At 39.1% G+C, this 72,089-nt stretch overlaps 3 protein-coding genes across 4 annotated transcripts in view; 1 reads left to right on the top strand and 2 right to left on the bottom strand.

Annotated features, from left to right (window-relative positions):
- The first annotated feature begins 6,260 nt into the window (after positions 1–6,260).
- si:ch211-112f3.4 (EF-hand and coiled-coil domain-containing protein 1) lies at positions 6,261–13,818 on the top strand. Of its 2 annotated transcripts, none has more exons than XM_060858618.1 (7): positions 6,261–7,103; positions 7,503–8,055; positions 11,697–11,818; positions 12,070–12,205; positions 12,687–12,834; positions 13,172–13,241; positions 13,489–13,818. In XM_060858618.1, the coding sequence occupies exons 1-7, from the start codon at positions 6,533–6,535 to the stop codon at positions 13,725–13,727; spliced, it is 1,839 nt and encodes a 612-aa protein (XP_060714601.1). In that variant the 5' UTR covers positions 6,261–6,532; the 3' UTR covers positions 13,728–13,818. The 2 variants fall into 2 exon arrangements, with proteins under 2 accessions (XP_060714601.1, XP_060714602.1); XM_060858619.1 differs by having other exon boundaries at positions 6,264–7,103; positions 13,469–13,818.
- Positions 13,819–19,282: 5,464 nt separating this feature from the next.
- Positions 19,283–44,625, bottom strand: slc41a1 (solute carrier family 41 member 1). Its single transcript, XM_060858556.1, has 11 exons — positions 44,461–44,625; positions 42,032–43,055; positions 36,567–36,674; positions 27,285–27,356; positions 26,938–27,082; positions 26,097–26,243; positions 25,030–25,177; positions 24,865–24,944; positions 24,372–24,506; positions 23,350–23,498; positions 19,283–20,437 (listed from the first exon to the last, which is right to left on the bottom strand). Exons 2-11 carry the CDS (start codon positions 42,479–42,481, stop codon positions 20,252–20,254), a joined length of 1,620 nt encoding a protein of 539 aa, XP_060714539.1. The 5' UTR covers positions 42,482–43,055; positions 44,461–44,625; the 3' UTR covers positions 19,283–20,251.
- Positions 44,626–59,091: 14,466 nt separating this feature from the next.
- Positions 59,092–72,089, bottom strand: part of klhdc8a (kelch domain containing 8A) — a 15,226-nt gene continuing 2,228 nt past the window's right edge. Inside the window, exons 2-6 of the mRNA XM_060858368.1 lie at positions 63,719–64,122; positions 63,319–63,483; positions 62,840–63,058; positions 59,714–59,815; positions 59,092–59,620 (exon numbers count right to left, since the gene is read on the bottom strand). Coding sequence (XP_060714351.1) covers positions 59,418–59,620; positions 59,714–59,815; positions 62,840–63,058; positions 63,319–63,483; positions 63,719–64,094 — 1,065 coding nt within the window. The 5' untranslated portion in view covers positions 64,095–64,122 and the 3' untranslated portion in view covers positions 59,092–59,417. The remainder of the gene's footprint in view (positions 59,621–59,713; positions 59,816–62,839; positions 63,059–63,318; positions 63,484–63,718; positions 64,123–72,089) is intronic.

The following is a 72,089-nucleotide window of genomic DNA, read 5'->3' as shown; positions in this document are numbered from 1 at the left end:
GCTGTATTTTTGGAATTTTACATGATTTTATTGTAAAAGTTGTTGCTATATAGTATTAATTATGTAAGACTTTTCCTTGTTTGTATTAATATTTATATTATTTTTAAACAGCACTTTGGGGAATCAGGAGCAGTTGATCAAAAGAACATCATGGTTTAAACAGCACATTTTTGCTCTCAGGTGTGTCTTAATCACAGTCTGCAGTGTTTACGTTGTGTTTGTCAGACGTCTCTTATCTCGGCCCGTCTCCAGCGTTGTCGCCTGTGATTGAGGATTTCTTTGAGGTCACATCGCTTCACTGTTTACTTCTGAAACATGCGGCTATAAAGTGTTCTAACCTTTACGTCACACAGTACAGAATTCAGGCGATGAGGAGCTGAGCCTCTACTTGACCACATTTATAGAGATAAGTTATGATAAGGAAGCGCTCAAATAACCCTTAGATCATTTTTGACACCAAATAAATAGTTTTGGACTCTGACCCTGATTAGAGATTACAGATGAACAGGACACATTACTTTACATTGATCTGAACCTGATCCAGGTTTGGAAGAGTTTGAGAAAGTGATTGAAGTGCAAATGTGAAGAGACCCAGGATACACTCCTAATCTGATTAAGGACAGGTTTGGGTTTGGCCTCCTCTGTGAGAGTGTGTGTATGTGTTTGTCTGTGTATGTGTGTGTGTGTATGTTTGTGTGTATGTGTTTGTGTATGTTTGTGTGTGTGTGTGTATGTGTGTGTATGTTTGTGTATGTGTGTATGTGTATGTGTGTGTTTGTGTATGTTTGTGTGTATGTGTTTGTGTATGTTTGTGTGTGTGTGTGTGTGTATGTTTGTGTGTATGTGTTTGTGTATGTTTGTGTGTGTGTGTGTGTGTGAGTTTATGCTTGTGTATGTGTGTATGTGTATGTGTATGTGTGTGTTTGTGTATGTGTATATGTGTATGTGTATGTGTGTGTTTGTGTATGTGTGTGTATTTGTGTTTGTGTGTGTGTGTATGTTTGTGTATGTGTGTATGTGTGTGTATGTGTTTGTGTATGTGTGTGTATGTGTTTGTGTATGTGTGTGTGTTTGTGTATGTGTGTGTATGTGTGTTTGTGTGTGTCATCAGCAATATGTGGGTATTTTTTTAATTCTTTCGTACTTAGTGTTTTTCGTGAACTGATATAAAGAAGTCGCTCAGTGACGTACACACAGTTACCATCTGCTAAGTAACTAGCCTAGAGTCTAGCTTGCTCTATAGATTAGCTTTATTATTAGCAGTAATACACATGAAATAAAGATGAAGCTCAGGTAATAAGGTGGTTATTAGTCTTCATTGTCTTAGTTTACGCTGCTTGTGTGACTGACAATAACCTTTTTATATGATCTGCTCATGTTCGCTCATTAACAAGATTCTTTTTTTAATTTATCCTGTGGACTCTTACCCCGATTCATCCGGAAAAGTAAAAAGAAACATAACCAAACCAACAATAAATTAAATAAATAAATAAATAAATAAATAAACAAACAAAAACTTGAAAAAACTACGTGCTTTTCTGAAAAGAGTGAACTTTTAGCATTTTTTAAATAAATGTACTGCTGTGGTATAAAAAGCTAAACAAGCATAAATAAAACAAACAAAAACAAACAAAATAAATAATAAATTGTTATATGAAGCAGCATATAAAAGTTATGTATTTAGTAAATTTGAGAAAAGCCTTGACAATAAATAATAAAATAAATAAAAGCCCTTATCAAGTTTTTTCTTTCTTTCTTTCTTTCTTTCTTTCTTTCTTTCTTTCTTTTTTTTTTTTTTTTTTTTTAAAATGAATTTACCAGAACATTAAAATTAATTTATTAAATGGAAATGTATACTTTTTAATATAAATAGGTACAAACAGGGACAAAACACAGAATATAAAAACAAAGTGTTATTTATTTATTTTTTTTACTATGCATTGCTTATTAATCACTAATATTAAAGAGAAAAACTAAAAAGTAACAAACTCGTACTTGAGAAATATAATTGGACAAAATAGACAGAATTCATTTTAAATAGCGAAGTAAATAAATCGTACAGTGCTGCAGACGGTGATGTGTCTAGTGGATGCTGTGTGGTTTCTTGTGTGTGAATCCTGTATAGTGAGACATATGGTTCAGACAAAAGGCTCAGGTTGCAAGATCGGGTCAATACTGCAGGATTCATGCCCTAAAGTGGTAAAAACCCCTTCACTCCTGACCCCCCGATTTCACTTCCTTTTATAATAAAGTGCTTTTTCTCCACAGGCACCATTCAGTTTCAAATCACGTCCCTTCAGCCAAAATAAACAGGCTTTAAGGAAGCAGCTGCTGGCCGCAGACACAAAGACGAGGTCACGCGTCCCAACGTCCCAGTGATCTGATGGAGGTTCATTTATCTTCTAGCTCATTATTTACCAGTGCAGGAGGCTGAAAAGTCACATCTGATGATTACAGGAAGGAGGAAGAAGAGGAGGAAGAGTTTTATGACATGATGGTGGTGCTACACTACAACTCCATCCTGGTTAACGCTCTTCCAGCAAATCCAAAAATTTCAAAAAATACAAAAAAAAAAAAAAAAAAAAAAATTGTAAATGTAATGTAAATTCTGTTATAGCGATTATGTGTCACTAAATACATTTGTTTAACAGCTGACATAATAAAAAAATTAAGTTTAAATTAAGTTACTATTTATCTCTAATGTTTATCCCTAACGATCAGGCCTGAGGTGACGGTGGTGAGGAAAAACTCCCTGAGATGATACGAGGAAGGAACCTTGAGAGGAACCAGACTCAGAAGTGAACCTCATCCTCATTTGGGTGACACTGGACAGGAAATAATGTCAATGTAAATAATGTCCTTTATAGTCTTTATAGTTTATAAAAACTTTATAGTTTATAGTCGAGTGGAATTACTGGAGCAACCAAGAGCAGGTCAACGTCATTTCTGAGTTCATTACAGACTTAACACTAATTCTGTATGAAACTAATAATTTAACACTAAGTTTGTATGAAGAATGTTTACTGATGAAGATCTGAGCACAAAGCTGATCGACACAACGGCAGTTCAATTCACAGCGGTGCTATAGAAGAACCATTTTGGGCTCCCCAAAGAACCTTTCGGTAAATAGTTACTGTGTGCCACAAAGAACTTTTTATCGACTTAAAAGAACCTTTTGTGTATTGAAAACCGTCTCTGGATGTTAAAGGTTCTCCATAAAACCACACACCATGATAAAGAACCATTAAACCTTTATTTTTAAGAGTCTATATTTACATTAAGTGCATAAAGGGCAATATGGGGGGGCACGGTGGCTTAGTGATTAGCATGTTCGCCTCACACCTCCAGGGTCGGGGTTCAATTCCCACCTCCGCCTTGTGTGTGTGGAGTTTGCATGTTCTCCCCGTGCCTCGGGGGTTTCCTCCGGGTACTCCGGTTTCCTCCCCCGGTCCAAAGACATGCATGGTAGGTTGATTGGCATCTCTGGAAAATTGTCCGTAGTGTGTGATTGCGTGAGTGAATGAGAGTGTGTGTGTGTGTGCCCTGCGATGGGTTGGCACTCCGTCCAGGGTGTATCCTGCCTCGATGCCCGATGACGACCTGAGATAGGCACAGGCTCCCCGTTCGGATAAGCGGTAGAAGATGAATGAATGAATGAATGAATCTAATATATGTTCATCTGAACACTTTTTTTTAGGTTCTATATATTATGCACAGACCTGAGGATCTGAACGAGTCTGAACGAGTCTTTTATTTACTAAATAAAATTTCGAATCAAGATAAAAACAGAACAGATCAGGAGAAGTGCTATGATGCTGCCAAGTAAGTATTTACAGGAACTAAGTCACTAGTCTTATCAATTTAATATGTATAACAATAAAATGGACTAAAATAACAAATAATATATTTCTTTTATTAAATATAATTGGGTAAATTGCTGTGATTAAAATTAGAGATATGAACTCAGCTTCACCACTTCACCACTTTAGTATCGATCGTTTTTCCTCAGATATTAAACATTACACATGAATCTAAGGACATTTTAAAAAGAAATATACAGAATAGACAAATGAAGACACAAGACATGAATTTCTAGTCTGAGCTTGTCTAGAAAATGTGATCAAGACAGAACTGATAGTGAGAACCCGAGGAGCGCTGGCGTTATCTCGCTTTACAGATTCAGACGATTCAGACGAAAAACAACAAAAGCGTGACTGGCGGCACAAGTGACTCACTTTTATACAGCTAGAAACAAAACCGTGCCATGTCAGAAGTCATACGATACGGCTTACCTTTGTGTCCAGGTGCCCTTTTGTAACAACAGTACCTTTCTGTCTTGAGAAAATAAATGAGGTTCTGCAGTATGAAGTGATTTATTTAACTGGCCATTGAGAGGCAAACGATGAGGAAATATCTACAAACGCTAAGGAATCACACCCTGTTTCTAAAATGTCTCTGTTTAAAAAAAACTTTATACAGAATCACCTGAAAGGTTAATCATGTGTATTAAAGGTAATTTGAGATGTTTGGCTTCTCATTCTGTACCTTCTGTAGGACCGTTCTCTGTTTGGTTTGCGCTGTACCTTCGGCAAACAGCGGTGGCGGAATCAACTCTGCGGCTGTTTAAACTTTGCCCACATGAAGTGCAAAAGGACGTCATTTGCTTTTAAGCTTTACGACGCTAAGCTTACAGGTGGCTCATTTTCTCTAACAGCAGCTGTGAATGTAATGCAGGTTTGGATTTACGTGTTTCTATAGCAACAACAGCTACCTAACTGTCCTGAGACGTTGAACTGATTACGAAGACAAATGTGTGCAAGTCTTTGTTGCCCAATATTTTCACCACATTGGTGTTGAAGTCTCAAATCTGATCGGTCAGTTTGGAAAGTAGTGCCGGCTACCAGACAAATCACAGGTTGATATTACTGCGCTCATTCGTATATACGTTTCTATAGTAACATCTTATTCACAGGGATTTGTTTAGTCAACACTTCAAACAATTTGAGACTAATAATAATAATAATAATAATAATAGTACTAATAATAATAATCAGATTTATTCTCAGATCAATTGTATTGTAATGGCATTGCTGCGTCATCGCTGATGAACTCTCCAGTGACTTTTCGGGACATTTTAATTCAAATAGAAGAAAAAACAGAGAGGTTTCTGAGGAAGGGATGTTTATAGCTTCTGTGTTAGCTGTAGAAACTAAAATAGGAAATATCCTGTTTCTTGAATTTCCCACACGTTATAATAACTATAAACTGATTAAAAATGTAAGACGCTATAATAATACGTTGATAAGTTGCTGTGTATAAAAAGGATGTGTTTGTACAGGAATATAATGAGCTTTGTTGTGCTTAGGTGACTATAGCCGTGTTCACACTGCAAGTCTTAATGCTCAATTCGGATATTTTGCTCAGATCTGATTTTTTTGTTTGACTGTTCACGTTACCTTTTAAAATGTGGCCTATATCAGATACCAGTGTGAACTGTTTGCTGTTTTGAACTGACCCGCATGCGCAATGACGTCACGCGCAGCACGCCGTTGTGCTAAAGTTAGCGAGGTTATGGAGGAAGTAAGCATTTTCGCTTTTCTTTCTAAATGTTTGTGTAATGGCAGCACAGAGACGCAGTGTTTTGAAAATTTTCGGATGTCGAGGGCAACTTTTGATTATTTGATCCATTTTGTAGGCGTAGTCACGTTTGTGTGCGAACTCGCCGGTGTGTAATTGTGACGAATGTCGATGTAGATTGACGTAAAAGTCGCATCAAATCCGCCTCGGTTGTTCACACTGCGGCCACATTGGAAATAATCAGATTTGGGTCTGATTCAGGACCACATATGGAAGTGGTCTGTATCTGATTTGAAAAAATCAGATTTGGGCTAGATTTGAGTGTTCACACTACTCCTGAAGAAGTCTGACCTGGTCACTTGACCCCAAAAAAATCAGATTTGGGCCACTTTTACCTGCAGTGTGAACGGGGCTTATGTAGATGCACCATGCTGTCGTTGATTCATTTCCCATAACACATGATTGAAATCATGTACTTTACTGTATATACATACGTCCAAATTGCTATTTGTAATCCAAAATAATATTTCACAATAAACAGAAAAGATTGCATTTTACAGAATTTACAAATGATATCTCCATCACAGAAAAAAAAAAACATTTCCTACACAGTATATTCCATATATCTGGCAACCTCACGTGTGAACTCTGGTTTCTGTGCCTGCAGGCGTCACTATTTTGATCGCAGTTCAGGACTCGAACCTGAGCTGAGAGGTGAAATGCCTGGGCGAGGCTCAGAGCCTTTACAAGTCAGAGCTTCATCTCATCTGTCAGTCCTTCGGGTGGAGGCAGAATCCTGGAGGTGTTAAAGCGCGCGCACTGAATCTTTTTCTCTCCGTTTCTACAGCAGTTTATTTCTAGGTTTATTAATAACTTCATTGTCTGATGCATTCATCAAGAGCTGCCACTGATTTCTCATCGACTTGCACGTGATTTTATAATTTTAATCACCTAAATGTCTCGAGCGTGTGCGCCACAGCAGCCGATTCGCGCCGCGCGTAAAACCGAGTGGCTGCGCTGCGCTCTTGCGCACCATTTCTCCCGTGAGCCCAGCGGAGTAGACAACGAGATCGTGGTGCTGGCAACCGGCATCGACCAGTACCTGCAAGAGGTCTTCCACCACCTCGCTTACACCGGCAGCAGCGGCAGCAGTGATGTGGTGTCCGAACAGGACTTCAATCTGCTCTGCTCGGTACTCGGTGTGAGCAAGGAGAAGAAGGAGGAAGAGGATGAGGACCGAACGCGCGAGGACCGGGACGTGTGTACGGCTCTTTCTCCCGCGCTCAGCTTCAGGGAGTTTCACTCGCGCCTCTGTGGTTTCTTCGCCGTCCGAGCGCAAGACTCGCCAACATCCGCGCGCCTTCCGGTCAGCGTGGAAACGGAGCACGTGGAGCGCGAGATCAGGCTCCGGTGGCCGCGCACGCGGCGAAGAAAGTGCGTCAGCTTCGACTTAAGCCGGGAAACGAGCGCTGGAAACAGGACGTCACGCGACAGGACGGAAAATCCAACGGAATCCATACAAGCAGGTAAAAATCCGAGATTCCTGAAGATTCATCAGCTGTCTTGAAGTTATTTTTTATTTGTTATTGTTCTACTGTGGTGTTTATATGATGCGTCACGAGTTCCTGTTTAGTATTTGCTAGATTTGATAAATACAGTAGGATGCACTTGAATGCCTTTAATCTTCACTTTCTATTCATCTTCATTTACAAGTTTCTTGTCACAGCAGCATCAATCAAATGCTCCATAAGCCACTTTCCCACTACAGAAGCAGAAGGTTTGTCCTGAGGAAGACTCAACGGTCATGAGGAAGACTGATGTCTTTTATTTAACACATTGTTTTTACAGTAATTGTGGACATGAATGAAATGGTACATTTTTATGTATCGTTTTTGACTCTTGAACGTTTAATTCATTAACTGCAGGACAGAAAGTTCAGCAGAGATCCTGGCAGGAGCAGGTGGAGATGGAGAACTGCGGTCTGAGAGAGCTTGTTGAAGACCTGCGTTCGGCTCTCCAGAGCAGCGACGCTCGATGCATGTCCCTTGAGGTGGCTCTGAAGAGGGAGCGTCTGTACACACCTGCCAGAAACTCTCCACAAATCACTGAAAGGCAAACCTGCTTCGCTGGCAGCGAGCCCAAACCGAGACAAACTAAACAAACCAGGCGCACAAAGGACCTGCTCAGAGAGCTAGCGTTGATCCGTGCTTCACGTGACGGACAGCTGGAGGAGGCGATGAGGTTCAACCAGAGGCTGGAGGAGGAGCTGTTATCTGCCTTTGGCGAGGTCAGCAGGCTGGAAGAAACGGTTGCGAGGCTGAGAAGAGAGAGCGCCGAGATCAAGAGGAGGGCGGAGGAGGCACGGGCGGCTCTTGCTGCAGGTCTGGCATGGGTCAAAGACATCCAGGATCAGGCGCAGCAAGTCAGGCCACTGCAGGAGAAAGTCCAAAAGCTCGAGGTGGAACTGGAGACGCTCAGGTAGCTATAATCTGACACGGGGCCTTTCTGGTAATTAGATCACATCCAGTAATACACTGGATAAGAAAAATAAATACAAGATCAACACAGTAAGTTAAATTACTTGTGACATTCCAATATCATCGAGAACTGATCCTATCTATCTATCTTTCTATCTATCTATCTATCTATCTATCTATCTATCTATCTATCTATCTATCTATCTATCTATCGTTTACTCTCTCATTATAAAACTGATAAACCACAAAGTTTAAACTCCTCTGTCGGATATCATAAAAGTTAAAGCTTTATATCTGATTGTTACAAAGCTCAAATGCTGGAGAATCCTTTCTAGAAAGTTCCTGGACGGTCTAACGGATAGTGATTTTATGAGGTGTGTCCATGTTTATTTCGAGCACAAGTTATTCAAGGCATGACAATGACTCGCCAGTGATCACGGTGCAGTCTTGTTTTATGGATTGAGTCTTTAAGGCACTGACTGGCCTTCGGGACTTTTTTGTGACCTCACTATATTGAAGAACTTGTCATGTCGTCTTGTGATTAGATTTACCGGTTAAAACAGTATGTAAATCAACCTACAAACCTACAATTTGGTCGCATTTCTGATTGCTTTAATGATTAATGGGATTTTCTTGAATCGTAGCACATTTTAACCCCTAATTCTATAGCGTGCCAAAAGGGGGTGCCAAAACTTTTGTATGATTCTCACAATCATCGAAGTACAACCTAAATTTGTGTCTCCACACTTTTGGTGTTAGTTTTAGTGTTTAACTAGATAGGTTTTTCATTTTGGGTAGATGGCTGTCAATCAAACATGCTCATGAGAATATTAGGCCACGCCCATCTGTTACTGTGCATTTGGATTTTTTTCAATATCACACTTGTTATTCCTTGTTGCAAAGCAGTGTGTCTCACACACACACACACACACACACACACACACACACACACACACTTCCGTTCATGATACACCTTCAGCGTACTAGTGTGAAAAAACAAAACAAAAGAATATTCTTTTTTTTTTTTTTTAAATACACCATCAAAGTTTTTCACATTATTACGATAATCATAGACTTTTCTTTTACGAAGTAGCTCAGTTTCCACTAAGAGGCCCAGGATATCGTTCACGTCTTGCAGATGTTTAGAATATTTCACTGTTGCTGGATATTAATTTGAGCCCCGAGGATAAGGAGGATCAGAGATGAGTCAAGTGATGGGCGTGGTCCAGGACAGGAATTACATCGATGAGCACAAAACTTTTAGGGATGCTCGTTTTCCTTAGAAACGGCTTCATGACAACCGCAACACATTTCAGGTTAGTTTCCTTCTCTAGCCTCTTAGTCATTATCCTTTAAGTCTGACTAAAGCAGACAGACGCTGCACCGTGTCATTAGCGTATCCTGTTCTAGCACCAGATTTGCTCTGGAGCCTGGCAGTGAATCAAAAGCACACAGCTCCATCAAACTTCAAAGCTGTGTGGTTTAGTCTCCTCCCAGTCTCTTCAGTCTAGGGCTCGCTTTCGTTCTGTTTCAAACACCAAAACAGCCAGAGGGGACGATGACTGCAACGACTTCAAGTCAGGATAATATATCTCGACCGTGTAACACGTATACAAGAGGATAAAATATCAGGAGCGCAGCGAGACTCTGCGAGAGATGAAGCGAAAAATAAAACACTCGGGGTCGTGATGTCACAAAGCCGTTTCTGTTACTAGCCTGAAATGTTTTTTGTAAATGTTGTTGACATTTTCTAATAAAATCCCTATAAAGTGCTTTATTACTTTTATATTTCAGGGCTATATAAAAACACATATAAATATAAGTCTAATATCAATCTGAATCTCTTATGTTCTGTAAAGCTGCTTTGAGACAATCTCCAATGTTAAAAGCGCTATACAAGTTAAACTGAATCGACACGAATCGAATTTTATACAGCATCGACAACACATTGTACTTTTTATACGTTTATAATGAACACTCTGGATCGTCTGTTGAAAAAAAAAAAAGCTAGATCTTGTTGATAACGTGTCTTTTTCTCTCCGGCTCTAGTATCCGATCCGCCGTTACAGAAAAATCTTTTGACCAATCGCAATGCAGAATAAATATAATATACGAAGTTGAAAAGTCGTTAAAAGAAATTCCAGTCTTTACGAAGCGGTCGTAAAAATATTTGATGCCTTTTTAACTCCATGTATACTGTGATTACTGATCCACCCAAACACCTGAGGCTGTGATTAATTAAAATCATCAGAGCAGCTCAGTGATGGTGTAATGTTCATTCCTTTACTAAACTGACAAGTTTCAGCCTGCGGCATCCCTTAGTGTTTACACTGACAACACACAGCGCTGTATCGACACTTACACACTTACTGTACTGTACACACACCAACTACGCTGCTTAATATATAAGATGCCACTCTGGAGCACTGAGTTTAAAGGTTTAATCTTTAAAAAGAACATATTTATCATATACAAATATAGATATATATCAACAACATGCTTTATCTGGCTCTTTTTTCACTACGTTACCCATAATGCCATCCCACTTGCTGATTGTGGTGCGGTAAGATTTTAGCCTTCACGTCATCTGTACCTAAAGTGAGCGATGCAGCGGGGCTTTAATCCTTTACTTCTACACACACTGCGAGAACGTTCATGCTAATCAACATCAACGTCACGACTTACAAGCCAAGCCAATCATATTTCAGTATAAACATCATTCATTCATCTTCTACCGCTTATCCGAACTACCTCGGGTCACGGGGAGCCTGTGCCTATCTCAGGCGTCATCGGGGCATCAAGGCAGGATACATCCTGGACGGAGTGCCAACCCATCACAGGGCACACACACACACACTCTCATTCACTCACGCAATCACACACTAAGGACAATTTTCCAGAGATGCCAATCAACCTACCATGCATGTCTTTGGACCGGGGGAGGAAACCGGAGTACCCGGAGGAAACCCCCGAGGCACGGGGAGAACATGCAAACTCCACACACACAAGGCGGAGGCGGGAATCGAACCCCCAACCCTGGAGGTGTGAGGTGAACGTGCTGACCACTAAGCCACCGTGACCCCTATAAACACCATGCTGGAGTTTTTCTAAAATGATGCAGAACATAAAACTACTGAAAAGATGATTAAAGACTGTCGTGTCCGTGTTGACGATCGAACGTCTTCGTCACGTCTCACTCCACAGTGGTGTTAATATGAAGCTCATATGAATGTAGACACTCAGGACTTTAATAATGTGTAGAGTTTCATCACTATTTCTGTTTTTCTCTACAATACTAGAGGTGATATATACATAGGAAAGTTCCAGGTTTATTTTCTCCACACAGATGTTTGTATCTTCAGAGTAAATGTTGATATCAAACCCATTTCTGCTCTCTGAGACGATCTGAGTGTTTGTTCATCTAAAAATCAGCTCAGATTTATCTTCAGCACTAAAATTCAGTGTAAGATTATCAACAGAGGGAAAAACACGTCTAAAACACACCGAAAGAACGACAGAGTCCTGAATCGTTTTAGACTTTACTGTCATTTTGACCTGATAATTCTAAATTTTAATTATTAACATTTCAGTCACAACATTTCCTCCGCTTCTTGTTTTTACATACATTTTATTTGGTCCCAGATTTCAGTGCGCCTGCAGGACTGAGAGTGAAAGAGGACCCGAACCTCCGGTCGAGTCTGTGGATCCCAGGGCACGGGTGATTCCCACAGGCAGAGACGAGGCGCTCATCAAGGAGGAAGGAGGTGAGAAAGATCAATTCAATTCTTTTTCCCACATTATGAAAGTGTAACTGTCTGTTTGTATTTGTCCCTCTTATGATTCGTCATACTTTTTGAGCGAATCAGAAGTGAAATGTTTGAGGAAATAAACACACCACTGAATTATTTTTTTCAGCTTTTTAAATGTTCTAACTTTTCGTACTTTTATCGAAGCTGATTTTAATGGTTTATTTAGTATGTGTAATGTAAATGACTGCTTCATCGTGTTATGGCAGAAGAAGCCCTGCAGAGGGCGGTGGAGGGTCGAGCAGCCTCAGACGAGGAGGAGGAGGTGAAGGGGAACGAGGAAGGCCAGTGCTGTCTGCTGGAGGTGAAGAGACTTATTAACAAACTCTACAACTGCGCAAAGGGGTGAGGAGATGTGTCACACACACACTCACACACACACTCACACACACTGTCACACCACACACACACACACTCACACACACTGTCACAACACTCACACACACTCACACACACTGTCACAACACACACTCACACACACTGTCACAACACGCACACACACTCACACACACTGTCACAACACACACTCACACACACACACACACACACACACACACACTGTCACAACACACACACACAGACACACACACGTACACACTGTCACAACACACACACACACTAACCCACACACATACTCACACACACACACACACAGTCACCACACACTCACACAACACACACTCACTGTCACAAAACACACTCTCTCACACACACACACACACACACACACACACACACACACACACACACACACACACACACACACACACAGAGTTCAGGTGTACATGAAGTTTATCTCCTTTATATTTATGTGTTTTTTTGCTAGATGTCAGAAGATGGCGCTGTGTCATCTGCTCCTGTCCCAGATCTCTACAGGACATCACAACAGTCCCATCAGCTGCTCTGAGACACCAGAGACAAAGACAAAGGGACGAAGACACCACGTGATTCTGGACGAAAAGAAACCTGATAAAGTAAGAACATGTATATAAAGTTCTGTTTATATCCTACAAATCCAGCTCAAACCACATGAAATAATTATACATGATTTTTTTAAAAACCTTTTAGGGTCCCGTAATAATAATAATAATAATAGTAACAACAATAACAACAACAACAATAATAATAATTCCCCCCTTTTTTTACATCTGAAAATATGCCGCTTATAGTAATAATAGCGCAGCACCGCCATCTGGTGGCGAAGCCGTTTTATTGCACCGCCTCTGAATTGTTCTTAGTGATGAACTATGTTTAAATTCTCAAAAGTGATAAAAACATCTCAAGACATCATGTTTTCTCTTCTGCTGACAGAGAATCTCGCGTAGAACTCTGAGTAAAATCCTGCTGAACACGCTAAATCTCTGCAACTCCAAAGGCCAAGGTAGGAAACACAGCGTTTAATGATTTTAATGAGTATTAATATCTAATGATTTATTTAAAACACACTTCCTTTATTGTTCATTTTATATAAATTGATATAAAACTGACGATCTGGGTCAGAAAGACGTATTAATCGTATTAGTACAAAAGTATGAATCCCCCACTGAAATATAAATAGTGCACAGATCACAAGGTGCACGAATGATCTAACGTGTGTCTTTGCTACAGAATGGATCCCTGTCTTCCAGGTGGTGGAGGCTCTTTGTCAGCAGCTGATCTCCAGCGAACTGGTGTGTGTAGATGGAGACGTTACAACGTGGCGAGGTGTGAACCCACATCACCAGAACACCACAAACCCTCTCCTCATCTCCTGCTGACTCTCTCGTCTGTTAACCCAGGGAAGCGGTGTGAAGGGGTTAAGGCTCCTAATTGGCTGATATCTTTGAGGAAGATCCTTAAATCCAGACCTTGTGAGCTGTTTGGATAAAACCTTAATGTTTTAAACATAAATCTAAACCTGTGTGTATGATCATGTATCTAATTTGTTTCTCAGAATTATACGTATGTAAGAATACAAATCCTCTGTGTGTGCTGACTTCCTAAAAAAGAAAAAAAAAAAAAAATCACATATTGTCTTACTTCCTAAGAAAAACTTAGCGGTTGCCATTAAACTATTTTCCCATCAGGATCTAATTGTTTTTTCCAGGATTTGGTTACAGATTCACATCCGTGTATTATGATATCGCCTTAATTCCAAGTCACCGCTCGCTTATCCTTCTTTCATGCTGGAAAGAGTAAAAACAAATGTCAGTATACTGTAATCGGAACTTCTGTAAACATTTTCCCATCAGGATTTAATTCTGTTCCTGGAAGATTGTATCACAGCTCCGGGATCCCAGGTTCAAAAGTGGAGAATTTCAGGGATTCTCTGGTTTCGTTCGAACATCAAAAACAAACCAGTAGGTGGACTGGTGAACTTTAAAATGCCCTCAGTTTGAACTGGATTTGTAAAGTTCGTCGTGACAAACTTTGATGTTGGCTTCGACGATGCAAGTATTCGCAAAGGCCAGTGCTTTTACAGAAAGCTAGGGTGCCAAAACATTTGGAGGTAAGTGGAGCATGTGACGTCATCAGAATACCTGTGAGGAAGTTCCCCTCATTGTTCTGAGTGTTTTGATATGTCACATGTCCATGTTGTAAAAGGTTTTTTGATTTTGCATATATTGTGGGCGGGGCTGTGGGACAAACGAAAGGCCAGTCGGTACACCAATTTAACACTTTGTTCAGAGTATCACCCTAAAGGAGCTGGTCGAGTTTGGTGTAGATAGTTCAAAAGCTTGCCGAGTTATAAACCTCCAAAGTTTATAATGGGAGTCTATGGGAAAAAAGGCCACTTTGAGACCCGGTACCGGAAGTACCGGTACTCAGATCGCTTAGAAAAGTAATCGCAAGAAACTTCAGACCAGCGTCTACAACATATCCGAATTTGGTGCATGTGGCTCGAAAGCTCTAGGAGGAGTTACTCTTGATAAAATTTTGTCTAAGCTTAAATAAGAAAACAGAATGTTGGCTTCTACAAATAATAAGTGCGTGTGTGTGTGTGTGTGTGTGTGTGTGTGTGTGAGTGAGAGAGAGAGAGAGAGAGAGAGAGAGAGAGAGAGGGATCTTTTCTAATGGTGTTTTATCACCTAGTGCCTTCCAAAAGTATCTGCAATCTGTCACAGCAGTGAATATTTCTATGATGTTATATCAGTATATCAGTAGACGTAAAGCTTTCCAACAAATTCTTACAAATTCCTGCTTCCTCTTAAATCTCACAAAAAAAACACTATTCAGCCAACACAGGAACCATTAGGAACGATACACATCCCTTTCTCCAGACCATCAGGAACTACTACAAATCCCTGCTAATGCTTAAGGACTCTAGTGTGATGTCGCGTCATTCGGAGAAGCTAATGTACCTGTACTATGCAATGACAATAAACTATCTATCTATCTATCTATCTATCTATCTATCTATCTATCTATCTATCTATTATTTCTTTTTTCATCCCCTTTTCATTCTAATGAGAGACCTGACAGACGTGTGGATTTCTTCTAATCTGGTTTATACTCTACAAATGTCACATGTGCTCCTAAAGTTAATCCTAGCACCTGGTATGCAGCAACATGCTTTCAGATTAATCCAAGTCACAGAACGGAAAAAGTGTTTAAACTCATTTCAATGGAGAATTTTGTTTCTCGTGTCCGTGTCGACGATCGAACGTCTTCGTCACGTCTCACTCCACAGTGGTGTTATTATGAAGCTCATATGAATGTAGACACTCAGGACTTTAATAATGTGTAGAGTTTCATCACTATTTCTGTTTTTCTCTACAATACTAGAGGTGATATATACATAGGAAAGTTCCAGGTTTATTTTCTCCACACAGCTCAGATTTCTCTTCAGCACTAAAATTCAGTGTAAGATTATCAACAGAGGGAAAAACACACGTCTAAAACACACCGAAAGAACAACAGAGTCCTGAATCGTTTTAGATCAGACTCACAGACACAACGTCATTCGTTTATTTAAACTGATTAAAAATGTCCCAGAAGACGATTAGCGTACTGGTGAAAAGCCTTCAAGTCGAGGGGATGTTCTGCTCTTGTTTAGCACGTGGTGAGCGATGTTTCAACACATCTGTGTGAGAACAATGACGGTCAGTCATTTTCCCAGTGCCTCTCTCTCTCTCTCTCTCTCTCTCTCTCTCTCTCATAAGAACATTTTGTTCATGACCCCACAGGACACTGGGGTCCACACGTCACCTCAGTCATCCACATATCTATTTATTTTCTTTATACACATCTCAACTGTAACCATTTCATTTCATCCGTCTTTCCGTTTGTCTGCCTGTTTAAGCCTGTGCTTGTACATAAGGTTTTTATAATTCGTCTGTCCCTCTATAGAGCCTTGTGATATTTCTATAACATGATAAAGTGACGTTAAAATTCCTCTATTCCACCTTCATACTGTAAGTACTAAACAGTACTTTTAACCAATTCTCCAGATCTAAAAAATATTTTTTTTCTTTGTTGGGTCAAAAGATAAATGACTCTAAAAACGATCTAAATAAAGACGGTGAAAAAGTTTTAAGTCATCAGTCACCCTAATGACCTCCTTGTTTATTTTAGATCCGACATAAAGCTTTTCTATTTATTATTGTGTTCTTCTAATGATTCGTTTATGCAAATGGGTTTAGTTTGAACTTTAACGAACCACAAACAAGTCAATGACAAGTACACGTGAATAATTAACATTGTTTTTCTGAAATAAATCTGCGCTTCAAAGTTTAAGAAGCCCTGATTTAGATCGACAGATCAACAGATTAAAACTTATAGAAAGAATAAAAAGCTTCGTACATGTTGTGATGGGTTTTAGATTGAAAAACACCAGCGGATGAAATGTCAATTTTACAGAAACCAATGAGGGGGGGTAAACTTTTGCACCCAAGCTTGATCGGGTCAACAATGATTAAAACTCAAAGTCGTTAGAAAGAAAAGACGCCACATAGACGGAATAATATATTCCTTTATTTCCAGCAAATTACAAGTACCACTGTTGAGTCCCATCTGGAGCAGCAGGGTGCAGGGTAGAAGGAAGCAGGAAGAAAAACACACACGTCTCTCTCTCTCTCTCTCTCTCCCTCTCTCTCTATTTCTCTGTCTATCTCTATCTCCTGCACTACCAAGTAGCTGTTACACAGAAGCTTAACATCCAATGTATCGCTATCTGAGCTCAGGTACAGATTTGACCTTGACTCGATTTGTTTTTGTGATTATTCGTGGTTTCTGCTCTTCTACCTACGATCGTACACTGATCTTCTGCTGCCGGCAAAACAGCTCAATCGAAAATCAAAACACTTTTACTAATTTATGCATTAAAATCATTGTGGTATACAAAAAAAAAACAAAAAAAAAAAAAAGGGACAAAAAAAAAAGCTAGTAAGTGTTGAGCTGTGCTGCAGTTAAGGCCTACGACGTTCAGTGAGCTACTGAACCAGCTTGTAGTGTGAGGTTTCAGCAATTATTAGGCACCGACATCTGATATTTATGTTAAGTTAAAAAAACAAAAATACAGTAAATTACATCTCTTCTGGCCCAAAAAAAAATGCAAAGGAAAAAAAACAATGAATACAATTAAAAATAAACAGCTTATTTATAGAATAAATATATTATATATACACATTTTTGCTTTGTATGCTTCTCTAGAAATAAATAAACAGAGCAATCCCATACCCTTCACAACCAGAGGGCTGTCATGGGAACGGCGGTGGCGCGAGCCGCGCGGCGAGACGACTTCAGGACGGCTGGACGCGTCGTGGCAGCGCACTCTGCGCACGTGCACGTGATACACGAGACAGGAGTCCTACGAAGCTAGTGCTCCCTGGGTTACAGTACGCTTTGCACAGTGAACCGTTCTGTTGTCGTGAGACGACGTTTACAGTATGAAGGGAATCTGTGTCAGTTATACGCACAGTGCTTTCGTTTGTTTGTTTGTTTGTTTGTTTGTTTGTTAAATGTTCTGTGCTCAGCACAATCCATTCTTCTGGCCCCGTTGTAGCATAAAGCATAACATAAAGCAAAGACAGACCTTCCACTTCAACCACACCAGACAAGTGAAGACACAAGAACTGAACTCTTAGAGGGTTAAAGGTAACTCTGTGTGTGTGTTTACACAGAAGTGCCAACATTTACGGCATTTGGCAGACGCCTTTATCCAGAGTGAGTTACATTTATACAGCTAAGCAATTGAGGGTTAAGTGACTTGCTCCGGAGCCCAGGAGTGGCAGCTTGTTGGCCCTGGGATTTGAACTCACAACCTTCTGAGCACTAGTTCAACATCTTAACCACTGAGTGTAAAAGTTCCGTTACATAAAAGTTCTCATAAGCTGCTAACATGACTGAATGAAGAGATCATTTATCTATCCATCCGTCCATCCATCCATTTTCTGTAGTGTTGATCCTACACAGGGTCAAGCAGAACCTGTAGTCTATCCCAGCAGATACAGGGTGTTACCCTGGATGGGGTGCTAACACACCGCAGGACACACACACATGCTACAGACAATTTAGAGACACTAATCAGCCTACAACTAGTGTCTCTGGACTAGGGGAGGAAACTGGAGAACCTCAAGGAAACCTTGAAGCATTAGAGAACATGCAAACTCCACACACAAGGAGCAGAGATGGGAATCAAATCCCCAACCCTGTTAATGAGTCGCGATACTATTTTATAGTATTGTTTCAGAGTGGTGGTGCTTCATGTGTCCGTGCCTCGGAAAGAGCTGAAACCAAGTTTGTCATTTTTTCCTCCAAGTCCAAGACCAGGATTAGATGAGGTCGAGTCGAAGCCGAATCTTACTGAAGGTGAGACATGGTCAAGATTTAGAAAGCGTTAAGGCTGGACATTTATTCAGCGAGTTGGCTATGTTAGTGCACTGTGCTAAAGTCTCTGCTGTCATGCTAGGCTGTGAGCTCGATGCTAAGTGACTTCCGAATGCATTTATTGGTCTACTGAACTATTGTGATGAAAGAAACCATAAGCAGAAGCACATGAGAATCTTTCTGCTTCAGTGATGTCTTTTTTTATTGGCTTAAAAAGCAGAAAACATTTTTTTTGTGTCTTCTCTATTGCTATATCAGGGGGCCCAAAAATGCTCTGTCTAAACCGTAAATATTGGCACCTCTGTGTACATGTATTAACTAGTGATTAAAAATAATTAAGGATCTTCCTGTTCTAAAGCCTAGTACTGAAGATTATCTGCTCTTATAAGACAATCCATTAGCAAGTTCAAGTTTTCATAGGGTCTAGATTATTATACCATTATAGTCGTCGTTCAGGTCTTCTAGTCATGAATGCATCAATGACTTTAAGTCGAATGTTGGCGCAAACACTTTTGGCTCATCAATGAGAAAGTCAGTATTTGTTTTTCTGAAATAAACGCACCCCACCAAACCCCACCCCACCAAATCCGCTCATCTCCGCACAACCCCATCCCATCATGCGTCGGATCCGCATTACAAATTAGCCCTTCTAAGTTTCGTAGCAAGGTTATTAAAACAACAGTTTAATAGAAAAATGTTACATGCTCGCAAAGAATCCAAAAAAAAAAAAAAAGCACAGCGTTATTTGACCTGCTCAGGATCCCCTGACTCTGCCTCAAAGTGAAGTGGCTAACCGTATGTGGTGCATTTATTCCTCTATTCGTACAGTACAGGAGCTATTATTAGCAGCAGGCATGTTTAACCTTATTTTATAATACCTGGTGAAGGTGAGCTATATGATCTTGATCTGATCTTAGATTAAACTGCTGCACGTGCAGCTTGGTGACTTGCTGAATTCAGACTTCTAGCCTTGTCTTGAACAATTTTAGAGCTTAACAGTTTTCATTTCGGTCTTGGTACAACAACAAAAACAAAAAAAAAAAATTTGTTCTATTTTTCTGATTCATTCTGTCGTCTGCGAGCTAAGCGTGCTTGCTGATCGCTCAGAGATTAAAAAAAAAGAAGAACGTTCCAGTTATCCAACTTTTCAAAGATTAATGAGGAACCTAAGAGGTAATCAACGCATACTCAAGGTCACTTTGCTGTGGTCTGAAAACTTCCACTAATTGCTTCATTTATATCACTTACACATAGTGTGTCTGAACATCCTAATTTTAGTGAAAACTTCGACCTTTTTTTAAAACCCCGCCACGTTGCTGCCAACACCTCTGAGCAATAATAAAGGGGGGGCAGAACATCCCCATTGAAAAATAATGAGGATTTCTCTTCTCCCATGAGAAGATAAGCAATAATGTAATAATCATTACATACCACTACTTCAGCAATAATATTACAAGTTATTATTATAATCATAGTGGCTATTATAGCCATAATATCGCAGATCTCATTGTGATGGTTTTTTGTTGGTTCGTTTTTGATAAATAAAGGCTTGTGAGGTTTCCCGCGGGTCTTCAGCAAAGCCTTTCAGTCACCCACGTCTGTGTCTCTATCGCCGATCATCCACAGGATGTGGAAACACAGAGCCAGGAAGCCCGTGCCTAGCAAGTCGCCCAAGGCCGTTAGGTAGGGAATGGAAAAGTTATCGGGATCCATCCCTCGCTTCCACATCCACTGCACCATCCAGTCAGCCAGATACAGCAGGATCATCACCTGCAGGATATCACAGTGTTAAATGAAAAAACATTAGCGTTTCTATAGTAAGAACATACAGGTTTCATACAGTAAAGTTTTTACAGCCGCTGCGGCGTAAGTGAATACAGGACGTTCTACAACATTCGGTGAAATGGGTACAAATGGGTAACAGGTGCAGGGTAACATTCTGTAATAAATAATAAATTGTAATATGAACTTAAAGCATAACATATGTTGGGACAAGCTGTTATGGGTAAATAATCAACTTTAGAGGAGAACAGAACTTACAACATACTGCGGTTGATTATTTTTTTTAACACTATATTAATATTTTATTATTAAGGAATTACATTCCCAAAATTATATTGTATTTTTATGTTGAACATTATAGTAGAATGTAGAATAGCATAGTATTTTAGTGTTTTAGTGTAGTATAGTATATCTAATGTCAGTGAATAGTACACTATTAGAGTATTTTAGTGTTTAGTAGTATGTAATGTTATGGAATATTGTGGAATTTAATTTGTATAGTATAGTATAGTATAATATAGTATAGAATAGAATAGTATAGTATAGTATAGTGTAGTATAGTATAATATAGTATAGTGTAGTATAGTATAATATAGTATAATATAGTATAGTGTAATATAGTATGGTATAGTATAGTGTTGTATGGTAGATATAATAGTCTCGTATAGTAGTATAGTATTTTAGTGTTCTGGAATAGTAAATTAGTATAGTATTAGATTAGTATTAGTGTAGTATAGCTGTATAGTATTTTAGTGTTTAATGTTTATGGAATAGTATAGATTAGTAGAATAGAATAGTATAGTGTAGTGTAGTATAGTATAGTATAGTATAGTATAGCATAGCATAGTATAGCATAGCATAGTATAGTAATACAGCATTTAATTTTATGGTATAGTATAGTGTTAGACTACAATAGTGTAGTTGTATAGTATTAGCGTATCGTACTGTAGTATATTAGTATAGTATTTTAGAGTAGTATAGTAATATAGTATTTTGGTGCTGTATAGTATTTAATGTTTATGGAACAGTATAGTTGTAGACTATAATAGTGTAGTAGTATAGTATTGTGCTGTAGTACATTAGTATAGTATTGTTATAGAAGTATAGTATAAGAGAATTGTAGTGTATAGTTGTATAGTATTTAATGTTTATGGAATAGTATAGACTCTAATTGTGTACTATATATTAGAATAATGTAGTATAGTACAGTTGTATAATATAGTATTGTATAGTATAGTATAGTATAACAGTTACAATACAGTTATGGTATAGTATAGTGTTGGACTACAATAGTATAGTGTTAGACTACAATAGTGTAGTTGTATAGTATTAGCGTATCATACTGTAGTATATTAGTATGGTATTTTTAGAGTAGTATAGTAATATAGTATTTTGGTGTTGTATATTATTTAATGTTTATGGAACTGTATAAACTATAATTGTGTAGTATACTATTAGAATAATGTAGTGTAAAATAGTTGTAGTAGTATTCTGATGTAGTATAGTGTAGTATAGTATAGTATAGACTATAATAGTATAGTATAGTAGTATAGTATTTAGTGTTCTGGAATAGTATAGTAGTATAGAATTAGATAATTGTAGTGTAGTATAGTTGTATAGTATTTAAGTGTTGAGTAGTATTTAATGTTTATGGAATAGTATAGACTATAATTGTGTACTATAGTATTAGAGCAATGTAGTGTAGCACAGTTGTATAGTATAGTATAGTATAGTATAGTATAGTATAGTATAGTATAGTATAGTATAGTATAGTAATACAGCATTTAATGCTATGGTATGGTATAGTGTTAGACTATAATAGTGTAATATAGTAGTGCAGTATTAAAGTATATTAATGAAGTATAGTAGTATAGTATTGTGCTGTAGTACATTAGTACAGTATTTTTATAGTAGTATAGCGATTAGATAGATTTTTAGAGTATCGTAGTGAAGTATAGTTGTATAGTATTTTAATGTTGTATAGTATTTAATGTTTATGGAATAGTATAAACTATAATTGTGTAGTATAGTATTAGAATAATGTAGTGTAGTATAGTTGTAAAAGTGTATAGTATTTTTGTCTAGTCTAGTCTAGTCTAGTCTAATATAGTACACCACATTTAATGTTATGGTATAGTATAGCGTTAGACTATAATAGTGTAGTATAGTAGTCCAGAATTAGAGTATATTAATGAAGTATAGTAGTATAATATTTTTGTGCGGTATAGTATTTAATGTTTATGGAATAGTATAGTGGTAGACTATAATAGTGTAGCAGTATAGTATTGGAGTATTGATCTGTAGTACATTAGTATAGTATTTTTATAGTAGTATAATATTAGAGAATTGTAGTGTAGTATAGTTGTATAGTGTTTTATTGTTGTATAGTATTTAATGCTTATGGAATAGTATAAACTATAATTGTGTAGTATAGTATTAGAATAATGTAGTGTAGTACAGTTGTAAAGGTGTATAGTATTTAGAGTACTAAATAGTATTTTTATGTTGTATAGTTTTTAATGTTTATGGTATAGTATAGTGTTAGACTATAATTATGTGGTATAGAGGTGTAGCAGTAAGAGTATATTAATGGAGTATAGTAGAATATTATTTCAGGGTTATATAGTATTTAATTTGTATGGAATAGTACTAGAGAGTATTTTAGCGCGTTATAGTAATTATATTTATTATAGAATATACTAGTAGAAAAGTATTCACATAGTTACATAGTATTTTAACGTTGTATGGTACTTTAGTATTGTGGAACATACCAGTAGTATAGTAAGCAGATTTATATTATTTTAGAACTTTATTTTATTTCTTTTTTGGATGAAGAATGTATTTCAGGAACTTGACAAACCTGTATTTCTTGTTATTATAGATTTTTTTACTCTGCGTACCTGGAGCAAGGCAGCGGTCAGGTAAACAGCGATGAAGATGTAGGTGAGGGTGGTGTGTCCGGCCCGCATTAAGCTGATGGTGTACAGGAAAACAAGGTGACCAGGAGCCACCAGGAGGAAGAGCACTCGGGCAGAACGGGAATTCACGCCTGTGGAGAAATGCAGGAGGAAACCCTGTCCATCATCTGGGTGATTTACAATCTTCGAGGTCATGGATGTTTTAAACCTTTCATGAACTGTGTCATCTTACAAAATAACTTTAGTTTCAAATAAATAATTTTAAATAAAAAATGTGTATGTTTATTTTTTAATCATTCTTAAATTAAGTGGATAAACAGCCACAAAAGTATATTGAACATAATATTTATATATCTAATGTAACACTATATTATTATTATTATTATTATTATTATTATTATTATTATTATTATTATTATTATATTGTATATGATGTTTTTAAAAATAAAATGTTTTTTAAGAACAAATACAAGATATACAGTACATCTAGCTCAATAAGATTAGTTGTTAAAAATATAAATATTCTTGCAATTTCCATACTTAAATACTTTTGTCTAAACACAACCTTGTCATTCTTGTCAAAAATGGTAATGAAATGTTTATAAAATAATTTTGCTGTTAAAAAATGTAGTTTAAAAAAAAATATTAAAAATTAGTTCCTCTTTTAATTTTACAGGCTGTAGGCCTTTTGTTGGGTTTTTATTTATTTGTATCTTTTGCTAAATATAAAAGTTATTCATTGCTCATTACTGCAATGAATATTTATCCTTTATATAATTTTTTGTATAGCTTTATTTGACAAATTCCATTATTAGATGCTAAAGCAAATACTATGAAATCCATAAAATCAAAATATCAGTTTTTGTACACCACAAATTCATTTGAATAATTGTTTTTTACAATTATGATGTCATTCTTAGCCATTCCAATCAACTTCCTACACAGATCTGACACACAAGTCTGATGTAACAGTTCGGAGTTACCGAGCGAGTTCTGGTTTATACCTGAGCCTAAGAATGTGCTGCACGGCGTGGGGCATTTCTGAGGTGGCGGATTTGGCTCGGTGATGGGGAGGCCGTTCATGTGCAGGTATGTGGAGATGCGACTGGCCTGCACCGCCACCAGGTTACCTGCCACACCTACAGCAGGGCAACACAAACAACATTCACGCTCAATCTGACTAAATAACTCTGCATCGATTATTCTAAAAGGGGAACAATATTAAAAACAAAAACTTACAATCATTTTAAAGAAACTCATAAACTCAATAAACAAACAAACAAATAAATAAATAAATAAACAAATAATAAATAAATAAATAAACTCCACATAATTTACAGGCAGAAACAGTCAAACACAGATCATCTTTCTTGTATTGTGTGTGTGTGTGTATGTGTGTGCATGTGTGTGTTTGTGTGTATGTTTGTCTGTATGTGGTGAAGAAAAGGGTTCCATATTTGACTACTTGAAAAGTCTAGAATTAATGACTATGCTCACCGTTAATGACCGGAGTAAACACCGCCATACCAGCGTAGTTGGGATTGGACACGGTCTTGTCCAGGATGAGGCCTCCGACACTGCAAAATAGTTTCAGTGATCTTTCAGACCTTAAAATGGTATGAGGTGAAAGATTTCGGGTGTGTGAGTATCTCCGTATTGTACCTGCTGATTGCCATGGCGATAATCACAGGCTCCCACCCTGAATAGAGCACCTCTCGAGTGGAGGGGATTCGCCGTGCAATCAGGATCCAGATGGGTGTCAAGGCGATGAAAAAGACACAGACTAGTGGATTGGCATAATCGTTATAATCTGTGAGAAAAAATACCGACAGAGCAGGATGGTTTAACGCAATTCATTTTTTTTAAAATAACGATATTATTTTTACACAAAGCATGAAAATGTGCATCTATTGAGTTATAATATGTAGACCAACATGACACCACGCTAACCACAAATCAGACACCTGGGGACTCCAGACGCAATCATCCTTCTTTTGGGTGTAATTTAGCACCTACTCTCTGCCATGTAGACATCGTGTTGGTTCACCTTTTAGGACATGTTTATATCTTGACTGTTTGGCCTTTTGGAAAAACATGCAATTACTCTAAACGAAGCGGTTTTCATGCCTTTTTTAGTCAAACTGATGCTGAATTGCACTTTATAAAACCGAGTGTGGTCAAAGAAACTACTGCAAGACTCAGACTGGGAACATCTGCAGCTATTTTTCTGTTTTATAATTATAATTAATTTATTTTTTAGGATATTTATTTAGATGACTAATTCAGGATTTGGACTCCAGGCAACAGAGAGATGAGACGATGCAAATTCACACAGTAAAAGGTGAAACATTTCGACGAGGGAATTTGCCACAATGACCAGTAGTACAGCTACATTAAAACTCATAACGTGTAGTGAGTTAGCTTGAACATTTTCACAGGCAAACGAAATGTAGACAAGCTAAAGACCTTAACAGAAACTCATTGTAATTAATTCAGACAAGCTTACAGTACATGCATTAAAAAAAAAATTGAAGAAATTAAAACTCTTCCCAAACTTGGTGTTAAAACTTAGTGCTTCATAACTAGTATCTCTTTTCAACCCAGCAAATTCTGGGAAAATTCTAGAAACATTAAACAGTTATAACTGCCCAAGTGCTAAGTGCATGCTGCCACTAGATGCCACCTATAATCCCTTAAAAGCAGTAGTTAACCCAGAATCCCTCACTCACCCAGCTCCTGGTAGAGTCCAGTGCTGATGCCAGACAGCAACGCCAGAGTAATCAGGTCTCCGAGACTGGCTGCGATGGGCGTGGCTACGTTGTCCGGGTTGATGCCAACCTTTCTGGAGCCGATGATCACGCCGATCATGATAAGGCCTGTTTTGGAGGAAACATCAGCTGTGATGGTGTCCAAGCAAACAAAGGAAAAGCTCTGATCTGTACACAATGACTACAGGCTGTTTGGGGCTTTTCAGGTCTCCTGTTTCGTTGTAGTGAGTAAAAGCGACATAGACGCACGTCCCAAACGTTCCCAAAACAACGTGAAGACTCGACAACAGAAATATACTTTACGCCTGTTTCTATGGTAACGCTGATCATCAGACAGGACTTGGACTTCTGCTGCTTTGAGACAATGTCCATTGTAAAAAGCGCTATACAAATAAACTTGAATTGAATTCAATTGAATTGAACAAATTGTCAACAATACAGTGTTCAATAAACAAAGCTAAGTTTTATAAAAATATTCGCATGCAGGACAATTCTACCAGCACGAAACGCAGCGTGTTAGCTGTTAATGGTTGCTAAGCAACACAACAGATGAGTATTTCTGTATTTGCAGGATTAAAAGCTGGTGCACTGATACAGAATTTAGTTGGTGTTTCAATAGATTTGCGAAACCGAACAGATATTTCAAACGTGGCTCAGCCAATCAGATTTAAGAACCGATCCTGTCTATTTTCAACGTTTTTTTTTACAGTCTTCTTTACTATATGATTCGTTATATGATTAGAATTATATAAGTAGACTTTTTTCTGTACAGGATTAAACAAAAAGACGTCAGTCCTCTCACCGAGCAGCAAGGAAGCGATGAAGGCTGTAGCTACGCTGCTTGCACACAGCAGTACAGCATGACCTATCTTGAATTGGCCCTCTGGGATCCAGCCGAAAATGACTGCTGCGATGGAGGCTAGAAACCCAACCACCGTGGCCTGAACCTGTGATATGAACATCATGGTCTCGCTTATATATCAAACTCATTCTCTCTTTGTTCGACATAGAAATATGCTGAGCTTTCCTTTTTTTTTGTTTAACTCAGATCATTTTACTTTATCAACATTTTGGATTATTTCCAGGATAAAAAACAAGAACTCTTAATATATCCGATAGTCAAATCCATGAGTGTTTTACAGGATGTACCTGAATTAGTGCGAGGTTTCCCATGATCATTTTCCACATCTCCTTGGCTGTGTCCATCTGTCCAATATTAGCCTAGAGGACAGAAAAGAACACAGGAAGTCCTGTTATAGCATGACCGCAGAAAGATTTCTGAGCTTATTATTTCTAATATCTGAAGCTTCCATTTCAACGTTATTACAACATTTTTACAATTTTAGTATCGATTTTATTTATTTATTTACCTTTATTTTACCACGAAGTCTCATTGAGTTCAAAAATCTCTTTTACAAGAGAGACCTGGCCAAGGTAGCAGCCATACATAAACACAACATAGTAAAAACATACATACATACAATCATACAATACAAGGACTTCTTCAAGAAAAACAACTACATGTCTCCTTTACCACATTTTTTATGATGGTCTTAAATGTATTTATTGATATACACATTTCTAATTTAAGATCTTTTTGCAAATTATTCCATGCCCATGGTGCATAGTATGAAAATGCATTTTTCCCCAAATCTGTCCAAACCCTGGGTACATTAAAAAGCAACCACTTGGAGGAGCGTAGCTGATACAGTAACTAGCAGAATTGAGACAGTATCGATTTGTCGTTTTTTTTGAGAGGAGGGTACAGAGGTAAGCTGGAAGTTTACCTAGCATGGCTTTTATATATAAAAATATACCAATGCTGTTTTCTGCGAGTGGTCAGTGATGTCCAACCCACCAGATCATAAAGAATACAATGGTGAGTAAGGGACTTTATCGATGTATAACATAATAAAAAAAAGATCTAATGTTTTTAAGGACTGGTAAAGTTACACTACATGTGTTATACTTATTGATTTCCTCTAAATAATGACAGAACAAGAAAATTCCCAACAACTAAGCCTGTTTTCACACTATCAAACATGTGACCCGGACCTGCGATTTCATTAACAAATTACATTTATGTATATCGTCGCTGACGGGCGGAAACCTCGTATGTCCAAATTTGGTCACTTTCATATTTTTTCATATATCGATGCTATTGGTCAGTCCCCACGTGGGTCTGTTATTTTTACAAGTTATTAACCAATCTAAAGTCTTGAAAATAGCTTGAGCGCAAATCTCATAACTCCATTGGACACTTCAACTGTCCACCTCTTCCTCACTTCGCGAGGCTTCGCAGCATATTTCTCCTCAATAAGAGTCGCAACGAATCAACACGTTTTCTGAGGTAAATGTCTTCAAAACACTGGGCTCAAAGAAAAAAAAATCTTGACCCCCGCTAGTTCTGGTGCTCGTCTGAGGACAGGAATTTAGCGCAAGACAATCCACTGCAATGCGGAATAAACCCTGTACACTGCAGATAAGGTACGGCGTTTTTTTTCATTTCCTGAAAAATAATGAGGATTTGAGAAAAAGATATGAGGATTCCGCCCGACAGCGACGATATATTTATTAAGATTCTCTCACTTCCCAAATCTGTACAAACTATGTATGACACAAAAAAGTGTCAACTCCAAACGACACAAATGATTCTTCAGACTGATGTGTGGTCTGACTGTAGTTTAACTACAACTTACGAATAAACTTACAACGGATTTATCCTGGTTTTCATTACTAGAAGAATTTCTTAAAAACAAAGGTTCCAGGAACAACCAAAAAGGGGTTTTCTTTTTCTCTGATGCTGTACAAGAACCATTTTTGGTTCCCCAAAGAGCCTTTCAGTAACTGGTTCTTAAAACAACCTTAAAGTCATAAAGAACATTTTTATAATCTAACGTTCTCTGTAGTAAATGTTTACCTTTACTCTTAAAATAGAGGTTTTATATGGTTCTCGGTCAGGATGAATGTTTCTACAAAGAACCTTAAAACGTTTCCATTACTTTGTAGTGGAAAAAAGGATCTTTATGACTATAAAAAGGTTCTTTATGGTGCTATGGAAAAATGGGATGTTTTCCCAGAAGTATAAATTGACTAAAAGGTTCTTTGAGGAACCAAAAATGGTTCTTCTAATGGCATTTTTATTTTTAAGAACGTTCACTGCTGTTAATGTTCTTCAAAGAGCCAAGCACTCTGAGAAAGAAGCATTTCGTACATCAAGAACCCTCTGTTTGCTTCCTGCTTTATATATTCCACCCCTTAACAGGCCAAAGTGACGAGATAACCAACATGCATCCATATATATGTGTACGTGTATGTTTTTTGTGTTTGTACGTTGCTAGTCCAGTCTGCCTGCTTTGTTTACTTGCCAGTGAAGCTATACAATATTTAAAGGAGCCCTGCCACACGTATTTCATTACTTTTGTGGTAATGTCTGAAGTTTACCATGGACTCTGTAACATTTTTTTGTGGAAAAAATGCCTTGTTACCTTGTTTCAAGCCATTCTAGTGTGGTATAGAAAGCCTGCAGGAAGACTTTGCGCCAGTTCTCATGAATATTCAAATGAACTATGCTGCTTGGCTCCGATTGGCTAACCGCTAGGATATGAGCGCATGACTATTCATTCACCCGGCGCAATAAGTAGCCTAGTCTAGAGGAAATTTGTTTACAATCACCTTGAATTGCGGCAGAATGGCTTCTTCACAAGCCCGTTGACGTTCAGCCATCCTTGCTGTATAGGAAACTCACTGAGCTACACGAATTCTGGGGGCGCGGTCTCAAGTGGGAGAGCTCATGAATAGTAATGAGCTCAGTCACTCTGACGACAGAGTGACCAGCTTTTCCAACTGACCTGATTTCTCCCCTTATTTCTTTTAAGTGGCTAGAACTGACCGGGGAGGTAGCAGTTCGTTTTCACATTCACAACACAACACAAACACATATGGACCTAACACATATACGTAAAAAAATCCAAGTAAAAACGGTTTTGTGTGGAAGGGCACCTTTAAATAAAAATAAATGATGCGCACAAATTGCATAGTTAGCTTCAGACTATACATTTTTTTTACCACAGAACATTCTGTGCAGTTCACGCCCATAAGCAACAACAGTACATGTTGCTACACACCAACAAGAGACAAACGACAAACATCACAAGGTTTTGTTAGTGTCAACATGACATAGCAAAGTTTCTCTAAAGATATATGTAATATATCTCAAGCATGAGAAACAGAGTTGTTCATGTTGTTGGTCAGTAAGTCAAACAAAGCTGACAATTTAATCTTAGTAAGTATGTTGTTGATCAGGTCTGTTGGATGCTGTTCAAAGGATTTTCTTTTTTCCTGTGGTTGAAACTCAAACAGTACAGTAACTGGGTTGTACAATACAACTATTTTTAAGCCTGATATAAAGAGAACATTGTCTGGACTCAACAGTACTGACAGAATAATAAATAGAATAGAATTTTTTTTTTTTATTGTGCTTCAAATTTTTTAAAATTACTCTTCTGCTATTATTCTGGCCCGTTATTAATCAGGTAAACGCTTCAAATCGTTCTGTTATAGCAAAATAATCAATGATGCAGTGGTGAGTTCCTGTTACCATGGTAATGTTGATTGTTTTTTCTATAATTGAAGAGATTCCTCTTGTACCACAACAATTGATAATTCATTACATTATATTAATTAAAGAACGACGCATTGTAGTTTTTGTACATTTACATAAGTCAGTTAGTAGCTATAAACAGCCGTTTTCTCACGGGCTGCTCTTTTATTACTGTATGTCTGTTGAAGTTAATAAAACAAAGTCCCAAAGACTTTCCCATGCAGTTTTACCTCTGACACTGGAGACTCCTTCCAAACCTACACAATTTCACCGAACACACATTTAAAAAAAAAAAAGTGTTTATGAGGAGCGTCCGCATTAAAAGCCGACGCGATCGAGAATTTCACAGCTCTGCGGTCTAATGCAAAATAATTTCACGCATGCGAACATCAAGTATCATTTAAAAGTGCTTTGTGTCTGTTTGTTTCAAGTACTGCAAAATAAGCAGCCATGAGCTGAACATCTATCTACCTTGGAGTTTGGACAATGAGAATATCCAGTGTTCTGAAATGCCATCGGCTCGAAGCCTGGTGAGAACAAACAGGGGTCAGTTCTCGGGACAAAAGGGGGTTTGAGCCACTGACTCACGCATCCATCTCATCTTCCTCCTGCTGACTGACCCGCACTTATCTCATCCCTCTCTCTAACAGCGCTAACGTCCAGTGACTCGGACACTACAGTATGGCTTTAAGAAATGAACCCTACAGTAATAAATTTCCGCATTTTCAAAATTAATTCAGTGCATTTGAATCTGAACGTAAGTACGTAAGGCTCAAGCGAGCACATGCTGGATTCCTGGGTGTGGTTAAACCGTCTTTACACTAACCAGTAGCCTCGGGCTTTAGTATATAGTGGAAGCACAGCTTTGGCTAAACCGGCGACTAGGACAAAAGCATGAGGACGAGGGTGGAATATATTTTCCCAGAGAGGAGCGGCCTCTCGCTGCCACTGAACCCGACTCGCTGTGCTTCTCGTTCATTATCTTTCAAAGCAGTAGTAGTACTTCCTGTGCAGCACTTTACTTTATCTCTCACTTGCGTAAACACGTCGGAGTTTAAACCGCTCCTAGCATACATTCGTCCTGATTGGTCACACTGGGATGTCAATGAAAAGGCCTGCAGTCTTTTTGCCTCCGCTGTGCTAGAAGGGAATATTAGCTACACTGCTACGTAACAAATGTCCCTGGCACCAGGACAAAGGTGGAAGAGGCCATTCAGTGGGGGAAGTACATGTGGATGTGTGAGGATCAGCATATGTGTGTGTGTTTGAGTTTGAAATTGGAGAAAACAGAATTTGTGCCAGGAGTTTACGGCGCCTCTTCCGTATTGTGTGAGATCTTACGTGGCACAAACAGAGTCAGGGGGAAACCCGGCGAGTCTGGCACTCACACCGACTCGGGCCTGATAACATGTGAATTTGGGCAGCTGTAACACAGAAACAGGAACGTTAACCAGTTCTACCTCGATTCCTTTACTTTTCAGCATAGACGTGTGATTTAATGCTCCAGGGGTTTCAACCTTCAAACACATACAGGGTCACTGGCATATGATTGAGATTAGGATGCTAATCAGATCAGGAATAACAGATAACTGTCGAGATAATGAGATAGACAGCTGAGTCATGAGCCTGGAAATGATATCCGGAATATTCTGGACCGAATTAGTCATACATGACAATGTGCTCAAGATATTATAAAAGATTTGAATTGATGAATGCTATTACACGATTCAGTAGAGTATTTAAAAAAACGAATTATTAATACAAATGACCATAAGTAAACCTTCATGTTTATAGTGTGAACCATGGAAACATATAGAATGGAACAAAAACATAAATAAAAATGTCTCCGGTTTAAAACAAACTAAATACTAAAATGAAAAGAATTTGAAAATTTTAAAAACATCATAAAAACATTTTTGAGACATTTAAAAATTACAAAGTTTACTGTGAAATGAAATAAACTATTTTTCAATGTTAAATATTTTTGAAGATATTTTTGTTTGTCTTTTTTTTTTTTAAAGGGACATTATTACATTGCAGAGCTTTACGTAGTAAACCTAAACGTTTTGTTTTAGTTGTTAGATCAGATAAATCAGCATGCTAGCTTCGATCAGCTCTATTTTTGTCGTCTGATGCCGGACCTCTAGGCAAAACATCGTCAGGTGTATTTAATTCTGTTGGATTATATTTTTATATAATACGATAATTAGGAATGAACAGTGCTGTTAATCTGATGGTAATTGGATTGGAGTTTTAAATAAAGTCCAAAATGTTAATCCATCTTGCTTTTTTCAACTGTCAATTGAAAAAAAAAATCCGCTTTGTTCACAAAGAAAATTTATAGAAAAGAAGCCGCAAAATAATTTCCGGCAAGATCAGATGCAGCGACTGGTGACATGGAATATTATGAAATATTATGATCATTGAAGAGATCACAATTATTTAGTAATAAGAGAACACCTAAATCTAATATTTTATTATAATAAATAAATAAACAACTAAATAAACAAATAAATAAATAAATTTTATTTACAAGAATATATTATATTATATTAATAATAAATAAAATAAAATACAATGTTTTTTCTTTACTTAAGAGAATCCATATGATAACAGTTAACAACAGACAGAAAAACTAACAAAAAAAAAAGGAATAAATAAATTCTAAATAAAGAATTTCTTCCTTTTGGTTTCTCCATAACCTCTCTAGAGCAAAAGTAAAAATATCTGTTTATAAAGCTGGACTTGTGTGAAGTCTCTGTGCTGCTGTTAGACATTTTATAGTCATTAATCAGTTTTTAGGATGTTTTCCCTCATGCACAGGCTTTTGCACAGCATCGTCGTACAGCGAGAGTGTTTAAAAAGCCCCAGTGAGCTGCTATAAAGACGTGTTGAAGTTTCTTGGAGTCTGTGTGGTGAGCGAGCGCCCACAGGAATGTCTGCAGCAGCAATCCAGCTCCATGCAATCCAGTTCCAGCTGTTTAGGGCAAATCACGGAAGGTAGAAAGCCGCTTTAGGGCAAAGGGTGTGCTCGCTCACTCGTGTGCTTATCGGGATTAGCTCGGTTTTAAGCTGGTAAAGAACTGGACATGTTTCACACAACTCCGTTTGTCAGGAGTTGTTTAGATTTTGCTCGTTTGAACTCCGTCAGTGAACCTTAGATCAATCTGGTGGTCATTCTTTCCACCATTGTCGCTCAAATCGCTCTACTCTAGTATTGAACGTTACTGTGGGATGTGCTAGCCTAGTGGTTAAGGTGGTTGTGCTGGACTACTAATTGGGTGCTCACAAGTTTGAATCCCAGGTCCGCCAATGCTGGGCCCTTAACCCTCAATTGCACAGTTGTATAAAAATGTAAGTCTTCCTGGATAAGGGTGTCTGCCAAATGCTGTAAATGTACTATTTCTAGTGATGGCAACAGAAATGACAGAAACGTACTGAACTTATTCGTTCTCTTCTGTGTGTTTTGTCCTGCTAAAATGAAACGTCTTGAGAATCCAAGGCATTCCAGCCAAAACACAACACATTTAGTTATGATAAGAAACAACATCAGCTAAACACACAAAATAAAACACAAATCAGTGCGGTATTTGTTACGTGCTCTGATTTATTCTATAGATTTTTGTCTGATTTAGAAAATCCAGCTAACTCTAGTAACTCTTTTGCATTTGTCTTGCACCTCCGGGGTTTGATTCCTTTCTCATCCCAGTGTGTTTATGTGTGTGATTTTGCCCCTGTGATCGTTGGATGCCCCTCCTGTGTCCCCTGCTGCGTTCCCCGTGACTCTGTATAGACGTTACAGAAAATAAATGATATATTAGATGGATATACGATAAAACCACATTTCTTGAACTAACAGCAGGTTGTGAGAAGGGGAAGTTAAGAAAAGTCATACAAGACGCACAACAGGAATCGACTCGAGGAATCATTCGGGTGAATCGTTTGGAATCGTTTACCGCCATTCATTTACATAGGGTCACAGAAATGAATTATTGTGTAATATAGCTGCCATTTTGTCATTCATCGTTAAGCCGTAGCTTTATCCCTACTCGCGTTTTCTCCGAAATGTTTACATCTCTCGCTCCACCTATTTTACGCCACAGTAAATCGGCAGTTCTTATTGAACGCCGGTGATTTCTTTGTGATAACATGTCACACAGCCATGGTCTGAATCCCTTTTATTGCAGCTATCGGCTGTTCATGAAACCGGCTTTGCTTGTGAGATAAAACTAACAGACACAAACGGTAGCTGGCAGCCATGACGCTTTCCTCTCTGTCCTTCTTCTGCTAGTTCTATCAGCTGGAATAACACATATTTATATATTTTAAACCTGTCGTCTTAAACCACAAATAAGGGAGCGTTCAGCGTAAACATGCTCTTGCAAAGGTCACACATCCTGGTGTGATACACAAAGGTCAGGTCATAAAGCTGAGAAGGGAAATCTGTGTATCGGGCTCCTACTTGTGCTGTGATCTATCTATCATAAAGAAAGGCTTTTAGACCGAAATTAGCTCCTTCAGGTGAATTAATCTTTCTTGACTTACACGAACGTTCTGAAGTTAGCTGATAAAACGGGAGGTGTGGAATATCTTACTTAATAAAATAAAGCCAATCAGATAGACCCTGATATTGTTGAGGTTGGAGTCAGATGATGATGATGCTAGAGGAAATCTTTACTAGAAGATGATTTCCAGAAAGTCTACATACAGTACTGCATAAAAAAAAACATCCTCTATGATCAGTGTTGTATAAAGTACTAGAAAGCAATACTTGAGTAAAAGTACAAGTATCGTACTAGAAAAAGACTTTGGTAGAAGTGAAAGTTACCTTTTAGAATATTACTCAAGTAAAAGTCTTAAAGTATCTGATATTTACTGTACTTAAGTATCAAAAGTCATTTTCTGATATTTAAAGTACTTAAGTATTTGAAGTAAAAGTAAAAAGTAAAATTTCAGTGATTTTCTGTAGGCATAAGATCAGGGGCAGTTCTAGGGTTTCATCTTTAGGGGGTTTTAGCCCTCAGTGAGAATTTAAAACAAGAAGAGTTTTATATTATATATTATATGACTACATAGTAAGCCAAAAGTTATGGTATTATTTAAAATGGCAAAAGTGGACACCAAAATTTTATGCATGATGTAATGATGTCGGTCTTGAATCAGATCAGTTCATGTATGTGTGCATTCTCTACAAACAGTGTGTCTAATGAATGCAGTCATTAATAAACAAATATTCACAAGACAAAGACCAAATCAATAAATGTTATTTTTATTTAGTATTGAATGGATTGTTTGCATTAATATTTTGTTTGTGCTACAACTCTGGTAATAAGAATAGTGACATTTCACTGCTTTTGGTTGCCGTCTTTGCGGCTTTCCGCCGATTAACGTTATAGATAAACGCCTCCAGCTCTGACTGCGCGTGCACGCTGCGTGTGCCTGTGCTTCTCCGTAGAGCGTGCGGACGTGCGTAATGCAATCTAGGAGCTGTGATTCACCAAACCTCCCTTATTGCAGTCGCACACATTTCTTCTGATTTTATTTTGTAGTAACGAGTCACGAAGACGCTTAGTGGAAATATAACGGAGTAAAAGTCTACATTTTATCTAGGAAATGTAGTGGAGTCAAAGTGAAAGTTGACATAGATTTAAATAGCGAAGTAAAGTACAGATGCGTGAAATTTCTACTTAAGAAGTGTTTGTACTCCGTTACATTACGACACTGTCTATGATTCTACACTGTTATCGGTTATTTTTCTCCGACAGCACGGCGCTGATTCTGAGAAACTGCTTCACTCTGGTTTTTGGAGGTTATTGGGTTAAACTCACTGCGGTGGACAGTCTGGAGGCCAGAGTCATCTCCAGATTCCCCTTCAGGCCCAGAAGAGCAGGCACCAGGATGAAGACCTCGTTCACCTCGGAGAACACCTTCCAGTGCTGCAGGGAGAGACGAGGAGAATAAAACAATCAGCGTCATGGGTTCCTCAAGCGTGTGAGGTCAGTAAGGTTCTCCATGCCCTTCATTTACCATTGTATCGATTCAGAGCTGTAACTCGATATATTTCTCTCTCTTTCTCTCTCTCTTCAGGCAAATCTGCTTCTTATAACGCCTTATTATTCAAACTATTAAAATTATTGCCACCCTTGGTACCTATGGGTTATGAAACCTTTTGGCAGAGGCAAATTTATTGGAATATTCTTGGACATTAATCCCTGAACCTTTAATATACACGATGTAAGACGTTCACCATCCATATGGAATATAAACTTACCAGAGTATGGTGCAAAAGTTTGCATCCCCCCATTGAGACCAAATTCATTTGAATTCTTTCTTAAAAACAAAGATACGGTTCGACTCGAAAGCTTCCTGCTCCTTTACTTTTTCGTCTGCCGGCAGTAAATTTTTGCTGACACAGATTTCAAACGCATCATCTGCCGAAAGCAGATACGGAGTCATCGCTGATCGCATCCGTTTGAACCTCATCCAGCTTTCCTCCTTAAGAAATAGTTGATGACTGGGGTAACCGGCAGCTGCTAGCACTTTCTTTTATTTTTCAAGCTGATGCAGTGCATCGAGAGTCCGTACGGATCGATAAGTGGAGAAAGTGCTTATCTTTAGAACCCTTCCCACTGGCGCACTGCAATTAAAGGCCTGACATTAGACAACTAAATCAATGCAGAGGATTCACCCGAGCTCAGAGAGGAGAGAAAAGTGCTGAGCTACGTAACTGGGCACCAGATGCAACACTTGGGAATTAACAAGAGCATTTCACTTTCAATAAAAAAAAGTAGCAAAAATTGTAGCTAAGGGCTTTTCTGCTTGGCCGAATACAACAACAGGCATTTTTTTGGTTCCTTGGCAGTACAGGGGCCACTTTGAAGAAAAAAGGTCTACATCAATTGGAAATTGGCCTTCTGCCACGTTGGCTTTGGTTTCCTTGCTACTGAAAGCCCTCCTCTCCTGTCCTCCTTCCTTCTCTCCTCCCCTCTCCTCCCTTCTCCTCTCCTCCATTTCTCCGCCCTTACCTCCTCCTCTCCTTCCTTATTTTCTCCTTTCCTCCCTTCTCCTCTCCTCTCTTCCTTTTCTCCTCTCCACCCTTATCTTCTCCTTTCCTCCCTTCTCCTCTCCTCCCTTTTCCTCTCCTCTCTTCCTTTTCTCTTCTCCACCCTTATCTTCTCCTTTCCACCCTTTTCCTCTCCTCTCTTTCTTTTCTCCTCTCCACCCTTATCTTCTCCTCTCCTCCCTTTTTCTCTCCTCTCTTCCTTTTCTCCTCTCCACCCTTATCTTCTCCTTTCCTCCCTTCTCCTCTCCTCCCTTTTCCTCTCCTCTCTTCCCTTTCTCTTCTCCACCCTTATCTTCTCCTCTCCTTCCTTTTCCTCTTCTCTTCTCTCCTCTCCTCCCTTATCTTCTCCTCTCCTCTCCTCCCTTCTCCCCTCCTCTCCTCTCCTGCTTTCCCTCTGTAGCCTGAGAGCTTGCAGGTTTAGTGGGGCTCACATTGCACCATGTTTGAAGCACCAGCAGTGTAACTGTTACGGAGGAATCCGGTGACGCATTGGAGACGGCACGAGCGTCATGGAGTCAGTACACAACGCTGCTCTCCATGACCCGGGAAGCCGTGCTGAAAACTAACTAATACAATTCTGTTTCTGTGCTTCGGTGATGTATTAACTCCTTAAACATACAGGTCCAAGGTCTAGATGTCTCTTAACTGCACAACTTCAGAGCTGTTATTTACTGTAGTTACTCAATAATGAGTTTTATCACTGATTTCATGCAAACAATAAGATTATTATATCCATGATATTAGCAGTGACAGAAAGGCAAAAGTCTATAAAAGTTTCTCTCGTTTTAGTTTTAGTTTTAAAAATATTTGAATCTTAATGTTTGAAATGACAAAAATTCAGATGGGAAACAAAGGTAACTAAGTTTATTTATTATTACTAAGTTTATTTTATATTGTTATCATTTGCTGTATTCCTGTGACTGTTGCTGCATATTTTAAAATTGATCTTAATTTGTAAATAAACTGAACCGTATTTATTTATTTTGTATTTTTGCAATATTTGGCAGCTTTCTGCTGCATTTTTTTAAAGTTTGAAAGGTCAGGCATGATTAAAGTATTATTATTATTATTATTATTATTATTATTATTATTATTATTATTATTATTGTGATTGTTATTATTGTGATTGTTATTGTTATTATTATTGTGATTGTTATTGTTATTATTGTTGTTGTTGTTGTTATTATTATTGTTATTATTATTGTTGTTAATATTATTATTATTATTATTATTATTGTTATTATTATTATTATTATTATTATTAAAGCTGAAAAAGTTGAAGTAAACCACCTATGTGTATAAAAGTATTAATCAGCTGAACTTTGGTTTACAGCATTTCAAAAAAAAAAATCTTTCTTTCTGTGACTCAAAGGCGGAAAAACTCGACTTCCTGATAACGACCACGCTTTTCTCCCCCTACAGGAAGTCAGAGATGTGATCTGTTTCTTTGCTTTGGACTGCAAAACAACATTAGTGTTAAAAACAGACGGAAGTACCAAAAATAAAGCTCACACCACTTTCATAAGTAACAATAAAATAAAGTTTGGTGTTAAAACGAGGAGAGCGCGTCTGCGAGAACACGACGCTGCCCACACTTGTTTGTCTGCACTGATTCCTGTAAGAACGGAGTGACAGTCTGGATGTGGTAGACCCAAAATGGCTTCCTGTGGGAGTTCTGAGACACTGGCTGGTGTGAGGGCTTGATGTTGAGTCTGTTTTCCTCCTGGTGGTAAAAATAGGCTGCTGGCTGTCTGGACTCACTTTCCTTCTCCTTCGCTTTTTGTTTTTGTGTCTTGACCAAAACACCAGGCACTTTCCTCACTTTCCAAACAACCTTTCGAGACTGTTGACCGTTTATCTGGAAATAACTGTCACTTAAATGAAATCCTGTTTAAAGCATCGATTGTACGACCAACTGCCTTAACTCTAATGCTTTAGAGGCTTCTAAACAATAAGAATAAAAAAAGACTCGTGTCTAAGCATCGATTAGGGATGAAAACAAGCCGGAATGGAGAATTTGCTGATTTGTAGCTCTGCTAAACGGTCGAGCGAGCATCACAGTCTACACTCTCTCTCCTCCTTACGATCTGGGCTTTGATCCGACTGACGCCTTTGACCCCGTTATTAAAACGCAGTCATAATCAGAACTGATGACTCACTCCAGACTCACGGTGAGTCGACTCAGGTTAAGCAGGTTAGGAAACCTTCTGATCTGATCTTTTCCCTGCACAACTGCTCAATCGACAGTACAGAAAACATCTCAGATCGAGATCGGGTTTCTGTCGGACGCTGGTAAAGACTAGCTAGTAAAGACTAGCTCTAGTCCTAATCCTACATTACGTCTCTACATTAAGACTCGCGGTTCCAGTGTGGAGCCTCATCGAACTCTTAAGATTATATTATTTAATGCATTTGTGATGAGTTCCATTCGTCTCTGTGACTGAAACTGGGCAATCCATTTCCCATGAGGCTCGGCGTGTTCGAGGGTGCGCACGGGCGACGTCAAAGTGACGGGTGGATGATGCGGCGTTATAAAAATCCTGTAATATGTATAATATATAATATAAATCTAATTATTTTGGTAATGATGGACTGCCAGTTCTTCCTGGATGTCATTTTTGAGAACTGAGAGGCTTTTAAAGTTATTTTCATACCAACTGGAATAAAAAAGCACATAAAACAAAATAACACAAAGTCAACAGGGAAAAGAATGGCTGAGTAATTACAGCGTGTGCTCTCTCTCTCTCTCTCTCTCTCTCTCTCTCTCTCTCTCTGTCTCTATTTCTGTGTCTCTCTGTTTATTTCTCTTTCTTTCTCTTTCTTTCTTTCTTTCTTTCTTTCTTTCTCTCTCTCTCTCTTGTTCATTCTCTTGCTATTTCTCTCTCTCCCTTACTCTCTCTCATTCTATCTCACTATTTTGCTCTTTCTAACTCTCTCGCTCTCTCTTGTTTTCTCTCCCTTACTTTCGTACTCACACACTGTCATTCTCTCTCTCTCTCTCTCTCTCTCTCTCTCTCTCTCTCTCTGAATCCTTGACTCGCTGCACGAACAATGGAAACACCGGAGGTTTTCATTTTTTTTTAAATAGTAATTACAAACTCAACCTTTACAACTTTTATTTTGTAGACAGTGTAGAACTAAAGATTTCCGCTGGCAGCTGGTGAGCAAACGTATACTACACATATTGAACAGGTTGCGTAACGTAGAATGGTATCGTAATCCCATCATTTGTGTCACTTTGCTCAGCCTTAGCTAGCAGTAATCAGCGAAAAGAAATAAACAACACGTTATCTAGAAGAACAAAGCAGCTGAGCGTCATCTCACTTTCTGGGTCATGACTTCAACCGTAAATTTGAATTATACGTCTAAAAAGATTCTCAATACACCACGACAAACGTCCGATTAGGAAACGAGTGATACGATGACAGACTAAGCTCGAAATTTGTATCAGTTTGTGTGAAGTTGTTTAATTTTTGTCATGTTTCATGTTGTTTAATAGCACTTAAGAATAACAATCGTGATTAATATCGAGATATAATTAATCTTGTGATAATCTCGATATCTCGATATAATTAATAATCGTGATATGATTTTTTTTACCATATTGCCCTCCTCTTCCATCTGTCTCCAATTTAGAATTTAGAAGTGATTCAGCAAAAAAAAAAAAAAATTGACTGGTGTCTCTGGTGTTTCTGCTCTGTTTTGATCATGAAATGTAAGACTACACTGGAAATAGTCCAGTTATTTAGCCTGATTGATTCAGATGAGAAAAACAGGAAGAACTGACTGAGTAATAGAATTAAATTGTACTGAAAACTGTTCCACTCTACAGCCCTTGTGCAGATTTACAGTAAACCAGCGTGATAAAGTCTCTGGGGGACAAAAGCACATCGTCAAGGAGCAACATGCTTGGATCAGCACATCCAAGGGCTTTTTATGGAGTGTAATGTAAACACCTTGACTCCTAATATCTTTTCAGTTGCTCAAAAGGTTAGCAGAGCCAAAACCCTGTAAAACCCTGTAAAACCCTGTAAAACCCCGTCTCTGGGGAACTTTCAAGACATAAATATATATAAATCTTCTGTTACACAAAATGGCCTTGGAGTTCGAAATAAAGCAAAAGTAAATTCAGTAGATTTGTGGCAAGACAATTTGTGTTAAATTTAGGATTTCTTCCATTTAAATAGAAAGTATGAGTCGTGTTAGACGTCTGAATCAACACACACTTACTTGAACTATGTCCAGGACCATCCCGGCCGCCACCGTCCCAAACCCGGCCAGCAGGAAAGGGAACACGACCTGCAGTCCTATGGAAAAAGACGTCTCCTTTAGAGGAACTGGTGGTACCGGGCTTTGGTCCGTGCTCGTGTCGTCGCTCTCGTTGCTTTGGCTGCCGTTCTCCAGCAGAGCGTCCTCTTCCCTCTGACCCTTGGCGTTGGCGCGACAGTCGATCACCACCACTTCCGTCCGCTCGTTTTCCGCCTCGGGTTGCTCCGGCAAAGACGTCACCTCGGTGAGCTCATACTCGCCGCCGCTCGGCTGCCTCTCCTCAGCTCCTGCAGCCAGGATGACCGGGTGTACCGAGCCATTCGAAGAGATGAAGTCCTTCTTCACCTCTATGATTTCCGTCCCTGTGGACATGTCGGGCAGTTTGTCTTGCTCTTTCGACCAGAGGACCATGCGGAAGCCTTGAAGTCGTGTGTCGTATCAGAAGAAACGAAGGACGCTTGTAGTTTTAAGTTTCAATCGGTGCTTGACCTGATCTACAGTGTCCACTTATCCCATCCAAAACGTGGCTCCTCGGCTCCTCGGGTTTATAATTCGCGCTCTACAGGTTGAGTAAAAGAGGCAGGTGCTTTAGCCCTCTCCAGGCTTTGCATAAGATCCTGCCTGAACTTCGGTAGCATACAAATTACGTTCCCCATTCACCACAGCCGTTTCTCCTTCTTCTTTTTTTTTTAAGGCCAACCGATAAGAGGAGGGTACATTTTACAATCTGCTTAGAAGAACTTCACTGCCGTATTTAAGTCGGGGGAGGATCTGAACGTCTGAGAAGCGATCCACGTCTCGCTTCTCTTTTGGTGTGACAAAAAAAAGGCACTTACTTGGCAGCAATGTCCCGAGCAGCTCTGGACAGTTGTACTGGCTCACTTTACACCACGTGGACCCTGAAATGTATTTAAAGGTCTCTGTAGCTGAGCGATCGTGTTACAAGGAACACGTGTATGGGGTCAGATCGTCGTCCAGTGATCACCTGCGGAAGAAAAACAAATTGAAATACACAGTATATAAATATATAAAAGGACATCAATCAGAAGAAGTGAATGGAAATCAACTTAAAAAAATCTTTTTTTTAATCTTTGTGTGTTTTGTTTTAAGACGTTTGTATCCTGCAACTTCCATAATTACAGTATATTCACTGCTTCTTATCACAAGTACTGCATTATCAGGACTGTCAGTCATCAAATCATCTGTATATTACACACTACTGCTGCTGTATATTGCACAAAAAGCATCAAATTGCACAATATTGTTATTTGCACTCCCACGCTTTATGTAATTAACTGATCGTTCGTATTCTATACTCATATTTTATAGATTTTATTCATTCTATATTCATATTTTATGCTCATTCTGTCTATATTGTATCTCATCGTCTGCATTGTTTTCTTGTATAGTACAGTGTTATTTATGTCTGTACCTTTGAGAGTCACAAACTGCTGGAACCAAATTCCTTGTGTGTGTCAAAACACTTGGCCAATGTATCTGATTCTGATTCCTCTTAAAGCTTTTTAAAGGGTTTTGCTGCAAATCCATCTAGGACTAATAGGCTACCAGCTGGTCAAGCTTAGCTTCCCTAACCTGTGTTTTGGACTCTGGTAGCCTCTCAGACCAAGCTGGACTTTTTTCAGCAAGGTTCTTCCATGACTCAACTTTTATATATTAAATGATTTAGTTTCTTTCTCCTTTTTTTTTTTGTTGTTGTTGTTTCTAATTCTAATCTTTAAATAAACAGCCACCTCTCATTTCCAGCGTGTCCACGGCAATGGAGCAAGACCTGTTTCTTCAATTACCTCATTACCTCCAACACCGAAACAAACTCCCCTACTTAGTAGTCTGATCAAATACACTCTAACACAGAGCAGCGTAAATTAAAACCTCCCGGTCTGCAGCTTCTGCCTCTGCTTCACAATCTCATCCTTTCTACCGGCCCATAGTTATCACAACAACAAAAAGACATCCAATGAATAATACATTTACTTATAAATAATATATGAACAGATAAGTAAATAGGTAATACTTACAAGTGTAAGAAAGGGATTTATATGGGTTAAGCACTTATGTCTATTATTATTATTATTATTATTATGATTATTATTATTATTAATATTAATATTATTAGTATTATTATTTTTATTATAACTATTATTAGTATTATTATTATCGTTATTGTTATTATTATTACCCATTTGATGATGATGATGATGATGATGATGATTATTATTGTTGTTGTTGTTGTTGTTGTTGTTGTTGTTATTATTATTATGATTATGATAATTTCCCTTATAATTCTTTTGTAATAGTCTTTATATGTATAAGCACCGAGCGCGCACACTGAAGCAGCCCCAGCAGAAGCAGATGATATACACACACATTACCTTCCTGCACGGACGGTCCCCGGTAGCCTCCGGCCTCCACGCCGCTGCGCATGCCTTATGTACCGGGGTTGTTGCGCCGGACACGGGTTAATAAGTAACCGAGCCGTTAGTTAGTTTCATGGCTCCACTGGACGCTCTCTATCTCTCTAACACACTCACACACTCACACACTCTCTCTCTCTCTCTCTCTCACTCACTCTCCCTCTTTGTATCACTCGTACGAAAGCAGGAAGTGCCGTGCGTAAAAGCGAGCGCGAGCCCGATTGATAATGATGATGATGATAATATTTTCCCCCGGCTGGAGCGCGGAGCAGAGCGGAGCAGCGTGGACCAATCACGCCACCGCTCGCGCCCTCGGCTCAGCTCGGCTCGGCTCGGCTCGACTCGACTCGACTCGGCTCGGCTCGGCTCAGCTCGGCTCGGCTCGGCTCGGCTCGGCTCGACTCGACTCGACTCGGCTCGACTCATCTCGGCTCAGATCGTAGAGTTTCGAAATGTATACCACGTGACCCGCAGTGAAAATATCACTGAGTAAATATTATCACTGTCAACACTGGGGTAACTGTCATTATACAGATAAGTGTCAGTATACAAATTTGATCTAAAATAAGCTAATAAGTACTTAAGAGGGGAATTACTACAAAAACAAAGTGACAGGCGGCCATTTTCTACACTGCAACAAAGCCACATGGAGCTATGAAGGATGTCAGAGACACTTTTTCGGTTCATTCTGTATAGATCCAAAGACACAAATCTTGATTGGCTCGAATTATTCCTCAGATAAATTATATGACATGTCAGGTGTGAACTGTGAAGCATAGCTCGTGAATATACAGTACACACACACACACACTCATGACCTGAATGTGTACCGAGATGTGTACGAAGAAATTAAAGCTCTGAAGGAAGTAGCAGAGATTGTTGCTACGTCCGATAGCACGTGGCTAGTGCAGTTAGATCGCTTTTGCTAACACACCGATGTAGCTTGTACAAAGGCTGGCATAGGATCTAAATATGATGTGTTTATCTGAATTAAATAAGTACTATAGTACATATTTATTTACATTCAGTAGAACCAACACAGTAAGATTCACTGAGAAAAACTCAAGAGTCAAGATCATATGACAGTCAGGGGGCTATAACAGGATGATGTCATCGATACGGAGAGAACGTCTCTGATCCGCACTATAACATCATAACGGAGTTGTGCGAGAAAGACTGTGCTGTATATCCGTATACTGTAACTGTAGACATGTCAGAAACCTTGAAGTTACAGCTTTACCTCTGAAGGTTCCAAAGTGCTGACACTGAAGACTCCCTTCATAAATGTCAAAAGCCTCTAGTAAAAATATAAATACTAGGTTTTCTATTTAAATAGCAATTAACGATCGTAGCATCCTGAGCATGTTTAATTAAAGCTTTCTAACACAAGAGCTGCAATCAAACCCCGGAAATTTCACAGAAGCTATTTTTCTTGTGGTGAAACAGTTCTTTTCAGAAATGAGAAGTTTTTCTGAACAGGTCAGAAACACATTGGTTCACACATTTCATTCTGTATGCTAAAATGACTCCTTAGATTTGATCAGAACACTCACAGGACATTCTATTGCAAGCTCCAAGGTAAAGGCTGACACTCTCAAAACCCTTCCTGTAGCTGAAGAAGAGTGAGTTTCTTTTCAGAGTATGACTCAAGTATGTTTACCCAAACAGTAAAAAAGCAAGTTTCCCAGAACTGCTGCCTCCAGCGTGTTGACTATAAGAACCTGAACAACTCTTCTGTCATCCAGAAGGAAGTTATAGAACATATCAATGTCAAGAAGTCAACGCTATCTAAATTGGACATGTATCCTTAGAAACAGTGATCAGTTTGGAAAAACGTGAAAAACTAAAAAAACACAATGCAGAACGTTGTTCTTGGGACTGCAGCTCTGTCTGGACATCTTCATAGAAAGAGGAAGGACACCAGAGCTCATGGGAGCACCACCACATGCTCTCTACACTTACTCCCTTAAGAATTAACTTGGAGCACCGTGTCCTGGTCCTAACAAGATCCCTCAGGTACACTTGTGGTGCTTCTTAAAGCCCTTAAAGGAGAATGCAGGTTACTTGGTGACACTAGCTGCTAGCAACCAAACAAAACTCTACATCTGTGTTTGTCTGAAGAAATTAATTGAGCAAAAATAGTTTCATATTCGGTTAGCAGAGAAGTATCGGAAAATGACCAATTATTGGCTTTTCTTTGTGGTGTACAACTTTAGTGGGACCTAAACAGACATCAGTCAAGTGTGCGAGAGAGAGAGAGAGAGAGAGAGAGAGAGAGAGAGAGAAATTTCAAAAGCTGACCCATTCTCTTGTACAATCATTTCATATAAACATTACTCCCATATGAGGTTCTTCCCTGAACAGTTACCACAAAGTTGGAAGCGCACGATCGTCTCAAATGTCTTTGTACGCTGTAACATTTCAGTTTCCCATCACTGGAACTAAGAGACCTAAAAAAAAAAAAACTGTTGCAGCATGACAAAATCCCATGAACAAAAGCCAGCTCCATGAAGACATGCTGTGTTAAGGTTAATGAAAGTGGAAGAACTAAAGTCTCCTGAACAGAGGCCTGATTCTGAATCAATCTTACTGAACACCTTTTGAATGAAGTGGAACTGGAGCCTCGTTAACATCCTAACATCCGTGTCTGATCTCACGTCTAAAAAGTGGAGCTTTTGTTAAAGTGCATATGTGAGTGTGCTGGATTTATATATATATAGGTATATATATATATATATAAATCCAGCACAAAAATATATAAATATATAAATCCAGCACACTCACATATGAAATTTAGCGTTGTGTTCTCACATCGCACCTAAATAATACACTACATGGTATATATATATATATATATATATATATATATATATATATATATATATATATATATATATATACTATAATTGTCCATTTTATACATATATACCATGTAGTGTATTATTTAGGTGCGATGTGAAAACACAACGCTAAATCTCACAGCTGAACACAGAGAAAGAAGCGAGGGTTCTAGATTGGAGGTCTGATCAAACATCAGTTCATTTATCAGTTTCATGGATACACACAGCTGCGAGTACAAGGAGCTCGACTGTTACCGTTTATTCCATCAGCACACACATTTATGTATATAAAATCTATAGTACAGACTCTTTCAGATTCACTTACGTATTACAGTGTGCGTTTTCCTTTTTATTAACAATTCCACTCGCTTTTCTCGACAAATAATGAACTTTAAAAATAGGATTCGTGAATGTACTGTACGCGTGTTTATTTCCCGTAGTCTCTACAGTATAAATGCACTTCTCTTACGCGTACACATCTCCTCACTACAACATTTACAATTAGGTTTCTGCCCAAGGAAAAGTTTTACTTGTTTGTTGGTGTAACTTAGGAATCTACGATCTGCCTACAGATGCAAACTCGCTGTCTTTGTCTTGACAGTGACACATAAAGGACATCTAATATTATGTTTTTTTGTCCTGCGGCCAATACATGCCGGAGACGTGTGTCTTCCATGACCGTAATGACCTGCGTTCATTTTGAGGCATGCATATTTCACATAACACTATAAAATGATTTAGCATAGAATTGCATAGCTAATACCTTAATTTTCTTCTCAAACGATTCTGACTTACTTCTTACTGCAATAGGTTTTTTTCTACACTTGTGTTTACTAATGCCAGTCCCTAAACAGGTCATGGAAAATGTCGTACCCATTGCTGAGTCAATATTTCCTTTATTTATAAATAACCATAGCTTAAACGTTGTAAAGTGCAAATTCCCTCCACACGAGTAGAGGTGTGAATGTAGTGGAGATCATTTTAGCTATGATTTGAAATTTTTGTAAAGAATTAGGGTACGTAAGTGTGACCGGGTCTCTAAAGCGAGAGAGAGAGATAGTATAAGCAAAAAACTGTATATTCATACCAAGAAGATCTGTGACGTTCTAAGAGCCGACTCACGCAGGACTCGCTGCAGAGCACCACATAAGTAATTAAACAGATGAGGAATGTAGGGTTAGGAGTTAGGATCATGCACGTGATGACATGGGGTCAGCCAGTGGAAACTGTCAGAGGCCTACATCAAGGCAGAAGACAGATGAAACACATGGCAGTGTGTGTGAGTGTGTGTATGTGTGTGTGAGTGTGTGTATACAGAAATGTTGAGAACAGACACACCACGACACGGCGATAGTGAAGCTTACGGCTGTCAGAAAGGACACCGAATACTACACGAAGTAATAAATCCACCCACAAAAACTCTAAGCTTAAATGAACACAAAGTGTTAATGTTCATTTTATTAATGATTTGATGTCGTTTATTCCTCTTCTGAATTTTAATGCGTATTTCCGAGCCCGATCGTTGTTAGGTTTAGCGTTCATCAAAAAAAGTTCTCACGTATATTAAAGTGGCTGTAAATAATAGTTCCCTGATCAGTCTCGCTTTTTTTCTCTGTCATGAAGTTAATAAGAGAAAACAACAAACAAACTCGTTGTAACACCGGAGACTCCTTCCATCACCTCGTAACGCACCACGTGTTAGTTGTCATACGAACTTCTTTCCAATCAGTTCTGAGAATTCAGTATTATGGAATAAAATGAAATACCTCTTCTAGCCTTTGAGAAACAGCAACATGAGCTTGTCCTGTCTCTAACAGACCCTCATCCTGTTCCAGCTGTTGAACCACATGATCTATTAACTTTCAGATCTGGTTAAATCGGTCAATCGGTCAGTGCGGATGTTCCAAGTGAATGATTTCCCTTCTCTTTTTTTCCAAGCAGGAAGTAATGTGGCATGAGGAGAGACAAAACAAATGGCTTCATAGCGACGATTTCAGTACAAGTTCTCTCTCCTTGGCAACCTTCAGGAAACTTCTGCCAGATCCGTCCTCTGCACTCTTTTTTCTTTTCTTTTTTTTGTTCCCTCTCTGAGAAGAATGTTTGGTTGGACGTGGACAGTGCTGAATAGCTTAATGCCACCCCGAGCAGCCCCTTTAGACCGAGCGAGGCCGACAGGAACAAACATGGCTGACACAATGCTGTGGGTTTTGCTTGTTGGATCAGCACCTTGCACAATTTCTCACCCAGATGATAAGTGTTAGGTTTTCTAACACTAACTAAACGAGAAGATTTCCTAATTCTTGAGTTGGTGGTTAATTTGGGTTTGAATTTTTTTCCCCCCACACACAAGAATCAACCAAATTAGAGCTTCGGGACAGCAGACTAAATAAACTCATTTCACCGTTTAAAAATAGCTTAAAAATGTCTTATTATTATTTTTTTTTAGAATATTGTTTTCATTCATATACAGTATACGAGCGAATAACAGACGAAGGGTCTGACTAATATGAAATGACTTCATTAGCGCAGCCTCGTTTTATTTTAATTAGCATTGCTTTAATTACTCGCTTAAAGCACAAAAGTTAAATTAAACATTTTTATTAGGTTCCTAGTTATTAATACTGTAGATTCCATTCAGATGTACTTGAAACGTTGTTATTAGAAATGAGTCTAATTTGTAGGACTTTTTTTTTTTTTTAACCCATATCCAAAACAGATGGATTCTCTGTACGTTGGTTACATAACATGGAGTGACTGGTGTATTTACTCTGTGCTCTGGTACCCACAGGGTCTTACACTATTTATTTACACTTTGTGACATTTATACTTGAGAGACAAGAGGACGGCGCACACTGACGAAGGTCATAACACACATCGCGAAGCGGGTCGTATATAGTTACATTACTGTGACCCTACTGTGTATGTCACAACCTTGTCTGTGGTCAAACAATGAAGCCCTTTGTGAAAGAGCCACAAACCAATCTGTTTAGTCCACCGATTACAGTGGATAACAAAATCTACACATTCATATCCTATTTGGGTTAAAACACAGTATTCAGTCTTTAGGGGTAAAAGTCTACCATCTTCTTAACACATCATGATTTGTCCATTTTATTCCATTCTTCCTTGCAAAAATGTTCTCTAAAATATTTCCATAGGATTTAGAGCTGGGCTAAGACTGGACCGTTCCATACTTCTGAAGCCTTCTAACGGACGTTATTATGCTAAAAGCTTCAGAGTAGATCTCTTGTCCCAGCTGAAGAGAAGCAGCCATACAGTATAACACGATGCTGCCACCACCGTGCTTCACTGTACAAGCTACAGGGTCAAAAGTATGTGGACACCTAACCTTTACAACAATATGTGGGTCTTTCTCATAATTGTCTAGACTGTTTTTGTATGCTAGGCTAAGATTGCTCTCATTAGCATTCGGGTTTGTTAAGGTTTGAGAGGAAGAACTCGAGTTCCTGCACAGAGCCCCTGACTGACTCAACCCCACTCAACATCTTTGGGGATTCAGTGGAAAAAAACACATTCAGAGATCTTATGGAAAGCCTTTCCAGAAGAGACTAAGCTCTTATGGACTACTCCATATTAATGCCACACCTTTGGAGTAGAATGTTCAACAATCTTCAGGTGTCCACTGAACCTTACAGCAGTTCTATCTTGGTCTTATCAGATTAGGGATTTATGATGGCTTGGATTTTTTTTTTCATGACTAATGGCTTCCATCCAGGCCCCTACCCCATAGCTCGGACATGAAGAACATGAGAGTCTGCTGTCACATGCAGGGAGTGAGCAGTACTTGCTAGATATTCCTGTAGCTCTTTTAATGTAGCTGTAGCTGTAGGTTTCTTGGCAGCTTCCGTATTTAGTTTTCATCTTGGAAGCACATCCTGTTCTTGATAATGTTACCGTGGGGCATCATTTTCTCCACTTGATGACGATGGCTTTCCGTGTTCCAGGGCACATCAAAATGTGTGGACGTTTGTAACTGTTCTGATGGATAGCTTTCAACAATAAGATCCTGAATGTATGGATCCTGCATCAGCAGTCAGAAGTACGTGCTGGTGGAATGGAAACGAATGTTGTGTCTGTGAGTCTGATCTAAAACTAGTCAGGACTCTGTTGTTCTTTCGGTGTGTTTTAGACGTGTGTTTTTCCCTCTGTTGATAATCTTACACTGAATTTTAGTGCTGAAGAGAAATCTGAGCTGATTTTTAGATGAAGAAACACTCAGATCATCTCAGAGAGCTTTAACGGGTTTGATATCAACATTTACTCTGAAGATACAAACATCTGTGTGGAGAAAATAAACCTGGAACTTTCCTATGTATATATCACCTCTAGTATTGTAGAGAAAAACAGAAATAGTGATGAAACTCTACACATTATTAAAGTCCTGAGTGTCTACATTCATATGAGCTTCATATTAACACCACTGTGGAGTGGTGCTATCTATCTATCTATCTATCTATCTATCTATCTATCTATCTATCTATCTATCTATCTATCTATCTATCTATCTATCTATATAGATAGCACCACTGTGGAGTGGTGCTATCTATCTATCTATCTATCTATCTATCTATCTATCTATCTATCTATCTATCTATCTATCTATCTATGTATATAGATAGCACCACTGTGGAGTGGTGCTATCTATCTATCTATCTATCTATCTATCTATCTATCTATCTATCTATCTATCTATCTATCTATCTATGCCTTTCTAAACAGTAGGTCTGTTCATTCTTTAACCTGGAGTTAAACATACGGTTTAGTCTCTCGGACACAGACGCACCGCAGCAGCGTATTTAAAATGTTTGTGTTGCATTTCTGCTTAAACTGACATGACAAAAGGAACATTCTTTTTAAATGATGTTGTTGTAAACCTGTTTCCAGTCTGTTGATGATCGTGTACACAAAGCTTTCTGATTGGTTGTGATTATTTCCATTGTATCCATGTATCGCAGTTCGCACCCACTAGCTAGTTCTCTATTATACGTTAAATCACCACGTGTGTTTATACAGCTGTTGCAGCAGAACATACTTGGAGGTTGGTGAAATGACTTGCAGGAATATAAAAATAAAAATGAATAATAAAAAAAACTTTCACTGACAGTCAATGTCGAATGTAAATAAAAACACTACGAATGTGTTGTTATGGGAAAATAATCCGCTTCACCGATTGTTTTCCTAAACAGCACACGAGTTTGTCGTGTTTTATTTCCTACTTAAAATAGGAATGTTCTTAACAAAAAAATATTTAGTATATATTTAATACATGATATCTGCTCAATTCTGGATATAATTTGTACGTGAATTACTAAAATCACAGTCCAAATGCTGATAAATATCTTTGGAGATTCCCAGTTTACTTGTTTCTTTGTATAACAAAGTCAGAAACAAAAACTTTTTCTTCTTCTTTTTTTTTTCTTTTTCAAGTCTGCTATTTTGGTGTGCTGAGCTCCCATTACCCCGCTGCCCCCTCATCATTGTTAAGCGGCCATACCCTGTGTCCAAAGCCATTCGAGATTACATTCCGAGCAGCACTGTGCACTACTTAGCCTGCTTAATGTGGAAAAATCTCCAGCGAGGCTCGGCATACAGTACGGGCGCCATCCCCAATGGCAGACTACCAGAGGGAAATGACCCACTTTGCATAGGAGGTCAATGGACATCCAGGGATTAGGGACGTCACATGACCGGTTAAGTGCCCGAGTGGAAGGAGCCAGGAGGCACCATGCACAGGAAGGCCTGGTTATAGAATAGCTTGACTACACGATGGCTAGCATTAACCGTGTCTTTAAAAAGGTACTTCAACCCCACAGAGTGTCGCCTTGAATGCCCCCAAGAATTTTAGCTTTCTGTGCCTGGTGCAAAAAGCAACAGATTCACAAAATAAATATAATTCACACTTCATCCATGTTTAATACGATACATGAACAGGAACAGAAAAACACGTTAAACCATAATATTAAATCGTTTTACTTGTTTTGAAGGCAAACGTTGGACCCTTGAATTGAAAGCTCAGGCAGTTTTTCTTGTGTTTATTTCACATTTATGGGATGTTTTCAGTGGCAGCATTTTGGAAAGGTCAGTAAGTTTTGTGCTTTGGAGGAAAGTCTTCAGGACAGAACTTTGCTTCTGGATAACAAGAAAATCTGCATTTTTTTTAAAAGAGTTGCTGTATAACACATTATAGCATGATAACCAGAACAACATTAAAATGTAAGTATAAATGTTGAACATATACAACATTCATCCATACATCTATCCATCCATCCATCCATCCATCCGTAGCTCCTGTTTACATTTCTGTCTTTTTTAGCAGACTCCCTTATCCAGAGTGACTTACATTTTATTTCAATTCATACATCTGAGCAACTGAGGGTTAAGGGCCTTGCTCAGGGGCCCAGCAGTGGACCTGGTATTCGAACTCATGACCTTCCGATCAACACCTTAACCACTGAGCTACCACATCCCTACACTTATCCTAAACAGGGTCTCTATGAACCTGGAGTTTTTTCCCAGGGGACTCAGGGCACAAGGTGGAGGACACCATGGATGGAGTGCCAACCCATCTAAGGGCACAATCACACACCCATTCACACACAACAGACAATTTTAGTCTACAACTCATGTCTTTGGACTTGAGGAGGAAACCAGAGAACTTGGAGGAAACCACTGAAGCACAGGCAGAATCAGACCAACACTTTAACCACTAAGCCAAGATTAATAAAACCCTTGCGGAGGTCTGTAATTGGAAAATAATCATCTCTTACAGCGAACAACTTTTTGCTGGTGAGCTTCTGTCTATGCCGAGATAAACTGAATGATTTACGACGAAGCTCTAAATGACTTGTCCTCATGAACAAAGGCCAGTAAAATTTATTTATTTATCTAAAATCCGTTCTGTTTAAATCCGTTTGAAATACTGTGTACATTATAATCATACTGTGTTCCTCTACTTTTTGCTTTATTCTAATGGAATCACACTAATTGGGGCAATGGATGACATAATTCTGCTTAAGCCTCCAACACACGTAATAACCACTGGTAAATAAATAAATAGTGCTATTCAGTGTAGTGCTAACAGGATCACAAAGAATTAACTTTTTGGGCTTTATGTTTAATGCAGATGGTATTGAATTAAATGAGACGCTGGAGTCTGACACCTCTGCACTAAATTCTGATATATTTGCTCTCTAAAGTTGTGATTTGCACCGTTAATGACTCCCTTTTTAATTCTATAATTCTATTAGTGACAACTATTAGTGAAAAGTAAAAGAAAAAAAAAAATGCTATTAAATTTGAGAACATATTTGAGTACAAGAAGATTTAATTAAACAGTTTGGTCCAATCTTATTCTCTCTACTGAAAAGAATGCGAAAGCCACTGTAGTAGATTCATTGGCAATATAAAGTTACGTCTTTGTTTTAAAACTTGACAAAACTTAGAAATGTTTATACACAATATAAAAAAGCGTATGGACATCTGATTCTCATTCACATCTAAAATGTATGCTGTAGGATTTTCCTATAATTTCCTTTCACTGGAACTAAGAGGCTTAAAGCTGTTGCAGCATGACAATGCCCCTGAGCACAAAGTGTCCTACTCAGAGTGTCCTTGTCACAACCAGAGAGGACGGAGACACAGGACCCGTACGCAGGATAGCTTCAAATGAAAGGGGTTTAATAAATAAAGAGGACAAAGACAGTAAAAAGGACGAGAACTAAAACAATACAAATGACGACACTTGACATTGACTGGACATGACAAAGGGGTAAACGTAACTAATGAATCTAATGAACGTTTATACAAAGGACAATAATGACACAATGAGAAGCAGGTGTGGTGACAGGGAGGAGCAGACGAAGGTGAGGCAGACACGTGACGAGGAACGACAACAAATGCACATGGCCAAAAAGTCCGGGCTGAGTCCTGACAGTCCTACACAGAGCCCTGACTCTGATACAACCCCTGCAGAGCACCTTTGGGTTAAACTGAAACACTGACTGCACCCCAGACCTCCTCGACTGATACGTATAATGATCTTCTAGCTGAATGAACACAAATCCTCACAGCCGCGATCCTTTCAGGAAGCCTGGAGGTTAATATGGGGATGTGTAACGCAGCGGTTATGTTCTAATATTGATCGGAAGGTCACTGGTTCGAATCCCAGGCCCACCAAGTTGCCACTGCTGTGCCCCTGAGCAAGGACCTTAACCCTTGATTGCTCAGGTGTAATAAAAATGATTATGTAAGTCACTCTTTTGATAAATGTACAGTATATTTTTCAGTAGATATCTTCGGACCTCCACTTTTATATGTCTTCCACATGTTTCTAAAAGTTTTCCATCTGCTATTAGCATTTCATTTTTTATACACAAAGGATAAATGTGTTGTTTGGTCCATACTGTATAATTGCAGCACATTTACTGTATAACAGTGCCACCATGCGGTACAGGCAGTAACTACACATTCATGGCTATAATAAATCACTCCTTTATAATCTTGACATAATTTAATTCATCATAAAGCTCTCGAGAGACTCAGGCACACTCTCACAGCTTGAAGCCTTGCGACAAAGGACGGCCTTCTGTAAAGTTGCGCTTTTGTGTTGGCCATCATCATATACACAGAGTTAAATACACTGTCTGGAAGCCCTGACGACTCAATCCGAAAAACATTAGGCAAGATGATCCTTATTTCAACCAGCTGCTCAGCTTGCGGCAAGTGGAACTCTGACTTCATTAAAATCTGGCTTCGGTGGCACTGCCTAATTAGAGCTAAACTGGCTCATACATCATCCTGAAGCTCATTTAGCTGATGAACAGCCTTATAAGTGTGCGCAGTAGTGTTTTTTAGCTGAGCTTCTGTAATGTAAGGCTGAGCAGGAGGGACACTGTAACTACGAGACATTTGCCTCTGCTGTAATGTACGAGACAGAAAGAAAATCGATAAAGACAAATAAACCCTGCGGCTAGGACACTGAAGTCTCCTCTCACTCACAGTAAAGTACTTTCCCTGGCAAGATTAGGCAGAGAGTGCCATGTACCTGACATGATTAAATGAAAGGAGACAAAAGTGAGGGCAGTGGAGGTCAATTGATGCCTTTATACGGCACAGGTTTCGAGACCCAGGTGAATATCTCACTCACTCTCACTCATTTTCTACCGCTTATCCGAACTACCTCGGGTCACGGGGAGCCTGTGCCTATCTCAGGCGTCATCGGGCATCAAGGCAGGATACACCCTGGACGGAGTGCCAACCCATCGCAGGGCACACACACACACTCTCATTCACTCACGCAATCACACACTATGGACAATTTTCCAAAGATGCCAATCAACCTACAGTACCATGCATGTCTTTGGACCGGGGGAGGAAACCGGAGTACCCAGAGAAAACCCCCGAGGCACGGGGAGAACATGCAAACTCCACACACACAAGGTGGAGGCGGGAATCAAACCCCCAACCCTGGAGGTGTGAGGCGAACGTGCTAACCACTAAGCCTGGTGCCCCCCACCCAGGTGAATATGCTGGGAAAAAAATAATCAAGCAAGATTCGAAGACTGGAATGAGCAAGGTAGCTTGTTTAATGGCTGTAATGCAATGGTGCAGTCCTTTCTACAAAATCTGTTTTGTTACATTGTGCTGGACGTTTATTGCTGTGGCTGTTAAACAAATACTGACAAGAAAATTCAGTTTTTCATCTGACTCTTAGCGATGCATAATCATGATCCTGTCTCCCATAATACACTGAAATAGCATCATGTATGTCCAAAATTTGGAATAATAAACAAACTGGGCCTCATTTGTCAAACTGTATATGAATGAACATATTCATTAATCCTTTACAGGAGCTTTTACACAAGAGACTGAATAAAAAAAATCCAGTTAGCAGGAAAAAAGGTTGTATCCTATGAAAGCTCGGCTCGATCGGCTCGAAACGTATAATTTGTAATGGACCCGGTTTTATTTTATATAGGGATAACAGATTATGTCACGTTTAAATCACTTACTTAGTTTCCAAACAAATTTATTAATCAGATTTAATTCAGTCCTTTCATATTAACTTGAAAGAAAGAAGAAATGAAACACATAACAGGACGTCATTGTGTATCTAAAGGCGTCCTAAGCGAAGCTATACGATTTACACTATAGTGATTTTCATATTCAAAACTTTTTAGTTTGAGAATTTTCAGTTCAGTCTGGCCAAGGAAGCATTTACACACAACTTTACTAAACACCTGATAAATGAGGCCCATTATTATACAATCTATTATTATAAATTATCTGGCATGTCCCCCAGAGCTACACTATGGATCATACTGTGAGATAAATATCCAACAAGCTATTCTAAAAGAGAAAATTTCAAAGAAATAGTCAGATATTCATATCCTAAGGAGCTCATTACAATACATCACAATTCTCAAAGTGCAGGCACGAAAACAGCTGACAGAAAGAGTAATTTGTGTAGGCTACCCCGACCATGCAGCTGTTTCAGCTAGAAACTTCACTTTGTGAGAGAGAGAGACAGAAAGAATTCTCAAGGCCATAGTGAGGAGTACAAATCTACCGTGATAGCAACCTGACAGTTTTAAGTAAAGCTACAAAAATACCTGCAAATATCTCAGAAGACCATTTCGTTCGAATAACACAGAATCCAATAGTTTAAAATACATGACGTAGATAATATAAACTACACGCTCACATGCTTGTCTACAGTATTCAGATTGACAAGTGGATTGTCTTTTGTCCTGTGTGTGTGTGTGTATATGTGTTTTTGTGTGTGTGTACAGTATGTGTGTTTGTGTGTGTATGTGTGTATGTTTGTGTATGTGTGTGTGTATGTGTGCGTGTGTGTGTGCGTGTGTGTATGTGTGTTTGTGTGTGTGTATGTGTGTTTGTGTGTGTGTGTGTATGTGTTTGTGTGTGTGTGTTTGTGTGTGTGTGTATGTGTTTGTGTGTGTGTATGTGTGTTTGTGTGTGTGTATGTGTGTTTGTGTGTGTGTTTGTGTGTGTGTATGTGTTTATGTATGTGTGTTTGTATGTTTTTGTGTGTGTGTATGTGTGTAATGTGTGTGTATGTGTTTGTGTGTGTATGTGTGTGTGTATGTGTGTTTGTGTGTGTTTGTGTGTGGTTGTGTGTGTGTTTGTGTGTGTTTGTGTGTGTGTGTTTGTGTGTGTGTTTGTGTGTGTATGTGTTTGTGTGTGTGTATGTGTATGTGTTTGTATGTGTGTTTGTGTGTGTATGTGTGTTTGTGTGTGTATGTGTTTGTGTGTGTGTTTGTGTGTGTGTATGTGTTTGTATGTGTGTTTGTGTGTGTGTGTAATGTGTGTGTATGTGTTTGTGTGTGTATGTGTTTGTGTGTGTATGTGTGTGTTTGTGTGTGTGTGTATGTGTGTTTGTGTGTGTGTTTGTGTGTGTGTGTATGTGTTTGTGTATGTGTTTATGTGTGTATGTGTGTGTGTATGTGTTTGTGTGTGTGTATGTGTTTATATGTGTGTATGTGTGTTTGTGTGTGTTTGTGTGTGTGTGTATGTGTTTGTGTGTGTGTATGTGTTTGTGTGTGTGTATGTGTTTATATGTGTGTATGTGTGTGTTTGTGTGTGTATGTGTGTTTGTGTGTGTTTGTGTGTGTGTGTGTATGTGTTTGTGTGTGTATGTGTGTGTGTGTGTGAGTATGTGTGTTTGTGTGTGTTTGTGTGTGTGTGTGTATGTGTTTGTGTGTGTATGTGTGTGTGTGTGTGAGTATGTGTGTTTGTATGTGTGTTTGTGTGTGTGTATGTGTTTGTATGTGTGTTTGTGTGTGTATGTGTGTTTGTGTGTGTGTGTATGTGTTTGTATGTGTGTTTGTGTGTTTGTGTGTGTGTATGTGTTTGTGTGTGTGTGTGTGTGTGCTGTAGAACAGAACAATGAAAGCTACAGCTGGAAAATTTGTGCTTTGGATTTTATATAATTTGATTTGATATATTTTTCCTATTAAAGACTCTACAACAGACAAGCGTGTTTAGCAGTCTACTGTCATGATGAAGGCAAAGTTTCCACAGGCTACAGAGCGGCTAAACGACCTCTTCCTCCTTCACGTAAAGAATCTCATGGGCGGAGCTTGGGATTTGATTGACACCCCCCACCACCAACAGGCGATCGCGGATAACGATGCTGGATGTGGAGCAACGTGGAGATGCCATGGGAGCCAGAGTCTCCCATTTTCTTTTTTCAGGATGGAAAGCCTCGACGGTGTCCAGCATTGAGGGCTGATGACCTACAGGTAAGAAAACAGGTATAGAAACTTACAGCTCTTGATGAATATCAAGTCAACAAAGGTAGTGTTTTTTTTATCGCTTAAAAAACATACCCAGTCCCCCGGCAACGACCATTCTTCCTCGTATAATGGCTGCTACAAAGTCTGCGCGTTTTGTCTTCATGGAAACGGTTTCTTCAGACTTCAACCAAGATCCTGTAGCAAATATTTACACATCCGTTTACTCCCAAGAGTATAAAAGGGCACCACAATGGATAATTAACAAAACATATTAATATACAAAACAAACCTAAGCCTCTGATTCGTCTCTACCTAAAGAGAATGTTGTCAAAGACTTCGTGCTCTTCGTCTCATACTGTACGGCGTCTCTGAATGTGTAAATGTCGAAAAATGGCAAGTTGTCTGCAAACTCCTGAAGCAGCTCACTAGACTAGACTAGTAGAAGTTGTCTGTGATTAGATCTGACAGGATGGATTTCATTTGCTGTAATAGTCGTTGAAAAGACACGTTTCTAATAAAGCACTGAGCCAGAACACTTTGAGGAGGCAGAACAGAGATTCTCAGTTTTTCGCATGTCAAACATAAAACATTACTTTGGCGTATTATTTACACTCCACATTACTTATCTGGCTGCCAAAAAAAAGCAATGCTGCCGTAGAGAAGAAGATTGGTGGATAGATTCCAGAGCCTAAAGCCTTTTTTTTTTTTCTTTATCTTTATTGCTGCAACAACTTTCTTTTTCATATTGGCTTGCATTTGTAGCTGCAATAAAGCAATCCCAGGCCTAATGACTTTCCCAAATCAGTTATTAATCTGAAGTGAGAGAAAGCCGAGCTTTGCTCTTTAGGATGGTTCTCGCAGCCAATAGTCCCTATTTGCTTTTTGAGTAAATTAATCAGCATGGCCTTGGTGGTTGATTTTTGCCTCGGCTACCTGCCTCGACTGAAAAATGGAGAGTTTAGCAACTTTGCACTATGTATTGATTGATTCTTGGCAGGCTGGATTTTACTCTGTGGCTATCCAAAACCGCAAGATTTATTTATTTATTTATTTGGTATGAGGTGGTAATCTCACTTAAAGTCTCTCGAATCAATTCCAAGAACTGTAAACACAGTTGGACGATACGTTTTTTAATACGCAGCTATCATCTATATACGATTAAAATGGCTTTGTAAGAAATCTTTCGTTCGATAAATAAACAATTAAAAGAATAAACACGCTTATCTTGCTTATCAAGTGTCATTTTCCTGAAATCTCCATGCCAGGCTGCACGAAGACAGTTGGAACAGATGGAATCGATGAGGATGAAGTAAAAAGAGCAACAGCTCTGTAAATAAGGAATTGCCATCTGGTTCGGAATAACATTGTTGAATCACCCTCCTGCAATGCGCACCCAGATCTTATCGATCTTATAGGCGAGTTATATTAGATTGCGATATTTATTATTCTATTGCCTCTTTTAGTTCCCGGCTGAGGGAAATTAGATATCAAGGCGTAATCTTCCAGATTCCCTCTGAGCACGCCTCTAACACCTGTTGAGTGACACATGCTGCAGTAATGGAATAATTAAAAAAAGATAAATGATTTATTACTTCAGCGTGTGCAGTGAGCAGAAGGTTTAACTATGACCCGCTGCCTTCGCCTACCCAAGATACTAGACACCTTCGGGGCTGCGAATGCGAGTATTATGCGATTTTTCTGCTTGGTGAGCCTGATTAGGAATGATCACATTTGAACGGAAACAGTAGAGGGCAAAAGCAAGCAGCGAAAACCTGCAGAGAAATCAATAACTCATTTCAGCTAGCCTTACATTTTGTCACACCTTGTTTCTTCCCATCATCTTTTTTTTTTTTTAAGCTTTTTTCCCTGGAGCTAATGTGAATCAAAATCGAACAGAAAATGGCAGTTATCTCTGAATGCGAATAAAGTTGTGCAATATAATGATCCTTCAGGTCTGCGTGCTGTTTGATTTTGAAAAATGACCTTCTTCTGCTTGGAAAATGAGTTCTGCCAAAGAAAGAATTATTTACTTCGGTAAATACGTACTTATCGTATACTAAATGTTTTTTTTTGTCATTGCTCTTACCTACAGTGCATTTTAAATGCATTATACATTATTTCTCTATGATCTAAGTAGCACTGTATATGTGGTATATAGTTTGTTAGTAAGGTGATTAGGGCAATTCTATGGAACATATTGGAATTTTGATGATAAAGAGTTCTGTCTAATATCCGAAAATCCTCATTATTAAACCATTCAGTCAGCCCTTATGCCCTGTATGTCGTCCTAAAAGAGACCACACCCATCAGGATAGAAATGTTTGATTATAGGTTCAGGACTTTGGAATAATTTGCAGTTATTTTTTGTAGTACATGAACTAATCATGGGGTCACGGTGGCTTAGTGGTTATCACGTTCGCCTCACACCTCCAGGGTTGGGGGTTCGATTCCCGCCTCCGCCTTGTGTGTGTGGAGTTTGCATATTCTCCCCGTGCCTCGGGGGTTTCCTCCGGGTACTCCGGTTTCCTCCCCCGGTCCAAAGACATGCATGGTAGGTTGATTGGCATCTCTGGAAAAATTGTCCGTAGTGTGTGATTGTGTGAGTGAATGAGAGTGTGTGTGCCCTGCGATGGGTTGGCACTCCGTCCAGGGTGTATCCTGCCTTGATGCCCCGATGACGCCTGAGATAGGCACAGGCTCCCCGTGACCCGAGGTAGTTCGGATAAGCGGTAGATGATGAATGAATGAATGAGAGTGAACTAATCATTACGAGGCACTAGATTACAGAGAAAAGAAGTCAAAAGGTCAATGATGTCATCATTCCCCATATTTCTGTTTGTACACCGACAGAGGTACGTCTCCACAGACCCGCCGAGCTACATTAAAGTGGTCATTGTGGCCTAACCTCATGATAAACGTTTTGTTGGATTTTCCTTTAATTTCAGCTTAATTACACCTAAAGTGTGGCTACTTCACTAAATAATCCTTCTACACCCAGTCACAGACTTTCAGTTGACTGCCTCCTCTTGGCAGACTTCAATTCTGGACAACATTCAAGTAGTTATATAGCTTTGAGGTGTCACATTAACTGGGAGAGGACATCTACATCATTTGTCAAATCCTAATAATTATTTGTGTATTGAATTCCAATTAGGTCTGTTTCAGTTCCTGCTTGTAACACTACACAATATAGAAAAAAGAATAGTTATGATATCGTACCCTGGCTGGTGTCAAAGATACTGACATTCTTGGTGAACTTGGAGCTTTGATGGATGCCTCCTTGTCGAAGACCTCCCAGCCAGCAGAGGCGCCCTGTGTTGTCCCACAGCACACCAGAATAGGATCTCTTACAAGGCATGCTGGGTAACGAAGACCAGGTGCGGCTGTCCATGTCAAAAACTTCAAATGCTTTTACCAACCGCTTACATTGACGCCCACCTTGGGGAAGGGGGAGGGGGGTTTCAGTAAAATAGGCTGACAGGCAGAAGGGGATTCACTCACTCACTCACTCACTCACTCTCTCTCTCTCTCTCACACACACACACACACACACTCACAAACAGCCTTGAAATGTTCTGACAGATGGAGAGAGGCGTACAAATGCACGCACACACACACAACAAAAAGTCTCTGAAATGGTCTGACAGTTATAAAGTGTCTTTCTCTCCCTCACACACACACACACACACACAGACAACCTGCTACATATATCTTGGATCCCTGAAGGCAGATGCTAGCATCGTAGCGAGGGGTGGGCATGGGCGGCAGAAGGGCCCAGACGTCCTTGCGAAGGTCGTACTGCTGGAGAACGCTTCTGGGCAGCAGGTCTGATCCCATTCCGCCAACAGCGAAAGCTCTGCCATCTGATTGAACACAAGAACAGAGAAACGTTTCACCTTCCTGCATGTGTCTAAAATATCAAACTCGTTTGCCTAAACTGTGGTTTGAGTGAATGGAATTTGTTTTGTACACTTAATCAGGTATTTTTCTGTTATCTAATTTAAAATAAAAACGTGGTATGTTGAGGATACAATTTGAATTAAAACATTTAAATTGTGAAATGGTTACAATAGAAAATGAAACAATAAAAAAAAAAACCTTTAACGGTAATAGCGAGCCCCATCAACTCCTCCCTCAGCGAACTCCTCTTCCTCCACTTGCCCTCCTCTGTGTTGTAAACCTCCACAGCTTTGAGAGGGTGCTGCTCTTTGCCTACGCCTCCGACCACAAGAAGCTGCTTGCCTAACACTGCTATGGCGGCGCCTGCTCTGGCCGTGGGCATCGGGGGCAGGGTCACCCACTGGTCCACCTCTGGGCAATAGAGCTCCATGCAGTTGGTGGCTCGTCCAGTGGCGTCACAACCCCCCAGCATGTATAGCTGACCTCCGACTTCGGCTAGAGAGTGATACACGCGGCCACTTGACAGCCGTGCCAGGTTCTGCCAGTGGAACTCGTGAGCCGCGGGCACCGCCATTGCCCCGACTGACCGCTTCCTTGGAGTTCTAAAGGATTGAAAACGTACTGATTAATTTGTAGTGTGTGCTTTTTTACAAACCTGTTGATGTGCTGACCTCCACTATAAACTCCGGGGACAAATCACCAATTCCCCTGTATACATACGTGACTTTATTTAAATGGCATCCAACCAATAATAGCTGAAGACTGAATGCAAAATAGAATGATAAGAACTTGTCAATCATCTCTATCCTATGGAAAAGTAGACAAGAACTCATTTTATTACATTTTATTTAAGATTTGTTCCCATTTATTTCTAAACATCCCAGCCGTTGTTTTAAGCTGTGCTGAAAAATCTATGACATAACGGCGTGCTACTACTCATTCACTTCATGACTGAATCATTTCACTACTCAGCCCACTCTGACCCTCTTCAAATGATGTTCACGCAGGAGTATTTTTTACTCCTATTTTTATCTGAGTAGACAGAGGAAGAGAGAGAGCGAGAGAAACAGATCGAGAGGTAGAGGGCTCCATTTAGAACAGCATCGCTGTTGATACAATCGATTTTTGCACCACGGTTCTGCTGCGGCTCTCCTCGGCTGTGTATACAATTAGCTTGAAGTGGGTTGTTGTAGCACAGCTTAGCATCCCATCAGTATCCAAGCAACCACCTTTCTCACTTCCCCCATCTGCTTCCTCCCCTATCTTACACCAAGCAACAACTCCCTTGTTTTTCCCCCCACTTACAAGGACACCTACAAGGAAAGTCATCAAAGGAATACACCGATTCCGCCGAGGCATTCGTTGATGCAGCGTTGTACAGAATCATGGATTTCTCATTACACCGACACTTCATTTCACCAGAGACCTGCACTCGGTTAGCATGACGCGGCACTGGGTTTGGCACTCATCAAAGTCAAACCTAATTAATATTGGATGCTGTGTTAAGCTTCAAACCCTACTGTGGCACCAAAACAGCTTCAAAGAGCTTGGGTACGTGCTAACACAGGAGACAAGCCACCATTTTATAATCCCCTAAAACAAAAAGTCCTGCGTCATTCTTCTTCTTTTAGGCAGATGGTGGCTGGCTCCCTGACCGGATGAGTTGCTGAAAAACTTGATTAACAAAACTGTTTTTTGGCAGGCGTCTTTGCATCATAAGCCGTCTAATTGTACTGTAATAATAATTTGACTGGCGTATTACTGGTGGAGTGCTCTGGGTCTCTGGTGATGGAGTGTTAAGTATGCACAGACTCCTGAAAGTGCTGAGCATTTAATCAAGCTCAATCATGCTGTAAATGAGGTAGGTTCTCTCTATCACAGCAAGACTTGCTATGTTCATTCTGTAATGTCACCCCATGGAGGTCCAACAGAAGACAGGATCCAAAGCTTTTAATATGGATTTAAAGGAAAGTCATTTTAAACCGTGGACTCTTTTCCAATTAACCGTGAAAGTCAAGACGATCGTTCTGAAACCCGTCACAGGACGGCATATCAATGAAGAATAAAATGTGAACAGGGAAGAATACTTCTTGCAAGGGGATTCTGAGGCATTGCTCGCTCCCCAAGGCCTTCGCGTTGAAGTCCCAGCCATCCACTCTGGGCTTTTACTATCTCCCTGATCGTTTAAAGGCAAGCTGTCACGTTCCATCCGCCAGGAGACAGAAACATAAAAGAAAGCTCAAGGAAAGAGACATTTCTCCAGACGCCTTTTCTCGCCTTCCCCTGAATGATGCAGAGGTGTGTTGCCATAGAAACAATAGAAGAAGCACAGGTCTCATTGTTTACCCATTGTTCCTTAAAAATAGAAGGTATGGATTGTTTACTTTTAATAATAGTTTAACAAACAAATAAAGACAGCTTATTTTGTTCATTTTTCCCCTTTAACCTTAGGCGGGCGTTTTCTAGTTAACGAAGCAAGTGGCTTTCTTCTGGCATGCCTTGCAAAGCACATTAATTCTCCAATCTGTAACTGATTTGCTTCGCTACTTCTCTCCCTGTCTTTTTTTAATTAACTGCTTGAACAGCTTGAGATCAACTGTAGGCCTATAAGCGCCCACGGCCGTCATTTACAATCCGCATACTCCGCTTTCAAACTTTCAATTAGTTAGCCTTTCTCTCTTTTCTCTTTAACTTAGAACTAACTTTGGGACTAATTTCATCCTTTAGTTGAGCTATTAGCCTGGTATGATCCAGTGGGTTTTAGTTGAATGCTGCTTTTGTCGTCCTTTCCTCCAGGCCCACGGCGGCACAGCGGGTATCTGTTTTATTGACTTCCGTTTAATTAGCATCCCGGCTTTCAGATGCTGCTAACGCTCAAAATCGCACGTGTGCACTTCTTTTTCAATCAGCTCTGCAGTGGTTTTTATCTGTGGCATTTATGTGGTTCTGGGGGAGTCCCTTTTTTTGCCTGATGGTTTTTGCAGTATCTTCCATATTTCTTCCACTTTCTGTGTCCTAAATGTCTCCTGTAAATCTGCTCCAGCCTGACGTCCCTTATTATAGTGCTGGTTGTTGCATCAGTGGAGAACTTGAGGCACTGTTTTTTTTTTTGTACAGTTTTATATTAAATCCAGATCTGCCAGTCATGTAGGTAAAACACAGCAGTAAACAATAAAAATTGAAATCTTTTGTTTCGCAAATTGCTTGTATAATATACAGTATTTTGGAGAAACTGTGAAATGGTTTCACATGGATTGATTTTTTAATCATTAATTATCTCTAAGCCACCATTAAGAACAAATGTTCATAGTACTCCTATTTATTTTTGGTCTAAATTTATTTAAAAATTCTCTAAAAATTCTTTACATAATCCCTAATAAAAATAGTTAACTACCCCCGAGGCTAATTCTTCAATTTTTAGTACACTGTCCACTGAAGACATCTGGACTTGAGATTAAATGATGAATAGGAAACAAGAGAACAGAATCTCGACTTTGTTTTCCTGAGATATTTTTACATATTAAGAAATTAGAGCAGTATTTAAGGACAGTAGAATAATCAATTCATTTAAACTTAAAGTGAAAATGAAAGCAAACAACTCTTTATATATGGCTGTGCATCCCTTGCTTGCATCGAGCCGGCGATACACGGACCAATCACCGACCGGTTTCATTATTCCTTTGTGCTGCTTTTATTGCAGCTTTTTTTCATTTGTTGTTTGTTTTGTGGAGGTTTTCCTATCAGACCCGTCTTCAGGAGGTGAAATGTTGTTTATTTGGGTTGAGGTCTGTTGATTGACTTGGCCAATCTAAAACCTTCCGCTTCCCCCCCTGATGAAGTCCTTTGTTGTGTTGGCAGTGTGTTTTGGGTTATTGTCTTGCTGAATGATGAAATTCCTTCCAATTAGTTTGGATGCATTTCGCTGTAAATTGTCAGACAGAATGTTTCTGTAGAATCCTGAATTCATTCTCCTGCTCCCATCATGAGTTACATCATCAATAATGATTAGAGAATCTGCTCCAGAAGCAGCCATGCAAACCCAAGCCATGACACTAGCTCCACTGTGCTTGAATGATGAGCTTGTATGTTTTGGATCCTTTCTTTCTCCACACTCTGTCCTTTGCTTCACTTTGGTAAAGATTAATCTTGTTTCCAGAACTTTTTTTTTGCTCATCTCTGTACTTCTTTGTGAATTCCAATCTGACCTTCTGACTCTTACTGCTGGTAAGTGGGTTGCCTCCTGTGGTAAAGCCTCTGTATTTCTGTTCTCAAAATCTTCTTCCAACGATGGATTGTGAGACATTCACCTCTGCGCAATGGAGGGTGTTGATGTTGTCATTGACGGCTGCTTTTTGTTTTCTACGCACTTCTCTCAGCGTGTCTGTCATCAACTGATGCTGGATTTTTTTTTGCCATTCTAATACTTAAGGATGTGATTCTGTATAAAAATGTCTAATGTTAGCTCACTCGGCTAGATTTTATTTCACAAGAATGACCTCAAAATATTATCTATTTACCTCGACAGAAAGCAAGGGCACTGGCCAAAGTATTACTAATGTGAGATATTGGAAAAGGGGCGGGACTTACAGGCAGAGGCTAATTAGCACCTGCTCATTTTTCAGATTTATTGTAGGAAAAAAAAACACTTATCTCTGAAAGGGCTGGGCGATAAAACGGTAACGATATGTATCGCGATAGACACGTGATCGATATCAATAAAAAAATATGTACGATAAAACGTTCGATATTTTTTATTCTTCGTCGGAAGAAAACAGAGATTGCGAAGCAAGTTTGGTTGAATTAACATAGACACTCACTCCCTGGTAACCTAGCAATGTAGGGAGTGACACGCTAACAGCCAATCATGTAACAGTATCATGTTTGTTTGCACCATATCGTTGTCTCGTGCTGGTCTGCTGGATTCCTCTTCAGTAACCAGCGACTGATAAGAAGAAATTGAGCGCCGCAGCGAGCGAGGAACAATGTTATTTATGTTTACAAAACACTGCACATATTTTAAAACTCCTTATTCACCAGAAGGTGAACAGCTAGTGAACTTCCTAGCACTAAACTTCCGTGTTTATATGTTTATGTTTTTTGTTTATATTTAACACTTTGCACTATTTTATTACACTTTATTAAGCATTTCTTACATTTTCTTTCATTTTGCACCTTAAATGTTAAGAGATAATTGTTAAGTGTTCATTGTGACTTTAGACTTATGTTTACATTTTAATTATTTGAGTTTTCCTGGTTGTTGACATTTCTGTCTTAATAACTGAGGAAATTATGATCAGAGGAAGGTTAAGTTTAAAATAAAGATGTTTAAATGTAATGTATTTTTCTACTGGTCCTTATTTTAAATGGGTCATAAAAACATCAATAATTATCGATATCGAGCGATATGAAACTCTGATATCGTGATACAGTTTTCAGCCATATCGCCCAGCCCTAATATCTGATTTACAAAAAACAACAACAAACAATTATACTCAGACTAGTGCAAGAGTATATCACCTATTTATAAACGTGTGAAAGTCGGTAGGTCTATAATTCAAGTGTGCTGCTACTGGCAATTTTTATTTAAGTGGCCTGTTCAAGAAGGACAATGCACATATTCACCGACATAACAGTGAGTGTTCAGAGTGCTCTGTCAGAGTTGATGAGTTCTTTGTTTCATTCTCCAAAGGAAGCAATGACTTGAATATGAGAAGCACATATTCACACTGGGCTTGACATATTGATTTTCTTCCTGCAACACCTGCTAACATGACAGATTATTTGTACCATACTGAAATGTGATTCTTTTTATTGCAGACGGATAAATGAACATTCAGCAAAGCATGTGAACTGTGAGACCTACAAATCTCACCTCAGTATCAGCGCAGTGATGATCAAATTGGATCTCCACATGCCGAAATTGTGTCATGACCCAATTACACTCAAAACGCTGTCTCAAGTCTGCACCTCCTCCCTTTTCTGCAGACTGGAGCACTTTGATATCGCAGAGCAAAAGGATCTTTCTGTGGACGCTTCCACTAGTACGGGGTTGGCGACGGTTGTAGTAGAGACTATCATTTCCATAGCAACCCTGAATTCAGCTCACGGGTGCACATACAGATGAGCCTGTGTGCTGTTTCAAAATTTCATTACTGTTGTTCTTCTTCGTTTTTCTTTTGAAGTGTAGGTGCAGCGAGCCGTTCTTTGTGCTCGACTACTTTTCAATTTTGCAAGGACTGCATGAGTATGATATTAAATATTCACAAGATCACTAGGAAAACCGTGGTGCGTAGGCGAGACCTCGGGCCGTCTGTTACCAAAACAAACGCAGCTTGCTGAATGCTGGAGACAATTAGCCGACTAGCACTTCTCACTACAAAAAAAAAAGAAAAAAAAAAGCGCCTGCAAAGGTTTAATATAAACACAATCCCCTCTAAGCAGGATGAATTAGTATGCATGAGCTCAATATTTCAGGCTAATCGGATGTTTTGCAGGAAGTAAGCCTGTAATTTCTGGAATTTAATTTGGGGACTTCAATGGTTTGATTAAACATGCAAACAACATCTGGACAAGTACTAAACAAAGTCTCATTACTGCTAATATATCAGATATTTTTATGCCAATTAGGGTCTGGAATATTGACAGTCTGATAAACAAGGCTAAAAATATCACAACTTCATGACACACTACATGACCAAAAGTCTGTAGACGCCGAAAAATTAGACTCACGTGTTTACAGAATATCCCCTTCCAGATTTACTTCCCCTGTGTTGTTATAATAAGCTCCACTCTTCTGTTCTGGGAAAGCTTTCCACTAGATATTAGAGCGTGGCTGTGGTGATTTGTGTGCGTTCAGCCCCAGGAGCATTAGTGAGATCTGCCACTGATGATAGGTGAGGAGGTTTGGCGTGCAGTTCATCATGAAGGTGTTCAGCAAGGGTTGAGTCAGAGTCGAGGCTCTGTGAGGGTCACTCGATTTGTTTCAATCCGAACCTTAACACACCGTGTCTTCATAGAGGTTGCTTTGCTATTAGGGTCATTTTCATGCTGGAACAAGCTAATGTTTTGGCCTCTTAGTTCCAGTGAAGAGAAATTGCAATGCTACAGAATACAAAGATATTCTATGCAATAGTATGTAAATTCTGTCAAATGATTTTTCCATAGAAAGCTTATACAGCGAAAGGAGTTTTAGTGCAGTCTTGTCCCCTGTACTGGGAAATGAAGGGTTCTATAATGTGATTTAGGATGAGTCTGATGAGTTATCACTCAAAAAAAAATGACAAAAAGGCACTCTATTCTTCCCCAATAAAATGAGAAATGCGCCACGTATGAATCTGGAATTCTCTGTACGATTTTGAATTGTCCAAGCACAAAAATCAGTACTGCACAAGCTTATGAGGACAAGAACGACATAATAATAACAATATAATAATCATATCGTTTCAATTTTATTTTAAAAGTGTCATCTGTGAGGTAACTGTCCAATCATACACCGTGACTAACTGCGGCGCTACTTAATTATAGAAGGACCTTCTCTTTGATTACTAATACATATCAAACAAAATGCTCCTCTTTATCAGAGACAGCTCATTTCAATTATCGAGGTTTTAAGATGCTATTATAAGAGAAATGCCAAAAAATAATGAGAAGAAAAGTAAGAAGACGGAGAGAACGTTCAGGAAGATTACAGCTGGGAGCCAGGGATAAGTCTTTTTAAAGTGCAAGCCCAAAAGGCCTTAATACTAATTGCAATGAAAATGCCTCTGTAAGACAGGATGAGTCCCACACATCCTCAGTACTGCGATTATTATTGAGACCAGTGTAGTGGAGCTCAACTTCTGAAACTTGGCAGACGGTGATGTTCCTGAGCCAGAGACTGAACGTTTTGAGACTGTGGACATATGTTGTGCATCAAATTTAGTCCAGAAAGCTTCCAAAAAAAAAAAAAGATTACTATCAGGTTAATGGCTTCTGTAGGATGTTGGGTTTATGTGAATGTAGGCACAGCTGAGCTCAGGGTTTATTATTTATTTATTACTACTTACAGAATTTCAAATACTATCTTGATTATTAATAAATCACTCTAAGGGGCTTTTTACACCTGGTCACTTCATGCGTTTTCTGTGATCAGATAGCTATCCGATTGTAAAAACACCAGGTCTAAATGCCCTCTGAAACGTTTTGGAGACGGATATAAATCCGATCGCTCAAACCACTTCAGGAGGTGGTCTGGGACGCATTTCAGATGAAACTGGACAGGTGTAAATGAATGTGGTTGTTCAAGCCACATACGTCAGCGCTATACTCCTCCCAAACGGAAGTACGTCACTCGCAGGTGATCTTTCACCCAGGTGTCTCGTTGGGTCTTAAAATGCACTGCTGCCGCCAGCGAAAATACAGCAAACAGTAAATGCTGTTTTTTGTAGCATAACCGTCGTAACCAGTTTTTTCGTCTTCTTTTTGATCGCATTCTGACAACCGCATACACCAAAGCGTGTTCCATTTCAATTACCCCGGAAATGAGGTCAAATTTTTTTTGCAATTTGCATTTTGGGCGGGAGTAGAAAGA

This window comes from Tachysurus vachellii, chromosome 22 (assembly GCF_030014155.1).
Source record: "Tachysurus vachellii isolate PV-2020 chromosome 22, HZAU_Pvac_v1, whole genome shotgun sequence".
NCBI classification, from domain to species: Eukaryota; Metazoa; Chordata; class Actinopteri; order Siluriformes; family Bagridae; genus Tachysurus; species Tachysurus vachellii.
Note: the sequence above shows the minus strand (reverse complement) of the source record. Positions and strands in the feature narration are given on the sequence as shown.

What these genes read in the sequence shown, in the direction of transcription:
- si:ch211-112f3.4 (XM_060858618.1), top strand. Translation starts at nt 6,533, where the DNA reads ATGTCTCGAGCGTGTGCGCCACAGCAGCCGATTCGCGCCGCGCGTAAA. An exon ending in GTGGAACTGGAGACGCTCAG is followed by an intron (nt 8,056 to 11,696) that starts GTAGCTATAATC and finishes ATTTGGTCCCAG; the next exon opens with ATTTCAGTGCGCCTGCAGGA. An exon ending in GCTCATCAAGGAGGAAGGAG is followed by an intron (nt 11,819 to 12,069) that starts GTGAGAAAGATC and finishes GTGTTATGGCAG; the next exon opens with AAGAAGCCCTGCAGAGGGCG.
- slc41a1 (XM_060858556.1), bottom strand. Translation starts at nt 42,481, where the DNA reads ATGGTCCTCTGGTCGAAAGAGCAAGACAAACTGCCCGACATGTCCACA. An exon ending in TGGTCCTGGACATAGTTCAA is followed by an intron (nt 36,675 to 42,031) that starts GTAAGTGTGTGT and finishes CTCTCCCTGCAG; the next exon opens with CACTGGAAGGTGTTCTCCGA. An exon ending in GTTTACTCCGGTCATTAACG is followed by an intron (nt 24,507 to 24,864) that starts GTGAGCATAGTC and finishes GCCCTGCTGTAG; the next exon opens with GTGTGGCAGGTAACCTGGTG.